The sequence below is a fragment of the Halichoerus grypus genome, chromosome 11, assembly GCF_964656455.1.
Source record: "Halichoerus grypus chromosome 11, mHalGry1.hap1.1, whole genome shotgun sequence".
NCBI classification, from domain to species: Eukaryota; Metazoa; Chordata; class Mammalia; order Carnivora; family Phocidae; genus Halichoerus; species Halichoerus grypus.
Genome location: NC_135722.1, coordinates 43,147,010 through 43,211,490, shown reverse-complemented (window position 1 = coordinate 43,211,490; position 64,481 = coordinate 43,147,010). Strand labels below are relative to the sequence as shown.

General features: G+C 44.9%; 1 protein-coding gene across 2 annotated transcripts; it reads left to right on the top strand.

Annotated features, from left to right (window-relative positions):
* The first annotated feature begins 6,528 nt into the window (after positions 1-6,528).
* Positions 6,529-33,555, top strand: LOC118532947 (ras association domain-containing protein 10). Of its 2 annotated transcripts, XR_004915964.2 has the most exons (3): positions 6,529-9,583; positions 22,795-22,873; positions 32,980-33,555. XR_004915964.2 is itself a non-coding variant. In XM_078058385.1 (1 exon), exon 1 carries the CDS (start codon positions 8,091-8,093, stop codon positions 9,585-9,587), a length of 1,497 nt encoding a protein of 498 aa, XP_077914511.1. In that variant the 5' UTR covers positions 6,529-8,090; the 3' UTR covers positions 9,588-9,712. The 2 variants fall into 2 exon arrangements, 1 of the variants encoding a protein (XP_077914511.1); XM_078058385.1 differs by lacking the exons at positions 22,795-22,873; positions 32,980-33,555 and having other exon boundaries at positions 6,529-9,712.
* The last annotated feature ends 30,926 nt before the right edge of the window (positions 33,556-64,481 follow it).

Genomic DNA, 64,481 nt, shown 5'->3' with positions numbered 1-64,481 from the left:
AGGGCGATTCTACGGTGAAAAGGCTGGGGAATGTTTCAGATGTGGCAACGAAGACACTGTCTCGTTCACACACTCATTAATAGTATCACCTTTCATTAATTGGGTAACAACAGATAATGAAAATTAATCAAACAAAACCCCTTTTGACATAGTGTTCAAAGGTGATGTCAGAGACCATTGAGTGAACCATGCTTTTTTTGCTCAAGAGACTTCTCTCTGACTGTAAGTCATATATTCCCAGGATGATTTGTGAATCAGGAACTAGGCTGGTTTTGTTGGAACAAAAACTAAGAATGCTAAATATCTTCCAGAATGTCCTTCAGATGACTGAAGTCACTGCTACTTTAGACTCTCTTACCTGAACGTTTCTATGTTATCACCTTGTAACCTAGGTTTCCAACTGAAGATACAGGCTTCCAGCAAAGATACAAGATTGCGGAGTACAGTGAATGAGCGGCTCCTCCCCGACCCTGTCCTGTTTCATCCTTCCTCCCTCTTCCCAGGGTCATCTCTTTCTCACCTGTCATATGTTGCCAACATCCTATTGTGTATGTATGTCCTTTATATATCATTACTGTCTTTGGAGCCGAGATAGCTAAAGAGCATTCTTGCTAAGCGCATTCTTGTCTCTGTGTTTTTCCTCCTAGTGCAGTCCGGGTCAACTTCTAGTGTGTATAAGAATCCCCAGGGGGATAGTTTTATTTATTTATTTTTTTAAAGATTTTGTTTATTTATTTGTCAGAGAGACAGAGAGAGAGAGACCACAAGCTGGGGGAGCAGCAGGCAGAGGGAGAACCAGGCTCCCCGCTGAGCCTCGATCCCATGACCTGAGCCGAAGGCAGAAGCTTAACCACTGAGCCACCCGGGTGTCTGGGGGCAGGGGGGATAGCTTTAAATGCAAATTCCTGGGCCTGCCTCCAGAGACACCAATTCAATAGGGGTAGAGAGAAGCCCAGGAATCTGCATTTTAATAAACACCATAGGCAATTCTGAGCAGGTGACTGGTTGACTTCATGTCCCCAAGGATGACACCCAGCTTCTCTGCCCCAGCTCAGTCTGGTGAGGAATGAGTTCCCTTGGTGGAGTGTGGCAGTTCCCAGACTCCCCCCAATGCATTTGAAGTCGACCACACATTTCCATTAACACAATTTGCCAGATTCTTTTCTGTGGTTAATCATTGAGAGGAACTGATTCAGGCAGTAGGGTCTGGTCACACTTCTACACGGCTCAGTGTAATTAAGGGCGGAAGTTCCTGTTTGGGGTACTCCACAGCTGCCATGAACCGTGACTGACAGATTGGACAGGTAGAAATTCCAGACAAAATACCAGAGCTTTGTGAGCTGGGAAACTGGCCAATCCCTGCCCTTTGGTCTCAGTTTCTCATGGGCAAGGGCGCTATGTCTTACCTCTCCTAGGTGTAAGGACGATAAATGATTAAAAAGCAGAGTCGAATGACATGCCATCCGTGAGATCCAACAATGGGACATTTAGCAAAGGGCTCTGCCACCACTGTGAGAACTTCTTAGAAGGTCTACTGTGTTGCCTTCTTAGAAGTTTGCCTAGAAGAGACCAAAAAAAATCCAGCGTGAAGCACATTCTTTAAACCAGGTGCTCAACTGGACTCCTCCTCAGCCAGCAGTACATATAATCTTTTTTTTTTTAAAGATTTTATGTATTTATTTGATATTTATTTATTATTAGAGAGAGAACATGAGCGGGGAGAGGGGCAGAGGGAGAGGGAAAAGCAGACTCCCCTCTGAGCAGGGAGCCCGAGGAGGACACAGGACTCGATCCCAGGACCCTGGGATCATGACCTGAGCTGAAGGCAGATGCTTAACCCACGGAGCCACCCACATGCCCCCAGAAGTACACTTAATCTTCATGACCCTTTGAGATAAACGAGTAGGTTATATAACTTCCTTCAGATTACAGGGAACAGAGGAGCCACCATTTCCCGGGCTGCATCCACAGCCAGGAGACCCTGGCAGGTGAAGAAAAGGTCTAAAGGAGAACCAGAACTCACTGATCCAACCTGAGCCCTTTCACTTTTTAAAATCACACACTGTAGGGATGGCTGGGTGGCTCAGTTGGTTAAGTGTCTGCCTTCAGCTCAGGTCACCATCCCGCATTCTGCTCAGCGGGGAGCCTGCTTCTCCCTCAGCTTGTGCTCTCTCTCTCAAATAAATAAATAAATAAAATCTTAAAAAAAATAAAATCACACACTGTAATTGCATAATTAGGTAATATGTGGCTGAATTATTCTTGTAAAATCATTACAGGTGAAGCTAAATTCCTCTTTGATCCTCTTCCTCTGCAAATATCTTATTCCTTCAGGACAGATCCACTGCTTTCAGTTCGTGAATATCCTTTGGTACCTGGCTGTACGCATGCACATCCAGATACCTGTACCCTGGAAAACATACAATGTGGTTTTATGTACATGTATATGTGCTTTGTGCAATGGTCTTTAAACAGAAATGGGATCCCAGCATATACATCACTCTGAAACTTTCCTTTTGCACAGAACAACACATCCTAGAGATCTGTTATTGCCTGTGCATATAAATCTACTTTACTGGCTCTAGCTGTTGCCAGGCCTTCCAAACTATGGGTGCCCCCTGTCCATTCAGGCAATCCCTTATTGGTGGACACTTGAATTGTATCCATGGTTTTGCTAAAACAAAAATGGTATAGTGCACACATCCCCATGCATGCCTCCTGAGCATATGTATGTTTCTCTAAGGTAGATACTATAAAGTGAAATCGCTGTGACATGGGGTATGCCTATTTTTATTTTTAATAGATATGACCAAATTGTCTCAAAAATAGATGTATTGATTTACACCAGTGGTGTATGAGAGAATGTATCTCCTTGTCTTTGCCAACAGTGTTATTATTGATTTAAAAAGTTTTGCTGGTCTACCAGCAGAGAAAGTGGATCTTGTTTTACTTAAATTTATATTTTCCTGATTTCTGGTCTGGTTGGCCATTATTTCATGTTTGTTGGCCACCTATTCCCTTATTTATGATATCCTCATGTATTTTTTCAGTCAGAAGTTTCAGATTTTGATGTGGTCACATTTATTGAGCCCTTGTTTTATGAATTTTGCTTTTTAATGTCCTTTTTAGGAATGCTTCCCCTAGGTTATAAATATCTTTTTGCATATTTTCTCCTATTTCTGGATCAGAGCACTGCCTGAATCTATGCGTCTTCCACTGGGACTGGTAGATGAGGCAGGATGCTGAGCTGCTGTCCAGGAAGCAACAGTGTGTGCTTTCAATGGGATCCAGCTGCAGGGCAGGACTTAAGAATGGGCTTCTTAGGCTGCCTAAGGGGACTGGCTTATGTGACAGCAAGAAGCTTTTCTGGGGGACATCATAAAGCAAAGAGAAACTTTCCAACTATCCAGAAAAGGTATGCAATGGCTTTCTCTGGAGATGACCATAACCCAAGACAGATACGCACTTTGTTTAGGACACTTAGGGTAACTCCACCTGGAGAGGCTCAAACAATCTGCTCCAAGATTGAGGGTCTTCCCATAGATAGCATTGTCTAATGGAAATACAATGTGAGCTACATAAGTATTTTTAAATTTCTGGTAGCTACATGAAAGAATCAGTAAAAAGAAACAAGAAAACTAATTTTAAGGATTTAATCTAATATTTCCAAAACAGTGTCATTTTAACATGGAGTCAATATAGCATATTATTGGCGGCACATGGGTGGCTCAGTTGTTAAGCGTCTGCCTTTGGCTCAGGTCACGATCCCAGGGCCCTGGGATCGAGTCCCACATCAAGTTCCCTGCTCGGCGGGAAGCCTGCTTCTCCCTCTCCCACTCCCCCTGCTTGTGTTCCCTCTCTCTCTGTCTCTCTCTCTGTCAAATAAAATATTTTTAAAAAAGTAAAAAATATAGCATATTATTAATGAGGTATTAAAAATCTTTTTGTACTGAGTCCTTGACATCTAATGTGTATTTTACACTCACAGCACATCTCAGTTCAGATAACCACATTTCCAGGGCTCGACAGCCATCTATGTCCAGTGGCTACCGTGCTGGAAAGCGCAACCCTGAGGATTAAGAGCAGAATGTCCAAGATGTGCTGGGAGGCATCTTCTCTGTGAGTATGAAGGTGTTTAGGTGACCACAGTCTGAATGTTAAGTTCACTCTTCACCCTCCCCTGCAGCCCAGTCTTCTTCCTGCCAAAAGTGTATCATAAATTCAATTATTCCCACCTACTGATGTGGATTAATCATCCCAAAGCACAGTTTTGCTTGGATTATTTCCTGGAGAGGATGTTGTTGACTTTTAGGAGGAGGTGATCATTCAGCTGAAACTTGGAGGGTAGGTAGGAATTAGCCAGGGGGTCAGAGAGGACGGTATGAACAAGGGGGTCGCTGGAATGGACAGGCTGGGGGAAGAGCAGACATCAGACCCCAAGTCTCTGCTGAGGTTAATGGGGGTCATCCAACATTTGTCAATAGGGGGTACGGGAGAAAGGCAAGACCAGAGACAAGGAAACTAGTGAAGAAAGTGCAGGTTCCAGATAAGAATTACGGAGGGTCTGATCTAAGGCAATTATTCATTCATTCATCCATTCCACAAACATTTGCCAAGTGTCTATTGCGTGCAGAAAACAAAGCAGAGAAAATCCGTGACCTCATAGAACTTCAATATCTTGTAGGAGAGGAGGTAAATGGTGAGTGATGGAGAGTGTTCCTCAGTTTCAGATCTCACGTGGTGAATGTGGGGCCATTAATTCTCTGAGACAGAGGATCAAGAGGCAGAGCAGGCTCGGGAAGAAAGGTTTGGGTTTGGCTTATCTTTTTTGACAGATGTTTGGGGTGTTTGGGGGACACCTAAGTGGAGCTGTGTGGCAAGCAGCCGCACAGACATATTTGGAGATCAGGAGATCTGGAAGGTGTTGACTTGCTAGAATGCAGGATTCATTCATTTGTTCATCCATGTATTTGACAGCTACTGAGAAAACCTAGAATGTGCCACGCACTGTACTAAATGCAGAGGATTCAAAAGTGAGCAAAACAGATATGATCCCTACCTTTGTAGAGCTTCAAATCCAGTAGTGATAGCGGCTGATAACAAAGCTCAAACCATCACATGTGAGAGGGGGAGGAGGTAGGGATCTAAACATGTGAGGGAGGAATTGGGGTAGTGGGCTGGGCCAGACTATCAGAGACCTTCAATACCACGCTAGGGAGACAGAAATCCGCCTCGATCTGTTACCAAGCCCTGCCTCCCCAACAGTGCTCACTTTTGTCCGGTCCTCTCACTGCCCCTTCACTCAGAGCAGGCCACCGCCTCCTCCTTGAAGGGAGATGACAGGTTCTCTAAAGGGCCTCCTTGCCTCTCATCTCCCCCGCCCCCACCACCACCTCCAATGCAAACAGAGTGATTTTTCAAAATGAAAAGATGATGTTACATTCTGTGGTAGGCAGAAGGCTAAGATGGCCCCATGATCTCCATCCTTCTGGTGTTACTCTTTGTTTCTGATGTTACGTTATGTTGCGCAGCACAAGGAATTCTGCAGATACAGTTAAGGCTACTAATCAGTCGACCTTAAAACGGGGAAATTATCCAGGTGAATCCACCTAATGAAGTGAGCCCTTTAAAGGCAGGGAGTTTCTCCAGTGAGGAAAGGGCAAGTCACAGATACTCAAAGCCAGGGAGGTTTCGAAGGATTCGACATGCTGTTGCTGGCTTGAAGATGAAGGGGGTCATGCAGAAAGGACCTAAGAAAGGCTTCCAGGAGTGGAAAGCGAGCTCCAGCAGCCAGCCAGCAAGGAAACAGGGACCTCCCTCCTCCAACTGCAAGGAACTGGATTCTACCAACAACCTGAGCGAGCGTGCAAATGGGTTCCCTCCCAGAGCCTCCACATGAGAACGCAAGCCAGGCAACAGCCTGCCTATAGCCTTGGGAGACCCTGAGCTGTGAAGCCAGCCATGCCATACTGGACTTCTGATTTCCAGAACTACAAACTCATAGGCGTGTGTTATTTCAAGCCACTAAATTTACGGTGATTTGTTCCACAGCACTGGAAAACTAATACACCCCGTGGTTTCTAACCCTCCAACAAAATTTCCTTCATGGACTTGCTAGGTCTCAGCATCTAATCCTTATAAGAGTCCTACTAAGTGGGTATTTTATTATCACCATTTCACAGGTGAAGAAACTGAAGCTCAGAAAGGCAAAATACTTTTCCTAAGGTTACCAAGCTAGTGACAGGACGAAGATTTTCACTCAGATAGTCTGAACTCAGAATCCACATTCTGTGGCTTCTCATGGCCCTTAGAGTAGGTTCAAATCCCCATGCGAGGTATTAGAGACCCTTCCTGATCCAGCTCCTGTTCACTCATCCAAGCTTGTTCTTCCACCCTCCTCTCACTTCAGCTCCCTGTAGCTCGAGTAACTGCCATGCTCTCAATTTCTTGCCTTTCCACGTCCTGCTCCTTCTGCCTGGGATGCTGCTTGCCTCTTCCCTCTGTTTTTCCTTTGGCTGACCCAAACGGTGATTTTGGCCTTGCCTAAGATGCCACCTCGCCGGGGGAGTCTTCCTTGGCTTTCTCGGGCTGGGTAGATACTACTCCAGCATTCCCCTAGCACCTCATACTTCCCTTATCAGAGCCCAGGAGACCCTGTGTTGGTCACGTTTACTCAGCTGGGCTCTTCGCTAGATTGTGAACTCCTTGAGGGCCAAGACTGTGATATGTTCATCACCAAATCCCTAGCACTGTGTCTGGAGCCAGTGGGTACTCAGTATTTACCGAGTGAATGAGTGAATGAATACAAGCACTTTATTCAGGAGGCAACGGCAGCCATCCAAGGTCTTGCAGTAAGGGAGTGACCTCATCAGACCTGTGCTTACAAGGACAGGCTGAGGGCAAGTCTGGCAACCAAAAGACGATCATCACCAACATGTGAGGATGAAAAAAGTTCATTTACACCATGGTCTTGGATTTCTGGGGCTGTGAAACTTGTTTCTTTTCTCTTCTTGACCACATCTGGATACTGGATATGCCAGAAACTGTCACGGTCCTGAAGGTGGGAGGCTCTCCTAAAGAGCTCGTGACTGGGGTTTAGGCCCCGAAATCTTGCTAGAATTAGGCGCCTCCGGCCAAGAAGGCTGTGCGAAGCCAAGGCTATGTGGGGAGCCACCGACATTGACCATGCGGGGAACCTGGAGCGGTCTCTGAAGATCCCACTCACGCCTAGACCTCTCCATCTCTACACTTGCTCGAGGAGCTCACGGCCCATCTACTTCTCCTTAAATGTGTAAATATTGCTTCCTGATGAGCAGGGGGGGAAAGCCTTCCGCGTTCCAGGCACGCGGCGCTTACAGCTCCCAGCTGGAGGTCACGCGCTGCGGTCGGAGCGTCTCTGTTAGAGACGCTGCGCATCTTGGTTTCCTCGTCTGCGCAAAAGACACTCCCCAGACGGCGCGGCCTTGAAGGACCGGGGGGGGGGGGTGGGGCGCCGCGAAAGGTGATAAAGTCAAGGTGCGTACAGCTAGCTCTACACGCAAGGAGGGAAGCCAGCGGGCCGAGGGAGACGCAGTGCTGATCCCCGCCTAGGCACGGGCTCCAGCCCTTGAGCAGAAGGGTCTCCGAGTCCTCCCTCGTGCCGACGCGAAACCGTGCGGCGCGTCCGCGGAAGGGGCCGAGATTCCCGCCGCGGGCAGCGGGAGAGAGCGCTTGGACTGGGCGCTCGGGGAGCGGCGAGGCTGCGAGGGGCGGCTCTCTGGGCGCTGCGCCTCCCGCGCTCCGGCCGCAGTTCTGGGCGCTGGGGGCGGGCGGGGGAGGAGCCACGTGGGGAGGAGCAAAGCCTGGAGGCCCCGGGAACCTTGGGCAGAGCCAGAGAGGCGAGAGCCGGATCCCGGGCGCACTGCCCCGGGAGAGCGCGCCGTCCGGGCCGAGCGCCGCGGCCGGTTCCGTGCGCAACCGGCCAGAAGGGCCAGTGCTGACCGGGAGAGGCTCCCAGGCTCCTAAACCGTCGCAGAGCTGCTGGGCTGCCCGCCGCCCCCGCCGCCCCGCCGGGGCCCAGCCCGACCCGCCACCTGCGTCCCGGTTGCGCCATGGATCCTTCGGAGAAGAAGATCTCGGTGTGGATCTGCCAGGAGGAGAAGCTGGTGTCTGGTCTCTCTCGCCGCACCACCTGCTCGGACGTGGTGCGGGTGCTGTTGGAGGACGGCTGCCGGCGGCGACGGAGGCAGCGGCGGGGCCGGCGGCGGGGGGCGGCCGGCGACTCGCCAGGCCGGGAGGAGCTGCGGGAACTCCTGGACGAGGACGACGAGGACGACGACGAGGCGCTGCCGCAAGGCATGCTGTGCGGGCCCCCGCAGTGCTATTGCATCGTGGAGAAGTGGCGGGGCTTTGAGCGCATCCTGCCGAACAAGACGCGCATCTTGCGCCTCTGGGCCGCCTGGGGCGACGAGCAAGAGAATGTGCGCTTCGTGCTGGTGCGCAGCGAGGCGTCACTACCCAACGCGGGCCCCCGCAGCGCCGAGGCGCGCGTGGTACTCAGTCGCGAGCGCCCCTGCTCGGCCCGGGGGGTCCCGGCGCGGCCCAGCCTGGCTCTGACCCAGGAGAAGCAGCGGCGGGTGGTGCGCAAGGCCTTCCGCAAGCTGGCCAAGCTCAACCGGCGGCGCCAGCAGCAGCCGTCGTCGCCCTGTTCGTCCGCTTCGTCGTCCACCGCCTCGTCGTGTTCGTCTTCGCCGCGGGCCACGGAGAGCGCAGCGGTGGAGCGCATGGAGACGCTGGTGCATTTGGTGCTCTCACAGGACCACACCATCCGTCAGCAGGTGCAGCGGCTCCGGGAGCTGGATCGCGAGATCGATCGCTATGAGGCCAAGGTGCACCTGGACCGCGTGCGGCGACACGGAGTCAACTACGTGCAGGACACTTACTTGGTGGGCGCCGGCATCGAGGTCGACGGGCCCAGCCCGGGAGAGGAGCCGGAGGCGGCTGCGGCTCCCCCGGACGGCGAGGCGCAGGCGGCCGCGCTGGAGGAGCTGGCCCGGCGGTGCGACGACCTGCTGCGCCTGCAGGAGCAGCGAGCCCAGCAGGAGGAGTTGCTCGAGCGCCTCTCCGCCGAGATTCAGGAGGAGCTGAACCAGAGGTGGATGCGGAGGCGCCAGGAGGAGCTCGCGGCGCGGGAGGAGCCCCTGGAGCCTGACGGCGGCCTCGACGGCGAGCTGCTGCTGGAGCAGGAGCGGGTCAGGACGCAGCTCAGCACCAGCCTCTACATCGGGCTCCGGCTCAACACGGACCTGGAGGCCGTCAAGTCGGATTTGGATTACAGCCAGCAGCAGTGGGACAACAAGGAGTGCGAGCTGCAGGGCCTTCTCCAGACTTTGCACACGTTGGAGCTGACGGTAGCGCCCGATGGGACTCTCGGCTCTGGCGGACCCTCCCGGGAACCCCGGCCCCAGGGCTGCGCCGAGGTGTGGGTGGATCAGGCCCGCGGACTGGCCAAGAGCTGTCCTGGCAACGACGAGGACTCGGATACCGGGCTGAGCTCTATGCACAGCCAGGACTCGGACTCAGTGCCTGTGTGCGAATCTCTTGTGTAAGAGGAGCAGGGTGGGAGAGGGGGACGACCCTTCTCCCTTCCTCGCAGAAAGCACTGGCATGGCCGGCTCAGGGACTTGAAACCAGCCTGGGGGTGGGCCGGGGAGCCCTGCCAGGTAGCAGCGCTCCCACCGGGCGGGCGGGGGCGGGGGGCTGGGGACACCTGTCCTGCGAGGGCGCTCCTCTGGTTCCCCAGTGAGTATAGAGGGGTGCGGGACAGGGAGGCCAGGTCTCCATTCCAAGCTCTTTCTGGGGAAGGAAGGAGGGAGGTGGTGAGAACCACCTGTACTGGAAAACAAAAGCCCCAGGGAAACTGACGTGGTCCGAACCCATTTTCAAAAAAAAAAGAAAAAAGAAAAAAGAAAAAAGAAAAAAAGTATTATGAAGATTTCAGCAATCTTCCGTATGGGAAGGACTGATGGCAGCTAGAACTTTAGTTTGTGGCGCAAAGTGCTTTTAAAAGAAACTCTTGGATGAAAAGGAAATTCCTTGAATGTTAATTGTGACTGTGAACGTGTTAAAACTAGCCAAAGAGGAGTGCTGGTGTTGGTCTCAGCCTTACTTACATCTCTGATAAAACCCGCAGGCACCCAAATCCTGGCTCTTTACCTTTCTGCAGACTGGGGAATTACCCCTCTGCTAAACTGCTCATCTTTTATTTTCTTTCAAAGGCTGAGCTGTATGGAAGTCTAACCCTGCATTTCCTCCTTGCAAATACAGTATGTGTTAAAATAGAATCCTTTCCCTAAAATAACCTTTTATTATTACAAAAGCCAAACATAACACTTTTGAGATAGAGAAGCCTGGCAGACATAATCCCTGGTTACTGTTTAATCGAGACCCTTTGGGATTTGCCCCTGCAAAGGGACCTCTGCTGTCCTTTCTTTTCATTCATGTTGTCGCTTCATCCACTGAATCACTGTTACTCCAAGAAAAATAAAAGGGAAGTTGCAGAATTCAAGTGAAGTGCAACTAAAGTTGCTATTTAATGAGCACTCTGGTTGAAACGGAGACTTGAAAGCAAAGATCTTTGTTAGTGTTCAGCTTTTGAACTAAGCTATATGATTAAAACCAACCATGACCTCAAGGTATTTTGACCCCAACCCAAGTCTAACTTCAGTAGCTTTGGTCAGAGATTAATTAGTTACTTGTCCAAGCCTAAATTGAGAGTGCAAATATCAACGTTTACTAGATAAGGCCCCCAAAAGAAAACATAAAATAAAACAATCTAATAGTACACCTTGGGTGAGCAATTTGATTAACCAGGGCATGTAGCCACAGATAAATGCATAGAAAAGTGAGCTTAAAGGTGACTTGAATTATTCTTGTCTGGCTCATGCCTTTGCACGCACCCGGAGATTTGAGTGCAACCCCTCTCTCTTAATAGCTGGTGATGGAGCCCTGGTGGGGACCCAGTGTAATTGTTCCAGTTATTTCAATGAAAAGTTATCAGTTGTAGCTAGTTGTTGCCCCGTGGAAGGAGCCTGTTGGCCCTGTTCCCTCTGGAGCTCAGGACTTCTGAGGAATGTGGGATCTAATCTGTCCTGAGGAGGTATTAACAATGGGGTGTGTGTGTGGTACCAGCCTGCTGCAGAAGCCTGGTATCAGCTTAACCATGGAGGGGCTGGCTCCAGTTTCAACACCACATGTGAAGATAACTTAAAAGGTCTTGCTTTATCAAGAAATGTCTTTCCTTCGAGAGATTCTCTGTCTGCTGTTGCTAACCGGGACCTGCCCACCTGACCCCCTCAAACCATTTGAGCTATCTCCTTTTTGGAGACAACCCTCCTCTCCCCACCCCCCATGCTATTACAGCACACGTGGATATTTCAGATTTTCAAGTAAAATGGGAATGAAATGGCCGTTTTCTTAACTGATGTTTTCAAAAGACATTAGCTGGCATAATTATGGTTTTTTAGTTTCGTCGGATGCAGAAAACATCTATGCATTTGGTCTTGAGCATGATTAAAATGAGGAGGGGACCGAAAGAAAAGCCACTGTCCCTAGATGATCATTTGATCTGGTAAACACAAAGCCTAATGATAGCTTCCCTTTTGAGGCAGAGGTAAAATCCTCATTAGAGTGTGACAAACGATACTTGTCTGAATGATTTATGCTGGCAATGGGCTGACCTGGTGGTTTTAAAATTATTGTGCCTTTTTTTTTTTTTTTTTGGTCCCCCAGAGTGGTAGGGGAGGTGGTTCTTAGATGTTTATTAACTCAAAAGAGAACACAGAAGTTGGCAGAACAGGACGGCCTGGCAGAAAGGGGCTGTTTTCCTTTTCACTATTATTATTTTAAACTCTGACAGGCTGCTGACATCAGCAAATATGCCTGAAGCCTGTAAAGCAAATTAAGCCACATCACAGGGAGAAGGCCTGTGGGATTCTCTAGCGCCCTCTTTCCAGAACCTTCCTGTCCTGTCCACCTGAAGATGCTTCTCCAGTCAACTCTTCAGGCAGCGTGGAGGCTCTGTTTATAACAAACGGCAGCCCAGTCTGCCCATTTCTCCTTTCATCCAAATCAATTATGTCCCCAAAAGGCACTCTCTGTGTGGGTAGGAGAAAGGAGAAAGGCGGGGGGGGGGGGGGGGGTGAAGGGGTGCCAAAATAGAAAGGAGACAATAGCTCCTTTTACTAAGAGCTTTCGCAAGCCTGAGAGAGGCGGAGTATGGATATAAAAAGGACCAACACAACACCTGTGCCTAGAAAGTGCCTAATAGATTCTAGATGTTGAAAAAACATCATTTCACTTAAAAAGTAATCATCCTGGCGCTAAGAATGAGAATGAATACATCGAGGTGAAAGCCTCAGCACTAAGGATGTCAGAGCCCCTGGGAGAAGTGACCCGTCTCCTGGTGTCTGAGCAGAACAGAAATCCTGGGGAGGAACCGGCAAGCCCGCGGAGGACAAGACGAGGCCCCATCCTTGTTGGAAACTGATAGAATGTATCATGGCTTTGATCTTAAGTATCTCTTTCTCAGCCATCTCCCAAACCTGAAAGATTTCCTCTGGTATCTCTGTGTGTTTGCTTATAAAACGTGATGATGATAATTTGCTAATTAGACAAGTTATATACTATGGTCCTTAGGATGAACCTGAAAATAGCAACAGTAAAAAGAGAAAAGTCACTCAAGATCCTTATCACTGCTAACATTTGACATATTTTCCTTCCTGAACTTTTGAATTGTGAAGGTTTCATATTTTGGTTCTTTTTTAAGAAAATAATTTAAATGAGATTGTATAGATGCTTTTATGCTCAGGTTTTGACCTTGTAAAGGCTCCACCCGTCTGTTGGATGCTCCATTGTGCCTGTAACTCTTCTCATGTAAGTAGGTTGTCCCCGATATTTTTTTACTGTTATAACATAATGCTGTGATAGGCTTCTTTGGGCATGTGTACATTTTCCCCAGTAAAATGGAAAGAGACTTCCCAGGTCAGAGAGTACAAACATTTAAGGACTTGATATTTAATTGCCAAATTGCTTTTCGAAAGATTTGTTCTAATAACAACCTGCTATGGGTGATGGGGCCTATTTCCCCACACCTTGGCTTTCATTAGATACTACATTTTGTTAAGAAAACATTTTAACCAGAATTAATTAATTAGTACTTTGTGGCTCTTGGAATGCAGGGCTGGCAACCACTGGCTTAAAATAACCTTACAACCGAAATGTGGATTGTCTGACCAGAAGTGTTAAGAGGATGTGGTGCTTTCTCTCCTTCCTGTTTTCCTTGTCTTCCCGGAGCACCTGCTTTGTAATAGCGATCTTGTCTCCTATCAGAGCTTGCCAACAATCTGAACAGGAGGGCAGAAACTCCACATGAGCAAGAGCAGGAGAATTAACACGTAAGAGAAACAGATTTATAAAAAGTAAATGTTCTTTAACTTTTTTTCATCTTTAGTCCATGAGAAAAGGTTATTCTTAGAAGATGATGTTATAACATGTATTTGATTTTGTGCTTCTCCCTACCCACTCCTATTAAAAATTAAATCAAAATAAAATAAATACATTAGCCCACTATTAACAGCCTCTAAAGAACAGTTTTGACTTTTCCAGGAATTTCTTTCTACCTATGAAATAACACCTGAGCTCTTCTTTAAATTCTTGGAAAGGGAAAATTTGGCCATGAAAATTTGTAAAATTTCCTGTGTGGAAATGTTTGTGAAATGGATTGTCCTAAACAGAAAGAAAGGAGGACGAGGAGAAACTATTTTTTGCTGAGTACTTTCCAAACGCCAGATCTTTGTGCTGAGTATTGTCACATGCATTTCCTCTGCATTCATCTTGTGAGATAGAACTCTCTAACCTCCCAATTTTTAAAAAATACTTTATTTATATAAGAGAGACAGAGAGCATGAGCAGTGGGAAGGGGCAGAAGGAGAGGGAGAAGCAGGCTCCCCGCCGAGCAGGGAGCCCGATGCGGGGCTCAATCCCAGGACCCTGGGATCATGACCTGAGCCGAAGGCAGACGCTTAATCTACTGAGCCCCCCAGGCACCACCCTAACCTCCAATTTTTACAGATAAAGACACTAAGGCCATCGAGCTGGTAAGTAGCAGAAGCAGGACTTTAACCCTAGCCTGACTCTAAAACCTGTGCCCATTTTGCTCCATACACCAGGCACGTCGTACCCATGAAGGGGTCAGCGTGTCGGGAGAAGAGATTCCTCACATGTTCTAGAATGTTGGCACTGGAAGGGCCTCAGAGATGATCAAGTCTTGTCCAAGTATTTCCACCAGGAAGGTGGAGTGACTCTCAAAATCATGGAGCCAGTAAACATCTATTAGGTGGGGATTTAGGCAAAGATATAGGAGGAGAAATTCCTGTGTAAATATCTGGGCGTCTATCTGTCAGAGATGAAGTCCTTGCCGTGGAAAAAAAAATTTCTCCCCGCAAATTAACGCCCTATGTATCAGCGTGGAATTTTTACCTGAGTGCCCTAAGGGCACAGGTGGATAGTCAGCAATGGGGACTCCTCGGCCATCAGCTGTGTGCTATTCACAGTCACATCTGGACGGTGGTACCAACCATGGCTGTGCTGAAACTGCCCCCCCAACCCCCAGCATTTTTAACCACACCTCATTTCCGGTTGAGACTGGGCACATGAAGAAAAGGGGGGTGGTGGTGTCAAGGGAGGGAATGTTGGGCCTTCTGAGGACTTCCGTGCCTGTGGAGTTAGGCATGCACACTTGATTTGGGGCATCTGGGGCCACACTCACGTCCCTGAACACGTGTAGCCCAAGCATGGATGGCTTTGAAGAACCGCTGCCCCAGCCTCTGCCCCTCTCCTCCATTCCCTTGACAATTTTTTTCTGTCTCAGACACCTCCAGGATTCCCCATAGCTTTCAGGATAAAATCCACATTTCTTAGCAGAATTTATCAGATTGTTGGTTATCCAGCTCAAGACCACTCTCCAAGTCTCACCCTCCCCTGCCTTCGAACCACAGAAGTAAATGGATCCTGTCTCTTCATTCAGGTCACACCGCCACCCTCTGGTTGTGCAAGGGCCCTTTTCTTCTTGTTTTACTTCATGTTTCCCTTCGTCCCGCAGTCCCACCCCCATTTCGCTTCTTCCTCCCACCATCAGCTATTATTCTAGTGTATTTAATCCACGACCTTCCAAACCACCTTACATATTCAGGGGTGTCATGTTGCACACCTCCAGGGGGCACCATTCATGGTGTGGTCTGCAGTTGTGCTCCAGAGAGTACCATTCACATGGGAAACTATGTGAATGGTAACCCTGAAGTTGAGCAATGTGCTAGCTCATGTGTGTATATGTATCCTTGAAAAGTAGAATGAGGGGCACCTGGGTGGCTCAGTTGGTTAAGCATCTGTCTTCAGCTCAGGTCATGATCCCAGGGTCCTGGGCTCGCATTGGGCTTCCTGCTGAGTGGGGAGTCTGCTTCCCCCTCTGCCCCCTCCACCCGCCGCCTGCTCACGTGCACACACACTCACTCAAATAAATAAAATCTTTTAAAGAAAAGTAGAATGAAATGATTGTGTGCTTATATCTAATATACATCGCCTTTATTGGACTATAAATCTCACTATATTTCCTTTTTTTTCATGACATAATGTTTGTGGGAGCACGCCACATTGTAATGTGTAAATCTGGCTCATTATTTTCTGACCTGCGTGGTATTCCATCACTAATGTCTACATTTCTTTGGCGAAGGAAACCTAGGTTGTTACCAATTCCTTGCTTTCTCAAACAGTGTTACAAGGAACACAGGCAGAAATCAGTGGTGCTATGTGAGACTTTGAGGTTTAAAATCCAGAATTTTGAGTACTGCACTGCTGATCACTCTCCCAAATGGCTTCACCAGGTTAGGCTCTTACTGGCTGTGAAGATTCCCTATTTTCCCCACAGCCTCTCCAGCACTTGATATTATCCAGCTTCCTACTTTTTACAAATTTGCTTTAATTTGCATTTCTTTGAAGTCTAGTGAAATTGACCTTCACAGGCTTATTATCCTTTGGGTTCCCGTTCTGTTTATTGCCTGTTGTTACCAGCCATTTTTCCTGAGGGTCTCCCTTTTCAGGCAGATTTGCAGGAATTCCTACATGTCCTGAACATTAGTATCTTGTTAACTATAGAGGAAGTATAAATATCTTATCCTAATTTGACTCCATCTTAACTGTGTCTATGGTGGCTATTGTTGAAAATTGCCTGATTATAATATAGTTAAATGTAGAACTCCCACATCCCCCTATGGTTTGTGGTTTAAGGTTCTTATTTAAGAAATAAAGTCACAAAGATAAGCTTCTGTATTTTCTTCTTTTAGCCTCATACTTTTTCTTTCTTTCTTTCTCTCATACTTTTTCCTCCCCTCCCTTCTTCCTCCTCCTTCTCTCATTTCTTCATCATGCATTAACTAGAGTACTTCTATAGAAAGACTCTTCCCTTTATCAAGTGTCACTCCGAAGGACAGTTTAAATCCTGATAATCCTGAAATATAAAATAAAAGCAACGTTCTTACCTAGTGTCCAAAATAATGTGGTTGATCTCTAGCATTCTCCAAGGTGACTAGTAGGTTTTTTCTTCTTTGTTCATCTTTTGGGGTATCATTATGAAATTTCGAATTTAAAATATTTAATGTGTTTCAAACCATTGTAATTATTGTCCCATCCTTGGCCAGTGGGAGCTTCTTCAGGTTGGCTCCTGAATCCTTTTCCTGGATATTTTTCATAGTCTTTGAGAGCTTCCTTTGCTTTCTAGTGTGTCAAGATGTTCCAGGCTCATACTGCACCTTCACTGTCCCAGACCTGAAATCAGCCATCACTACACAGAGACTTGATTTTTTTTCAATGGCAAGTGATATTTAGAAACCACAGTCTGGGTAGTAGGGATGCTCATTGCCACTGGGTTGGTTTTCTAGTAGAAATAAAAGAGTAGATACATTGTTTTTTGTTTCCTTTCAATTTTTTTATTATGGTAAAATATAACATAAAATCTACCATTTAACACTTGTTAAGTATACAATTCATTGGCATGAAGTACATTCACAATGTTGTACAGCCATCACTGCTATCTGTTTCCAGAACTTTTTTGATCATCCCAAACAGAAACTCTGTATCCATTAGAGAATAACTCCCTATTCTCTCCTCCCCCCAGCTCCTGGCAACTTCTGTTATCTTCTTTGGAGAAATGTCTTTTCAAACCCTTTGCCCACTTTGATTGAATTTTGTTGTTCTTATTCTTGTTGTTGAGTTGTAAGAGTTCTTTATATAATCTGAATATTAATCCCTTAACAGATATATGATTTGCAAATATTGTCTCCCATTCCATTGGTTGCCTTTGTTCATAGTGTCTATGAGGCACATAAGTTTTTAAAATTTTCCTGAAGTCCAGCCTATCTAGTTTTTTCTCTTGTTGCCTGTGCTTTTGGGGTTGTATCTGAGAAATCCTTATAAATCCAAGGTCATGAAGCTTTTCTTCTGTTTTCTTTTAAGAGTTTTATAGTTTGACCTCTTATATTTAAGTCCTTGATAGTTTTTTTGCTAGTATTCTTGTTGTTTTCATTGATGAGTGAGTTTTTGGAGGTCATTGGTCCTTACCCTGCAATTTCCACTATGTCACTTATCAGGATTACCTACCCTTTTCCTTCTTTCATTGGATGGATAGAATCTTCTTTGGCTGGTTTGAAAATTGTACATTTAATTTTGCTCTTCTGTTTCTCCAAACTTACTAGGAGCCGTACTTATTACGCTTCTTTTTCCTGAGCAAGACAAGAACCTTAATACACTACTCTCACTTCTCTGGTCTCTCTCCCTTTTCATTTTGGTGTCATCTACAATTTCAGTTATAGAAAATCTCATTTAGCTAATAATAACCCTTCTCAGTATATTTTGTTGGGATTGCATTAAATGTGCATACATTTTCTTGAGTAGAATTGACATCTTTATGATGAATAAGGTAATAATAAAATAAAATATTATTATAGAATAAGGTAATAATACCAATAATACCAATATTAATACCAAGATTACCAAGAATAAGGTAATAATAAAATACAGCAAATCACCCCAAGTTCATGTGGCTTAAAATAATAATTTATTCTCTCTCATGCATCTGTGAGTCAGATGGGGGTTAGTTGATCCAGGCTAGATTCAACCAAACTTGGCTCCAGTCTGTGGGTTGGGCTTAGGCCTGCTTCATGTCATTCTCCTTGGACAAGAGGCGTAGAACTTTCCCAAGTGTCCCTTGGAGTTGTTACAGAGGCATTAGCCTAGACTTTTTCTTTTTTACATATACTTCTGTGGGCCTTGACTCTCTCAGTCTGGGTCAACACATAACTAGTATGTTCCTACTATGTACCAGGCCTAGGATTTAGGCCTTCAAAAACAGGGATCAGGAAAGCAGGTAGTGTTCAATCACTAAAAATACTCTCTCTGATACTAATAGTGGGATTTTAAATTGATGAAGCCCTTTGGATTCATACTTTTCAGGTGCTGATTCCACTTTTAGATATCTACCGAATATTTGCACAAGTGGGCAAGGATGTAAGTTCATGATGTTAATTACAGCAATATTTATAATAGTGAAAAATTAGAAACCATCCTAAATAGGACATATTATAATCATATTATGGATAATATACAGTTACTAAGATAATGTGGATCTGCATCACTGACATGGAAAGATATCTAATATATTGTTAAACAAAGAAGCAAATCAGTGGAAATAGTATAAGCTCCTTACTTATTTTTATAACTGTAAAAATTACACATTTCTTAGCTTTGTCCACTGAAAAGGTCTGAAATCCATTACTACCTAGTAGCAAGGAGTACCCACTAGCACCTATATCGTGGTATCTAAATACCATTTTCTATTAAAAACATAAGGGCTCCTTGAAGTAATCACTGATTCTAAATCCACAGCAAGAAATAGATAAGATGGGCTTGCCACCTCTTGTGTACTAGAAAGCAGGACCTGTAAAGACTTCGTTGTTTTTTCTAAATTCAGGGGCAACCTGGAGGGGCTCCAATGGCTAAAGATGAGAAAACATGAGTATCAATGAGAATAACAACTGCAATGGATTGAAGAACATCAAAAATATAAAAATCTAGGGGTTCACCATGATACTGCAAAAAAAGAAATTAACTCATTAATCACCTTTGGAAATTACTATGATGCCAAGTCGTCCTTCTGGAAATTGGTAATAAAGAGAACATTTATTCTTGTTTGTACACACCATGTTTCTAAGTCATTGAATTGGTCTAGGAGGGAAACTAATTCTTTACAAAAGAATTTTAACTAACAAATGCAGAAGGAATGATTACCTGTATGTAACCAAGCCCTAATAAATTAATGCATCTAGATAGTGGTCATTGATAGGTACTAAAATGAGCAGGTGTCAGGTTAATGGGAAGCTGTATTGGTTGATCAGCTGATAACACTGACATCCATGGAACATTCAGTTACAATGTGCCTCCCAGTATGATCAAATAGGAAGCATTCAGCCCCACCTATCAAATATTCCAGCCCAAATAATGGCATCTGAATCTAATCAAGAGTTTAGTTCTATTGAGGAGGTTACAGGAAACAGGGAGAATAGAATGTGGAATGATATTCTGAGTGTGTAATCAGCCAAATCCAGATGGTGGGAAATTCTACAGGACAAAAGCCCTCATATAAATAGCCTAAAAGAGGGAGTGGAGATATAATTATTGTAACTATTATGAATTAAAGGGAACTGAGACATATCAACCAGTTATGGACTTTATTTGGATGTTAATTCAAATAAACCAAAGGTTAAAAAAATTTTAAGGACAATCAAAGAAAATAGAAAATAGACAATTATTAAGAGATTATTGTTTTGAGATATGATAATGGCAAAATGGTTATGTTTTTAAAAGATTTTACGTGGTAGGAATACATAACAAAATATTATGGTGAAATAATACAATGTCTGGGAATTGCTAGGATATTCCAGAAAAAAAAAACAAAACAAAAAGTTCTGATGTGGAGAAGAGATAAATAAAACAAAATTGACAAACTGTGGATATTTGTTGAAGCTTGGTCATAGGTGTATGGGATTCATTATGCTGCTCTCTGTATTTATGTATTGGTTTGAAGATTTCCATAATAAAAAGTAAAAAAAAGGGGGGCCACCAGGGTGGCTCAGTCTGTTGAGCATCTGACTCTTGATTTAGGCTTGGGTCATGATCTCATGGTCATGAGATCGAGCCCCAAGTCGGGCTCTGCACTCAGTGGGGAGCCTGCTTGAGATTCTCTCTCTCCCTCTCCCTCTGCTCCTCCCCTGGCTTATGTTCTCTCATTCTCTCTCAAAATAAATAAATAAATAAAATCTTTTTTTAAAAAAGTAAAAAAAATTGTAAAAGAGGAAACAAAAAGGAAAAATCAGGTTGTAGAACAGTATGTATGGTATGGTTTATGTGTTTTTCTTTTTAATAAGCCAAACAGAACAAAAGACTGTGTTATATTATTATCTGTGGTTATATTTGGGAAATGGGATCAAGCAGTGATGTGGGAAACTTTTTTTTTTTTTAAATATAAACTTGTGGATCATTTGAATTTGAAATAGGTGCAAATAAGTTACTCTAAAAAAAGAATGACTGGGTGGGTCAGTCAGTGAAACGTCAAATTCTTGGTTTCAGCTCAGGTCATGATCTCAGGGTCGTGAGATTGAGCCCCATGGCAGGCTCCGCACTTAGTGGGGAGTCGCTTCTCTCCCTCTCACTCTCCCTCTGCCACTCCCACTGCTCACACTCTCTCTCTCTCTCTAACAATAAATGAATTAAAAAATCCTTTTAAAAAAGAATGAATAAGATGTCATAATTAAGGTATGAGCAAAGCACTGTGGGGGGATTGTTTACCGTGTCCTGGTTGAACATGGCTGCTGAAAACAGGACCTAAAAGTGGTGAGAGCAAAGGGTGCACTTGAATAACTGGAGTAGGCTCAGTGTGAGCCCCAGGCAACCAACGGGCCATGCCTTGAGGGATTAACAAAGTGATCCATGCTCGCTGGAATAGATGGTCTTCTCATCTCATCATGTGGCAGCAAAGCAGGTTTTCCAGTAGAGTGACCCCATGATTCGTTGCCTAAAGGAAAATATTTAATCTGCTCATTCTGGGTTAAAATACAAGTTCTTATACTTTGAATTAACCTTTTAATGCCTGAATAGAAACACTTAGTTATGAGGGTCTTGTCAGTTAGGTCTCCATTTTCCAACCATGTCTTCCATGTCAGTGAGTTTCTTGAGTCGGTCCAAATCCAGGGGGAAATGGTAGCAGGGGCGTAAAGGGCTGGCATTAGCATCAGTGGGTCAAAATTGTGGGCTCCTGTAAAAGAGGAGCTGTAAAGTTTTTACAGGGGGTCCACAAATCCATACCCTACATAGTAGGCACAGTCTGTGGGCACCTTTCACATGAATGTACTGCTAGTTTGGGAATTTTTGTAAATGGCATTGTAATGCATGCAATCAGAGTCTTAAAATCCTTACTGAACTTAGAGGAGCTTTAGGATTTTTTGCAACAACTGCTGTTACATGCTGTTACATCTAAACTTTTTAATATTAGAAGGGGTCCTTATATGGAAAAAGCATAAGGACCACGGTCTGGTGTTATGAATTATTCTTAAGCTGATCTTCAGGGCTGGAAGTTTGGATATTCTTTCCATTTGCTATTTTTCAAAAAGTTAATGTTTCAGACCTGTATCTGCCATGCCTTCCACTGAGACATCCGAAGCTGCTATGGTTCCCTTCTCCTTTCTCCCAGGGTACCTTATTACACAACTCTGTTATGATTCTTATAACATTGACCATGTTGGGTATTTTACTTGTGTCTCCTCCACAGGTTGGGGGAAAGGAGGAGTTGAGAGAGGTGAGGACAGAAATTCATTTATTCAACAAGCTTATGAGCATCCACTGGCTCAGGAGCTAGAGGCAGAGAGAAGAACAAGATACATCCCAGGTTGTCCCAGAGCTCACCGAGTAAGGAGTGTGGTGGTGAAGGATAGAAGAGCAAAGAGACATCACAATAGTGTATGGGAAGGTGTTATGGCTTCCATGGTAGACGAAGGCATCTAACCCAGATTGTGGGAGCCACAGATACTGGGAGCAGAGGATGCGTAAGCTGTGATTTGAAGGGCTGGTTGGAGGTGGTTAAGTTGAAGCGAGGGAGGGAAGGACCAGTAAGTGCAATGTGCAGAGGAAGAGAGAACAAGTTCAGAATCGAGAGGTAGAAAGTGGGGAGATTGGTGGTGGCCATGTGGGCCTTGTGTGCCATGATGAAGACTTCAGACTTAATCTTGAGGCAAACGGGAAGACACTGGAAGTTTAAAGGCAGAAACCTGACCGAGCAGATTTGCCTACCTGAATCATGAGTTGGGTTAGAGTGTGGATGGTGGCTTGGTGTGTGCAAAACTGGAAGTGGGCAGAGGTGTCAGGGGGCTAATTCCTCATGCAGGTAAGATTTATGTGGATGCCCAAGTGAAGGCTGTCATCATTGGAATGGAGAGATAACAGACCCATGGGACACTGACGAGGTGGAATGGATTGGCTTGGTGCTTGGTTAGGTGAACAAAGGGAGGAATCAGAAGGACTCAGATGATGACCAGGTTTCTGGCCTGGGAAATGGGTGGCTACTCACTGAGATAGGGAATATGGGAGGACAGGGAGGCTTGGGGCAACATGGTGCAGGATATTAACTCTATTTGGGTGATGTTTTATCTATTTCAGCCTTTCTAAGTGATGCCAGAATCATCAAGGAAGTGAATGTCTCAAGCCACAGAGGAGTATATAAATCGTCCTGCCCTTGGTGAGTGGTACTAAATTTTGAATATACATACCAGACCTAAAATCTCTGCCTGAAATTGTACATGATCACACATTCTCTGGAACAACAACAATGAAGACAAATTTTTGTGCTTTGAAAAAATGAATACATTTCATTTTCTGAGGGCAAAAATGTGTCATTTAGAAACAGTGCTGCTAAGTAGAGTAGATAATCAATTTGGCTAATACCAGCTTTATGGAAGGACTTAAAAAGAATACAGTCACTGAGCAAAGCTCTATAATTTGGTGGAAAGTTTAAAACTTGGACCCACAGGTTCAAATCCAGGCTTTTCCACAGACTAACCCTGTGACTCACTAATTCTATGGTTTTGGTCAAATTATTTAACCAGAGAAGTTAAGGAATAATAATAAGCATTTCATAGGGTTGTTGTTCAAATGATCTGTGAATTTTAAAGATTTATTTACTTACTTTGGGGGCGGAAGGGCAGAGGGAGAGAGAGTCTCAAGCTGACTCCCTGCTGAGCATGGAGCTTGATGTGGGGCTCCATCTCATAACCCTGAGATCAGGACCAGAGCCAAAATCAAGAATCGGTCGTTCAACCAACTGAGCCATCCAGGCACCCCAGTGATCTGTGAATTTTAATATTGTAAACATATTATTTTGAGCTGGACAGTGTCAAGTGCCTTGTCTCATTTGTTCCTTTTTTATTCACACATTCAGGTACTCACTTCATTCATACAGTCAGAAACACCTACTATAAGTAAATACTATGTGTCAGCACTAAGGCAGACCCAGAGGATAAGAAATTTATTAAGATGTGGTCCCTCATAGTCCAGTGAAGATGAGAAATTAAAAACAAAAGCAGAGAATATAACAATCAGGCAGGTTAACAGTTTGAAAGAGAAATGAGGAGAGACTGAATTAGGGACGGGGGAAAGCAGAGATCTGACACACTTAGAAGCTAGACTAACTAGGGGAAGGGAGGGAAAAATAAAATAAGACAAAATCAGAGAGGAAGAAACCATAAGAGACTCTTAACTATAGGAAACAAACTGAGGGTTGCTGGAGGGGAGGTATGTGGGGGGATGGGGTAACTGGGTGATGGACATTAAGGGGGGCACATGATGTAATGAGCACTGGGTGTTATATGCAACTGATGAATAACTGAACTCTACTTCTGAAACTAATGATACACTATATATTAATTAATTGAATTTAAATAAAATAAAATTCTGAAAAAAAAAAAAGAGCTAGACTCACTCACATATAGTGATTAATCATTGGCAGAGGATGAGGGAGTAAGAGTAACCTAAATTGACTCCCAGGTTTCCAGCTTGGGCAAATGGAAGGATAAGGGTGGGTTATTTCCTTGGATGGTGTGAAATGGGTCTTGACAAGGGGTGGGAATGGGAGGTGGTGAACTCAATTTGCACTCAGTGGAGTTGAGGTGCCTGTGGGGGTCATCTGATGGGGGGGAGGGGAAGCCATAGACAGGGATCAGATGCTTAAGGAAGAGTGCAGAGTGGGAATAGAAGGGGACTGAAGGCAGAACTCTGGACAAGACCAACACTGAAATAGTAGACAGAGGAAGAGAAAATCACAAAGACTAAGAAATAACACAGAAGTGAGAAAAGAAAGAGAAAGTAACATTGTGGAGACCATGTCTGGGAGGAGTGAGTTTCAAGGCAAGGGTGGCCACCTGGACCCATGTGATTTGTCAATTTATAAATATAACCTTGGAGAGAGGAGCAGCAGTGGATTGGTGGGGGATGAAGCCACATTTCGTGGCTTGAGGAGTGAGTGGGAAATGGAAAGTGGGGACAACAAGGGATGAGAATTCATTTGAGAAGTCTGATATGATGAGGGTGGAGGTGTGAGTGTAGTCTAAGGAAGGAAGATGGAAGGTGAGGAGGAGGGTGGCCCAAGATGTGATTGGAGAAGTAGTCAGGGGCCGGAACATGTGGAGTCCAGAAAGCCACAGGAAGGAGTTTGGATTTTTATTAGCAATGCCTTGGGAATCACTGAGGAGCATTGAGCAGTGTGGTTAGATTCCTCTAGCTGCTCAAAGGTTGGCAAAGGAAGGGAAAACCTGGGCTTTGAGTTTCTCAAGGTGGAAAAGGTCCTTGATGTGGCTCTGGCAATAGATGGCTAAAGAGAATGGCCCAAGGCCAAGGTCATCAAAGCTGGGAGGGCAAAGGTGTTGGGAGGTATGCCTACACGGATGTTGATATATCCGTAACAGGGTCAGGAGTTGGGAGAGTGAGAGGAAAGGTCTTGGGGTGAAGGAACAGAGAAAGGTAAATCAATGGAAGCAATATTGTGATTATAGGGAAGGCTTGCATCGGAGCACTGATTGGGGAGGAGAGGGATGAATGACCCTGTGACTCTGATCATGTCCCTTCCCTGCTCAGAATTCTTCAAAAGTTCCCTGTTACCCACTGGAGAAAGTGCAAACATCTTAGCCCTGCCCTGCACAAGGCATCGTAACAGACTCATCTCCTACCTCCACCCTCCCCTGGGACTATTTGAACTGCTTGAGTTTTGCTGTTCATACCCCTCTCCCTTTGCATGCACTGATCCTTTCATCCCACATGTCTGTCCCTTCTTCCCACCCTTGCAAGAACCTCTACTTACCCTTTATGACTTAATCAAATGTCATACTTCTACACACCCTTTCTCAAATGCCCCAGCCATTCGGGGAGCTGATATTTATTGAAGATCTAGCATGTGCCAGGCTCTGAGCAAGGCGTATTCATTTGGTCTGCTCTCTGTGCTGCTCCATCCAACCTTTCCAGGTCTGCCAGCAGAGTAGAGATCGGCCCAGTGTTAGACCTTCTAGACTTGGCTCAATAGTCACTGAACCTGAGAACTAGGCTCCATTGGAATTTCATCAACAGGAAGGGCTGGGCAGGTTTCTTCTTATTCCCTTACCTTAAACTCAACCTCAGCAGATTTTACAGCTATAAACAACAAAGGGTACTTAATGTGTGAGATGCATTGGTCTGTGAAGCACTGTTTCTGATTCATTCGGAAGTTATGGTCAGGTTTTATTGCAATACGTGCTTCCTATTTTGATTTCTGGGTACCTGTGTGCACAGCCCTGTCTGTGGCTAGACACCAAGGGTCATCTGTTTTGCTCTAGGCAGAATGGAAATAACTGAGAGACTCTGGGGGGCATTCCTCTTGTGGCAGAGATTACATGTTGGCTGATGTAAGCACTCAATCTGAGGCCAATATTTAGTTAATAAATATTTCTTGAGATGAGCACTGTGCCCGGTTCTGAGCTGGACATAGCAGAACAAAGATAAACTTGGACCCAGCCGAACCATCAGGGCTTTTGTTCCTTTCCCTGCAGCAGTGTTCTTCCCCTTGATCTCCTCCTGGTCTGGGCACTCTTACTCATTTTTTGGCTGCTAGCCTAAGCCTCCTTTTTCTGGAAAGTCTTTGATGGGCCCCAGTAGATATGGTGAGTTGTCTATCCAAAACCATTTTTCCTTCTTCCTTATGAATCAACTCTGGTTATATTCTGGATAGCATCGTACACAGCTGATGGATTGCATTTGCCAGTCTCCCTTACATTTAGGGGTGGCTATTAAAATGTAAGAGGAACAGGTTGGGTGAGGTTTCTGGCAAATAGCCTTAAAAGAGGAGACTTAGCTGAGAGGTGCCTTCTATTTGCCCTCACTCCTGTTCTCCAGCTTCATTTCTTGGCCTCAGATGTGATGGATGGAGCTCTTGCAGCCATTTTGAATGATGAAGGAATCCAGAAGATATAAGACCCATTAAAAATGACAGAGAAGAACAAGGGAGCCTGGAAACTATTCTAAAAGTGCTGGACTGCCTACCTCTGTATTTCTTCATTTCAGAGAAACAAACAAACCTCATATTAAGCCATCCTTATTTATTTTGCCTGTTCTGTGCAATTGAACCTCATCCTAACCAATACAGCCCCAGACTGCTTTATCCCCTTATCCTGATTGATTTTCCTTTATAGCATTTACTACTACCTGACATTTTTATTGTCTGTGTCTCCCATTAGGATGTAAGCTCCATGAGAATTTCTCAGAGTCTAGAACAGTGCCTGGCACACAGTATATCCTCATTAGAAAGCTGCAGCACTGTTATTGTGGTTCTACACGCCCTTCTGTCATCATACTCATTGCACTTGCAGCTATACTCTTAATATCTATCTTCCCCAGCAGACTGTACACCCATGTAGACAGGGGATATCTATTTGCTTTCTGTTGTATCACCAGCATCTAACTTAATGCCAGCATATCAGTGATCAATAAAAATGCAACAAGTGGAGACAATTTTTCTTTGCTAGAATCCTGGGGAAGCCAGCCTGGTTTGCCAGGGGTGGTCCCAGTGAAGGAAGCAATCCACGTAGGGGTGGGAGCGGGAACTGGACGGTGTCTTCCAGAGAGCTGGAGGCACTGAAGAAGATCTCTTGGAAAGATCCTGGGTTGGAAGTTGGCCAAGGTTCTGGAAAAAGATGGAGTGAAAAATATGACAGGTGCTTGATGAGATCTTTCCATCTGAAGGGAAGTTGCTAAATGCTTGGAATTCCTGATTTTGTTGGATTAGTTGTTGAAAATATTGAAGGCATGCAATTATGAGGGCTGTGTATGGGAACTGAAATAGTCTAAACACAGGAGACGAGATAGGGAGAAACAGCAGGAAGTAAGCCACGAGGATCACAGAACTTTGGTGGAAGACTTCAGACTGCCTGAGGGTCAAAAATTCGTTTCTGGATGAAGCACAATTTCCCATGGTTATGAGGTGAATTATGTCCCCTCAAAAAATATAGGTTGAAGTCCTAACCCCTAGTACCTCAGGATGTAACCTTATTTGAAAATACGGTCTTTACAGAAGTAATGAAGTTAAAATGAGATCATTAGGGTGGGCCCTAACCCACCCTGTAAAAAGGTGTTCCTATAAAAAAGGGAAAGTTGGACAGAGACAGGCATGTGCAGAAGGGAGATGATGTGATGACCATGGAGGATGACCTTGGGATTGGAGTGATGCGTCTACAAGCCATGGAACATCAGGGAGTGCCGATGGACACCAGAAGTGTAAGAGGAAAGAAGGACCCTCCCCTAGACCTGTCAGAGGGAGCATGGCCCTACCGACACCGTGATTTCAGACATCTGGCCCCAGAACTTTGAGACAATGGTTTTTGTTGTTTTGAGCCACCCAGTTGGTATAGCTTTGTTATGGCAGCCCTTGGGGACTCATGGATCCGTGAACGAGGGACGCCCAGCTGACACCTGGCTACAAAAATTAATTGAATTGCATTGAATTAGTGATACTTCCTTTTTGGTGGGGTGATAGGTGACACACTGTGTCCCAGGCACTGTGGCAGCATAAAGGAAATGGACCGAATCCTGTCTGAGGATGTCAGGGAAGGCTTCGCAGAGAGGTATCATAGAGTCTTACTAGATGAGTAGCTGTTCATTGAATAGGTAAAGAGAGAGGGAATTTCAAGTTATAGGAACAGACTGGGCAACAACATGGGAGGGACTCGGTCATGAGTGTGTTCAGAAAATGACTGTTGATTTTTTATGCAGAGTGTAAGTTACCTGCAAGGGAATAGTAGAGAAAATACTGCAGGGCATAGCAGGGCCAGGTTAGGAAAGGCCAATATTTCTAGATAAAGAGCTTGGATAGGGGCGCCTGGGGGGGCTCAGTCTGTTAAGTGCCTGACCCTTGATTTCCGCTCACGTCATGATCCCAGGGTCCTAAGATGGAGCCCCCACGTCCAGCTCCTTGCTCAGCGGGGAGTCTGCTGGAGATTCTTTCCCCATCCCTCTCCCTCCCCCTGCCCTTCCCCCCACCCCTCACTTGTGTTCTCTCTCTCAAATAAATAAAACCTTTAAAAAAAAAAAGAGCCTAGATAGCATCCTTTAGACAATACAGAGTCCCTGCAGGACTTTAGGCAGCAGAATGATATTATTTCATCTCTGTTCTAGAAGACTAACCTCATGGCAAAGAGGAGGATGGGATGGAAGGGTCAATGATGGTCAGGAGAGTTGCTGCAGTGGTTGAGGGTGATAATCATAATAGCTTACTATTCCATTAGTATTTTATCATCTACATCTGTATCCACTTTCTAAGCTTTGCTACTGCTTCCCCAAAGCTTGAGGAATAGGTGTTAATGATAATTATCCAGGTTTTGAGTTGGAGAAACAAAGAAACTTACAGTCTAGACAGGAACATAAACCTCTCAGTGGGGGACAGAAAGGGGAGTGGTCAAGTGCATGGACTCTGGCACAGACTCTCTGTCAGAATGGGCAATTCTGTTTCCTAGCTGGGTGACGTTGGACAAGGGACTTAACTCTGGTCTCAGGCTCTTGATCCATAAAATGAGGATTAAGATAATAATTACCCTCTGGTTGTTGCAAAGATTAGGTGAGTATATAAAGAGGCCAGAAAAGTGCCTGTCGTAAAGCCTGTGCTATAGAACTGCTATTACTAGAATTGTTTTGAAAGGTGTGATGGTTAATTTTATGTGTCAACTTGACTGGAACGCAAGCTGCCCAGGTATTTGGCTAAATGTTATTTCTGGGTGTGTCTGTGAGGAGGATATTTCCAGATGAAATTAACATTCAATTGGTGCACTTAGTAAGGCAGACTGCCCTTCCCAATGTGGGTGGGCATCAGCTAGTCTGTTGAGTGCCTGAATAAAACAACAAGTTGGAGGAAGAAAGAATTCATCCCTTCCTGCATGATTGCTTAACCTGGGACATCTATCTCATTCTGTCCTTGCTGTTCCTGGTTCTCAGGCTTTCAGACTCAGAATGAGTCACCCTACTTGGCTTTCTTAAGTCCGCAGCATGCAGACAGCAGACTGTGGGACCTCTCAACCTCCATACAACATGAGCCAATTCCTTATAATAAATCTCTTCCCATATATATCTCCTATTGGTTCTATTTTTCTGGATAACCCTTACTAATTTAGGAGGGCATTTACAGAGGGCTATAGAAGAGAAGAATGTTACTCCACCTGGAGGGATTTGGAAAAGCAGAGAAGACACCTAAAAGATGTATGTGAATGGGATGGGTGGCAAAGAGGGGGAAAGGCATTCCAGACAAGGGGAACAGAGAGTATGAAGGCATGGAGAAATAAGCCCACCATGGTGTGAAATGTAGGGTATGCGTGAAGTTGGTGGGGAGGACATGATAGCACACGATGGGGCACATGATGTTAGCATGAGCCTGGGACCAGCTCTGAAGATCCTAGAGTTGGAGTGTGTACCATCATCAGATATGTCATGTCAAAAGACAGCTGTGGTGGCCCTGTGTGAAGGGAAGAAACCACGTGCAGAAAGACCAAGGAGGAGGTAAGCAATGGCTTGGGGTCTGAACTAGCACAGTATTTATGGACATGAAGAGGAGGAAACAGATGTGAGGCATTTCTGATCTGGAACAGACAGAGCTGGATGCCTGGAGGTGGGCAGTGAGGATTAGAGAATTGAACAGGAGTAAAAGATGACAGATACCATTCATTTGGACAAAAAGTTGAGAGGTGTGTATGGACTGGGGATAAGATGATAAGTTGCTCTTTGGACATGCTGGATATGGGATGTTTTTCAGGCAACCCGGTGGAGGTATGTGGAAGGCAGTTGCAAAAACAGGTTTAGAGTTTGGAAGGCAAAGTCGGGGAGGGTGATACTGATTGGCAAGCCATCTCCATGTGACCAGCAGCTAAAGCTATGGAATTAAAAGGTCTTGCCCAATAAGTACACCATGTGAAGAGGAGAGGGTATCAAACCTCCCACAATAGGTCATGGTCTCTTAACTTGGCTCATTCATCAAAATCCACACCCAGAATGGAAATATGGAACTCACCCAATATTTTCTTAACTCTCAGTATACAAAAGGAAAGGAACTGGGGATGACATAGGTTTCATTTTTGACTAGAGAGATCCAGGAACCGAGGGGCCTTGTACAGAATATCAAAGGGAATGAACAGCAGTAAATGTTCGTTATAATAATACTTAATAATACCTGGCATTTAAAGAGCTCCTTTCTGCAAAGAACCGGAATCTCTGCTCACACATCATGAATCTTCATAGAAAGTTTAGAAGGTCTGTAAGGGGCAGAGGAGATTTTATTAACTTTTGACACACAGTAACAATGGGGTTCTGAGAAGACCAGAAAGTTCTCTTGGAGCACAGAGCCAGAGAGCGTTATGGTCTGCCACCTGGCTCCGAGCCCCCTCTGTGTGGCCAGCACACTGACCCTGTCTCCTTGTCTAGATCTGACAACACCATCACTTGCGCTCCTGATCTTATATCCCATCTCAAGCCAGCCCAAGCCCAGAGGATGCCTGTGTTCCAACAAAGCATTCCCCAGTGGAGAAAGTATAGGATTTAGAGTCAGACATACCGAAGTCCTGTACAGCTCAGACCCTGAGCTGTAAGGGTCACAGCTGCTACTTATTAACTGTGTGATGCTGGGCTTGTCATTTTCTATTTTGGGGCCTCAGTTTTCTAGCCTCAAAATGAAGGTGATACCTGGTACCTCAGGGTTGTATGAAGATGTGTTCATTCAACAAATGTTTATTGAGCATCTGCCGTGTGTCAGGCATTGTTCTAATTTCTTAAGATACAGGAAACAAAACAAAGGTCCCTGACCTTGGGCTCTTACCTTCCTAGGAGGCGAGGGGTGGGAAGGCAGGAGAGACAGATGATCAATAGTGACATAGTGAAGGAACAAGTTATCTGCTATGTTAGACGGTGATAAGCTGCAGGAAAAGGAGAGAGAAAGTTATATGTGGCGCTAGGCACGCTCTGGCCAGCACACAGTAGGTCCTCCAGGAATCGATGCTGCTAATATCATAATTCAGCAAAGGTGAAGGGCCCAAGGCAGAATCACAGGCTATACATTTTTATGAAAACGTATCTATCTCTTAAACTTCAATCAGAAGTAAGCAGAAAAGTTGCCAGGGAAGGATAAGAGTAGATTACAAAATGAAGAAAAAAAAAAAAAAGACCTGAAATGCTTTCAAGTGGTGTGTAATCAGCTGCATCTATTCTAATGACCACTAATTAAGCTGTCTCTTGCAGGCTCCCAGAGAAAATCACTTGCCCAAACAGGTAGACTATGAAATGCACGTTATAAGACCTTCAGCATTTAAAATGAGTTTCATTTTTACCATAACTCAGGGAGCCGTTTTGGAAAGGTTAGGCCATTTTCTCTCAGCAGGCAACCTTCACAAGTGATCATGTAAAATACCTGGGTGTTTTTAGCTGTATTTTTATGGAAAAGTGAACCCTATGTCAAGGACATCTCCTCCTACACTTCATCCATGATGCCTTCTTCCGTTGACGTAAAGGGGTTGTGATCAGAAGTTTGGGTCATTCATTTATTAGTTTGGCCAGCAAACATTGATGCAGTTAATCATAAAAATGAGAGTTAAAGGTCCTTCAGCATGATCAGTTGTCATGTCGAACATTTATGTGCAATGCCTAATTTAATGTTCTCAACAACCTATGGGTAAGTGTCTTTTCAATGAGGAAATTGAGGTATATAGAGATTATGTAACTTCACATGGTCAAATAGCTAGTAAGAAGTGGAGTAGGATTCAAACCTGGGTCTGAATGACTATGGAGTGTGCATATTTGACCACTATTATGAATGACAGACCTCATGCTAAACCAAGTAAGGTATGGTTCTGGCCTTGGAGGACCTTGTTATTCAATGGGAGAGACATATATAAGCAAACAAATACTTGTAAGGCAATATATAACCTAGACGTGATAGACATGCTCTGGGAACCTAGAAAAAAAGAACGGCCTACTCAGATGGATTACACTGGGGAAATTTTCCAGAAGTGATATTTAAGGTGGGTGTTGATGGATGAGTAGGAGTTTGTCTGGAAGCAAAGGGCAGGGCATGAAGGAAAGAGCATATTGAGCAAGTGTTCTCGAACTCTACAGCCCATGCTTTAAACACTGTGCTAAACTACCTCCCTCCATTCATGTCATAATTAGTCAGATGTTTGCTGAGTATTTTCTTGTACACTCAGGTCTTTTTGGGTAAAAAAAAGGAAACTGGCTTGAGTTCATATCAATAACCAACTTAGAGAGTTCAGGTCTTACAAACACATGTTTTCCTTGCAGATTCTGCCCTGAGGATTTTGAAATGAGTCATTTATCTCAACTGTGCACAAGGAGACAAGAAAGCTCTCAGAGGCAAGGTGCACAGTGTGCTGGGCCCTTGTCTGGGTATCCCAGAAACTGCTCACGCTGGGCTCCAACTCCGAAGCTCCTCAGTGAGGTGCCCGGCAAACCCTCCAGACACAAGAAGTTAGTAGCAGGGGAGAGTTTACAACAGGGTTGGTGCAGGACTCTCAGAACCAGTGGTCGGTGGGAACGCAGTGAAAATCACTTGTGTTCTGGACTTGCACTTGTCTCTAGTGCGAGGCAAATGATGGCAATGGGAACCACTTAAGCCTTGTCCCCCCAAGTGGGTGGTTTATTATAATAGAGTTCCTCTGTTGTGTGTTTGCATTTCCGCTGAGTCTCACCCGTCGCAGAGCAGAGCTAGGCTCAGTACAGATGTTCCCGTACTAAGGAACGCCATAATCAAAATGAAAGCCCTTATGTAAACCTTGAAGCAATTGGGCTCGGGTGTGGAAATTGAACAAAGACTACATAACATCGACGGCAGGTCCGGGAACACAGTTGGTATTCAATAAGTGTTCGCTGAATTAAGTAAATACATAGCATATTAAACAAATAAAACAAATAAGTTAACTAAGTTGATCTGATCTTCTCTCAGTGTGGACATTTTAATTACATTAATGGGTTATTTCTGATTACAAAAGGACAAGGAATCAAGCATGCTCCCACCGTGGTGGGAGCATGGACGTACTCCTGAACAGCTGGAGTGCAGGGGTGGAGGAGGAGATGATACCTGATGAGGCAGGGGTGGGTGGGAGATCCCGGCTCGTAATGAAGGAGTTGAGAGCAATGGGAACATTCCTGGGGTTGAGGTAGGGGGTGATTTATGGGACCACTGGCTGCTAGATGGAGAATGGATTGTAGGGAGCAGCAGTCGACACCTGGAGAGCTGGTTGGGAGAGCCCTGCAGGCTCCTGCTGGGGGACTGAGGGACTGGGGACTGGGAGGGGAGCCGGGGATTAGAGAATGGGCAGGTGGGACCTATAGGGCTTGAGGGCCGGGGAGAACTTGTCATTGACTCCTGGGATTGTCACCTGAGCAACCCATGGCTGATGGTGTCATGTGCTGAGATGGGGAAGAGAAGGAGATGACAGTGTCTGGAGGGAAAGGTCAAGAGGTTGGTTATAGACCCACTCATTTTTTTGATTGCTTGAGTGACATCCAAATGGAGACTGCAGGCCCTGAATAGGAGGGTATAGCCCAGGGGAAAGGTTTGAACTAGAGTGTGTGTATGTGTGTATGTATATTATATTAAGCAAAAATAGATTATGCTTTCATACTATACAGCAACCTGTTATTTTGATCTAAAACACCGCTTGCACATACTCTTCTTTTTTTTTTTTTTTTAAAGATTTTTATTTATTTATTTGAGAGAGAGAGAGAGTGAGAGAGAGAGCGCAAGAGGGGGTAGGGTTAGAGGGAGAAGCAGACTCCCCGCCGAGCAGGGAGCCCAATGTGGGACTCGATCCCGGAACTCCGGGATCATGACCTGAACCGAAGGCAGTCGCTTAACCAACTGAGCCGCCCAGGCGCCCTGCACATACTCTTCTGACCACCTATACAATTTTTAAATTCTTTTTAATGGCTGCGTGATATTCCACCATAGGGATATACCACTGTTTTCTAACTTAAACTTTTAAATTATGAAAAACAGAAAAGTACAAAATCTATAACAGATATCCATGCACCCATCACCTAGGTTTAATAGACGTTCACATTTGACATATTAGACTCAGATCCCTTCATTTTGGACTTGAAGAAAAAAAATAGTTCAGTTATAACTAAGACCCAACTCCCATCCCTCTGCCTCCCTTCCTTCATCCCTTCATCCTTCTCTAGAGCTAATTAACTGTCCTGAGGTTGGTATGCAGGATTTCTGGGCATGTTTTTGTACTTGCTGACATGTGTTTGCTTCTGTAAATAATATGTAATATCGTCTTATTTTAAAATTCACCTCAATTGCTTCCTGGAGTTATATATGCCCCTCTGCAACAGTACGTGTCCCTTCACATTATATATACGATACTTATCCATCTTTAAAAAGTCCTCTATTAGCAGACACTTTAATTTTATTTTTAACCTGCATTATTCCAACATGAGTATAGGGTGGTTTCCACAACCTGGGGGACATAAGCCTGAAGCTCTTCAACCAGGTGCCAAGTGTGAACTCTGGCATGAGAACCACTACATGTTTACTTCCGGAGCCTAACACTGGAATGCCAGTCTTGGATATTAACCCGCGATGCCCGGAGCCGGCCACGCGGAGCAGCTGTTATATAATGTCACGTTCTGGTAAGAACGCCCCGATGCTGCTCTCTCATCACGTCGGCTCAGAACAGGAACAAAGCTGTTGAATGAGAAGGTCAGAGCACAGCCCGGGCTATTTTCTGGGTTGGGCGTGGATGGAGCTGTTTGCTCGCCTTGGCCCCTCTTCATCTTGGCCCTTTTAAACCTTTCTTAATTGCTTGACTCTGGAGCCGACCAGCCAGTTCTTACATCAAACACTCATCCTGCATCCACAGGACTTCTCTCCTCCTCCTCCTTTTTTTCTTTTCCTTTTTAATGTACACCCAGCACCTCCCAGCTTTTTTTAAAAAACTTCTGAATGCTTTCAGTCTCAAACAAAGCTTTATAGATTTCTTGGCAGGAAATCCAGAGTGGAATTTGCCATTAAATTTTAGTAAAGCAACTCTTCAAACAACATGTACTGAACAATCAAACACTTTTAAATGTCAATCCCAACAAAAGTATGCATTGTCCCTGGAGAGCCCCAAGGGGCACTAACCTGCTTGGAGTAGGAAGAGTTCACAGAAACGTAACCTATTTCATTTCACAGGTGGCCTGCTGTACAGAACTTCCCACACTCCATCAAAAGTAAGGCTTCCTGATAGCACATTTCAACTCAAAGTAGCTCCTTAATGGGCGACTTTTGCTCCTCTTAGGGCAAAGTGACACTACTTTTGTTTTTTCCAGTTGAGAAAGTTTTTTCATAATGACAAAGTCAAATAGAAAGTGTAATTTTGCTCCAACTCACACTTCTCTGCTTCTAAAAAGTCTTACCCAATATTTATGGAGCATTTACTCTGTGCCATGGACTGCTGTCTCAAGCTTCACAACAACCCTATGAAATAAGTTGCCACTATCCCCACTTTCCAGGTACGGGAACTGGGGCATAGCAAAGTTAAGAAACATGTTCAAGGTCATAGGGCTTAGAAGAGAGAGAAGCAAGATCAAAGCTCAGGGAGTGGACCTCAAAGCTCATGTTCTCAAGTTGTACTGATTTAAGGAGTTCTAAAAAAAGCTTCCAAATTTTCAATGAGATAGAAGAGAAGACTAACCTGTAATAAGCACCCACTATGGGCTAATATTACACCCATGTTCCCTCTCTCTCTCTCCAAAAAAGAGAGAGAGAGAGAGACAGCACATGAGTGGGGGTAGGGGGTATGGGTATAGGTAGAGGGAGTGGGAGAGAATCTCAAGCAGGCCTGAGGTGGGGCTCAATCCCACAACCCCGAGATCATGACACCAGCTGAAATCAAGAGTCGGACACTTAACCAACTGAGCCACATTGGGGTGCCCCCATGCTGTCTTTTTAAAGTTTCTTCATATCTTTATGAGTTCTGTCATCTTCCTCAATTTATACACGAGGAGATGGAGTCTCCAAGGCTCACCTGCAGAGGACGGAGAAGCATCTGGCTTAGGATCTGAACCCAGGTTCAGTAGAGAGAGCTAGACCATCCTGCCTCTCTAGAAAAGGATTGAGTATGTGGAAGATCCTCGGTAATGCCTTAGATTTATAAGTCTTTTCCCTCTTTTGCCTCCTCTTCCTAATGCAAAGGGTACACATATGATTCAGTGGGAGAATGTTTGACTTGTAAGAGTTTAAAAATTTGTTTGAATGAAGTATTAATTTATGGCCCAAATGTAAGAACCTGCAAATAAATCAGAATGTCTTATTGTAAGAGAATAAAAAAGAGACCAGCTGGTGGAGAAGACCTTCTGTGACTCTGATGATTTCCCAACCCTACAACTGTCTATTCCTTCAGTGTCGTTGGAGGGATACATGGCATGTGCATCTATAACGTAAGTCAGATACCCACGCACATGCAAAACCATCCAGTTCTCACCTTAACCCTACGCCCCCAGCAATTGGGACTTTCATTTCCCTTATTTTGGATGTTCTTCAGAATCTTCTCAATAAATCCCCACGCAAGTTCAGCGTCCTCCCAGTGAGTTATTTGGTACATGAGCCAAAGTTATGTAAGTTAACAAAACAGAAGAAAGAGACTGTGTGAAACTAGGTGACAGGATGATGCAACCAATATGGGAGCCGCTGGTCTTTGGTTGCTGGTTGGGCTCCAGCGCAGGTGAGGAAGGCAAAGCCTCACCTTTGTTTTCTTCAGGCTCCAGGGCAATTGTCAAGGGAACTTGGTCAAGGGAACTCTGATCAAGCTAACCTGTGGGGGAGGCCCTGACCCCTGGCAAGGTCCGGGTGCACTCTCCTTGGAGGAGGTCCCCAAGGCGGTGGGTGGGGCCGCCAAAGAGAGGCTGCAGCCCCCTCTGTCAACACGCGGGGAGGATGTGTCATATGTTGTTTCAGTCTCCAGGGCCGGCTCGGCGGCATTCAGGAGGAGAAATGGAGAAGGAGGGGCAGGTGAGGGAAAGAATTTGTTCCAGCTCCAGAGCTGGCTAGGAAACGTTGCTAGAAATGCAAACAGAGGGAGTTTTTGCAATAAAGGGTGCTCTCATCACGTTTTAAAGGTGTATGTGTCCATAATAAAAATACTCAGAGAAAAAAGTGGCCCCGAGTAGAGTGTTCACGCTGCCGTGGAAACAAAGAAGCCTTCAGCTGCTCCCACTCTCTTCACTCAGGAAGTGTACCTGGCCCCAGGTGACTCAGCAGAGCCTCTTTTAATGGATGCAGAACCCCAGAATACATTCGACAGACTTTCTCTGAGCTATGGGCACTAAGCAGCGAGTTGGACTCCCGGTTTTCGTTTTTCCCCACCCAAGAGCAGAATACAAACTACTCTTGAATTCCAGCAGAGAAGTCTTGTTGAGGGCTTTGAGAAGAGTGAGAGCCGTGGAAGGGCGAGGCATTTGGACAGCACATAAAAGCTGAGTTGACCCAATTCTAAAATTCTCATTTTGCCAAGTACAGACTTAAGTCTCCCTATTCCCGAGCAGCTTCGTGACACTTACGACCTAGACATTTTAAAGCAACTGCACTCAAGATCTTTTCACTCCATGGGAGGTGAAATTTTTTACTTTTAAAAATCTGACACACAAAGCAAAAAACCCAATTGCCAATTGAGTTTTGAAGTCAAACTTTTCAGGATTCAACTAGGGTGGCCTGGGCACCTTGTGGCTCTTAGAGACATCTCCCAGTTCCCGTAGGGAGAACAAAGAAGCTCATCATGACCAGGAGTCTGGGAAGCATGCAGGCTTCAAGCAAGATGATGTCTTAGAAGACAATGTTAGTGCTTGCTGGCCCCCAGGCTGTGTTTTGTAAGTGTTTATAGGCTTACAGAGGAGGAAGCCATTCATGGGGTGAGGCCAGGGAAGTTCACATTTTGTTTCCCTCGTCCCAGTGAGTTTTCTCAGTTGAGGGGGGAGGGGAGTTTTTTCTAATTTATTTCTGTATCTCCTCAATGGAGTGGCTTGGTACACAGTTGGGACTCAGGTAATTGTTCCTAAATGCATTAAAGAATACTCTTTTTTTTGAGATTTATTTATTTATTTTGAGAGAGAGAGAGAGAGAACCAGAAGGAGGGACAGAGGGAGAGGGAGAGAGAGAATCTCAAGCAGACTCCGCGCTGAGCGCAGAACCCGAGGCGGGGCTCAATTTCACGACCCTGAGATCACTACCTGAGCAGAAACCAAGAGTCGGATGCCCAACGAACGGCACCACCCAGGCACTCCTAAAGAATACTCCTGATTAGACTTTTGGTAATGAGTTTTGTGGTCACTATTCCCCAGAAAAGGACAGGCCAACCACCTGAATCCACTGATCAACCTCAGCATGGGCAAGAGCGGGACGGTCAGCACTGTTGCCTCCTGATACGGTACGATGTGAAACACACAGCACCATCTCAAAGAATCATCACCAAAAACCCAAAGGAGTCAAATGTTTAGTGCCAACTTCTAGTTCGGAAGTGGGGTGGAGTGAGAGGGTTAGGTGCAGGGAGTGAGCAAGTTAAATTTCACCACAAGGAAACAGACTAAGAATGGGAGGGACATTCTTAGGACAGTGGATCTAGTTCTCTCAAGGCTTTGGCATCAAAAATCAAGGAGACACTTGGGAAAGAGAAACTCCCTAGCTTAAAAAGGTTTAAGAGACATAACGGCCAAATGCAGCGTGTGGGTTTGGAATTGTGATTCAAATATACCAATTGTTGGGTGCCTGGGTGGCTCAGTCATTAAGCGTCTGCCTTCGGCTCAGGTCATGATCCCAGTGTCCTGGGATCGAGTCCCGCATCGGGCTCCCTGCTTGGCGGGAAGCCTGCTTCTCCCTCTCCCACTCCCCCTGCTTGTGTTCCTGCTCTAGCTATCTCTCTCTCTGTCAAATAAATAAATAAAATCTTTAAAAAAAATAAAAAAAAAACAAAAAAACCCCAAATATACCAATTGTTAAAAAAAAAAATCAAGAAAGAAAAAAAGCAAGACAGAGAAATTTGAATATTGATTTGGTGTTAGGTGATATCAGGAGATTGTCAAGCTTGCTGGTGTAAAAATGGTCCTGTGTCTAGGTAAAAAAAATTAAAATTAAAATTAAAAATCAAAAAAAATGCATACTGGGGTGGGGAGTGACATAACAGGAAGTCAGGAATTGCATTAAAAAAAGATAGATGCAGCCAGTGCAGCAAAAGCTTGCTAATTGCTGGGTACATGGGTCCATTATACTGGTTTTTCTACTAGGTCATTATACAATTATACCACTGTAATTGTATGTTCAAAATTTTTCATTAAAATGTTAAGAAATAAAAAAAGGGCAGAACATATAAAGCAAAAGATTCAGTTTTTCCCTTGATCTTGCTACTCTTCCTTTTCTGGCTGCAGTCAATTTGGGCAACTCAGCTCTCCGGGGCCTTTTCAATCATGCCAAAACTGGATGGTGAACTTCGCTTGCTCAGTGATCATTTACTAGCCTTTAGGATGATCATTTATTCTCTTTATATATTGGGGTCTTGAAAATAACTAGAACAAAGCCTTGACACCTTCTCATCAGAGTGCTAGACACTTTCGTCAGGCCCGGGGGTAGGCAGAGGGGGAAGAAGGAGGGCAATGCTGGTTGGGGGAGCAGTTAGGAGAGGCGAGAAGACCACCAGGCTTCACACCCTCATGAGGCTTACCCCCAGTTCTCTAGGCAGTATCTCAGAGACTGGATTAGAAACCAGCCTGTGGGGAGGGGAAAACCACACAAAAGACAAAAGCAAAACGAGGTAGCTGGGAGATAATGGGAAGACACCGATGTTGGAATGAAGGGTTGGCTTGGAGGTTCACCTTTATCATTAGTGGCTAGATGACTTGACCTCTCTCAGCTTCAGGAACTTCTCCACCCCCTTCCAGTGTGCCTTGAGGAGTAGGGAAAGGACACTGGTGAAAATCCCTAGCCTCACAGCTACTTGGTGGAGAAGAATTCGATGTGAAGGTAGAAAGCAAATACTTACTGAGCATCTACTCAATGTGCCAGGAATTGTCATAGGGAGCGGCAACATGAGGGTTAATAAAACAAGATAACCATTTCTGCTTGGACTTGGTCATGGTAGCAAACTGAGCAAGGATAAAGTGTGTGAAAGTCACTTTGTTCTATGTTTTATCAGTTATCTCAATTTATCCTCACAAGGACACTCCAAGGTATTATTTACTTTACAAAGGAGGAAAACGGCTCAGAGATGCTCACTACATTTGCCAAGATCACACAGCTCCTATGGAACTGACTTGGGATATAAAATCTCCTCAAATCTCCCATCCTCTCTCCTTCTCCACAGTTAGAAGCCAGCTGTTATGAACTTCCTCATCTTACCACGGCCAAGCCACAGACCCGTCTATACCAGCCTCTAGCCTGTTCTTTTTCCTCTTCAATGGAGAAAGTGTGCTTCTCAGTATCACATGGATTCTGGGTCCTATAACTTCTCTTGGATCTGTATGTATGCTGTATGGATTATCTTCTTTCAGTTCCTGCTACTCCCACTGGGGCTGTCCCAGCAGACCCTTCCCATCAGCACTCAATGCTCCAGCCCCACATGCCTTTGTAGCGCTCATGCCATCCCTCAACTTCCTTCCACATGGAAGCTCCTTGAAAGAATTGTGTGCCCTGCAGTGTACTCTGTCTGCTTCCTCACTTCCTGTTCCCCTGACCCAGTCCATTCTGCTTTCTGCCTGTATTTCTCCACCAGAGCTGCTCCTGACAAGTTCACAAATGGCCTCCATGCTTCTCAATCCATTCTTGTGTGTGTTTTATTTCTTTATTTTTAAAATTTGCTCTTTATAGAGATAAATCATACTACTAAAGTTTGTTGCTACCCAGATAATTTTATCTTAAATGTAAAAAAAAAAAAAAACCCACCAAACTTTTAAAACCATTTTTATTGAGATATAATTCACATACTATAAAATTCATCCATTGAAAGCATACAATTCAATTGTTTTTAGCATATTCCCAGAATCATGCAACCATCACCACAACCTAAGTTAAGACATTTTTATTGTCCCCAAATAAACCCTTCACCTGTGAGCCATCACCCCCACTTCTCCCCTAGTCCTAGGCAACCACCAATACGCCTTCTGTCCCTAGAGATTTGCCTATTCTGGACATTTCATGTAAATGGAATCATATGGCATGTGGGCTTTTAGGACCTGTTTCTTTCCCTTGGCATAATGTTTTCAAGGGTCCTCCACGTGACCACATGTGTCTTCATTCGTTCTCATTGTCTGGCTGTACCCCTTTTTGTATATCTGTTCATTAGTTCATGGATGTTCACCTATTATTCACTTTTTGGCTATTATGAATAATGCTGTTATTGACATTCATGCACAAGTTTTTATATGGACATATGTTTTCATTTCTTTCAGTTATACATGTAGAAAGGGTTACTTGGTGACACTGTAACTCAACATTTAAAATCTGAGGGACCGCCAGGCTCTTTTCCAAAGCAGCTGCTCCATTTTACATTTTACCAACTGTGAAGGAGTGTTCCGTTGTCTGCACATCTTCCCTCACGCTTGTTATCGTCTGTCTTTGGTCTTTGGTCTTTATCCATAGCTTTTCTTTGTCGTTTATGATATTGGCATTTTTGAAGAATTCAAACCCTCTCCCCTTGGTGTTACTAGGACAGCCTTCATGTTAGGTTTATCTGATGTTTCCCATGATGTCTGTCCATCTGTCCCTCTTGGTGATGTTAACTTTCATCATCTGGTGGAGGTGCTGTTCAATTCTCCACTCTATAATTACTATTTTTTCTTCCTTGCAACTAATGAACATCTGTGGGAAAAACACTTGAAGATATCTCAAATATTCTGCTCTTAGTCAAAATTTCCCCAAGATTTTGCTTCCATTATTGGTTCTTGCCTAATCCTATCTTTATCATGGGCGGTTGCAAAGTGAGCATTTTCCAGCTACAGCCCTCCCTCTGTATTTACCAGCTGGTTCTCCAGCAAGAGCTCTCCCTTCTCCATTTATTTATGTATCTGTTCATTAAAGGGCAGAACATATGAATTCCTATGTTTTCCAATGCTTTATTATTCATTACTGTACTTAACTGATTTAGCCAGTGGGAGTTCCTCTTCTCTGGCTCCTGTGTCCTTGAGATACACCCCAATCCTTCTCTCTTAGCTTTATCAAGGCTTAATTGACTAAATTGTAAGATATTTAAAGTGTACAATATGGTGATTTGATATATATCAGGAAAGGATTTCCAGCATCTAGTTAATTAGTGCATCCATCACCTCATATTCATATCCATCCGTATTTGTATGTTCTTTCTTTTGTAGTGAAAACCCTGGATCTCAACATCAATGTGTTCTCACTTTTCAATCTTACAATACGTATACAATAGCATCAGAATTGCTTCACCTGTACCATTACAATAAACAAACCTACGAAAAGGAGTTTAGGATTTATTTATAATTCTTAAAATTCATAGAAGTTTTTAATGGGCATAATGAGAAATCTGAAAAATATCCTGGGGACTCAGAAACCTTTGATAAAAATCTCTTATAAGCCTGAAATACAAGTTCAGTTCTTGGTTTGGAGTTGGATTTGGGGGATTTTCTGACTAGGGTGGAAAGGCAACTGTAATTTCCTGAGAGTAGCCTTTAATTGAAGACATGTTTGCAAATCCACTGTGTGATCCCAGAACTCATTCAAATAGGCATTTATGCTCAATATGTCTCAGGTTTCACCTTGTTGGAGCACACCAACAGACAGCAGAACCACCAGCTACATTTTGTTAAGAGAGATGGTGCCAACTGATCACGGCGGTGGATCCACTTGACTGCTCCAGGAAACAACACCCTGCTCTTTCAGGTGAGACTGAAATCTGCTTATACCCTCCCTCTTCAAAAAAGCCACAGAAACATCAAAAATTGTCTTAAACTAGACCTAGGCCAATCTGGAGATAAACTCAATCCCTGACTACTCCCCCGCTCCCTTGTTCCATAATTACTAGTTTGCATTTTTTGACTCACTTCATTTATCATAAATTCCTCTACATTTGTTGACTTCTAGCCTTGACGGCAGAAATGCTTAGCAATTAAGAAAGGACTCAGAGCTGTGAACTAGGAGACCCTCCCAATCTGGATAATACAGATTGTAATGGGGTCGAGAGTTCAGGAGCCTAATAAATTCCTTTCCTCTTTTCTCACCCGTGTAATATACCAGTTGAGAGATAGGAGTCAAGCAGATGGAAATTGACATCTCTTTATTACCGATATATCTAGGTTGGAGGATGTTGGTGGGCGCTATGTTGTACAGTCAAAACCCATTTCAGGAAGGAAGGACTCATCCCCCCAAGTGTACCGTCTTCCAGAAGATCACCTTCAGCTGACAGCCCTCTTTGGGAATTATCTTGGCTGAAGGAAACTATCTGGCCCAAGGTTTCACCTTCCAGAGGCAGCTTGCACCCAACGACTGATCCAACTTGGGAACACAAAGGCTTGGCCCCCTCACTGCAATTTGGGACAGGTCTGTGGGGTTGCTGAGGCTTCTGTTGGGACTGCATTGCTGCTCAAACTCTCCCTCTACCCAATTTGCGTCCTCCTCCTCCCTTCCACAGGTATCAATCCCAAGAGCACTGCCTTATAAATTTCCTCCAGGCTAGTCTCAAAATTTGTCTCCAGAGGAATCCAGCCTGGGATGCATGCAGGCAGGGAAAGCATCTTGGAGGTTACATTTGACTGAGTTTTAGAGACTAAAAGTGAGACAGGCAAACCGACAGTATGTGTGATTCATTCCAGGGATCAACATAAGTGAAGACCAGAGAACTTAAAGACTTAGCTCAGGTGTCCTGAGTCCCATCTTTCTTCCCAGTCCCATCTAGACCCATGTAGGGCCTGACACAGTTTTGTTGTATGCTTCAGTAAGGATGAATGAGCTTTTCCATTTATTTCAGATTGTGGATTGCGCTTGTTTGTTTGTTACAATGAAAGCACCCAAACAAACCATGCCAAACAGGAATAATAATGGCTATCATTTATTGAGCTCTTACTCTGTGCCAGGCACTGTACTAAACACTTTATATATATTCTCTTATTTACTTCTCCTAAGAGCCTCTAAGGCAAATACTATTGTTATTCTAATTTTATAAATAAGAAAACAGGCTTAGCCAAGTAAAAGAGACTTTGCTGTGCTCAAATATCCAGGGAGACTCTTGACCACCTACTATAGACTCCCTCAGACAAAGGATCATGAAGGAGAATATATGAGAATGGCAGGATCCAGAGCGCGTTGTGACCTCTCTCGGATGTGCACAGGGGCCAGGCCTGGCCCGACAGCGGGACCTGCCTCGGGCAGCTTGTGGCTGGGAGGCCTGACCTTGGTGTGGCTTCTGCCTCTCCAGCTCGGGTCAGGGTGGCTGGTAAGCAGAAAGGCCTGGGAGCTGGGGAGAGAGCCATCATTCTGAGGCTATAGAGAGTCGCTCCTACTCAAACTAAGAAACTTGATAGACCAGTTTTTCTTGCCTTTGGAAAAGAAGGTGCCAGCATAAGGCCAATGCTTAGAGATCATTCAGAGACGTTTTTTCAGGAAACAGTATGTGTTGAAGAAAGAATTGGGACTGGCAGGGCATAAGGGGAGGCCTTTTTAAAAAGAAGGCCTGTGTGTAAGTATCCCTTGCAGCTGGGGTTTTGTAAACACAAGACACACCATGCCTCTTGGTTCTTTTGCTCAACCATCCAGTCGTGCCTTCTAACAATATCTACTGGGGACCTACTGTATGCCACGCATAGTTCAAGGTCCTCAGGCACAGCCGTGAGCAAGACATTCAAGGTCCCGCTCTCATGGAGCTCGTATTCTAGGGGGAGAGGAGAGAGCTACTTGGGTCCTAGCTATCTTCGGCCCTGCCAACTCCTGCTAAGCCTGGTTGGCCCCGTTGCTTGCTCAAGGGATGGTACCTAGGGTTCTGCTAGATCACGGTCAAGGACAGGCTTGTCACCCGACTACAACCTCCTTGTGGTAGGAGACTGAATTCTATATCATTCTCTTAATGGAAAGGGCTAATGCCAAAGCCTTAGCCTCGGCCTGTGGGTAAGAGGACCCCACCGGGCCAGCCCCCATCCCTCTCTATCCTAGCCCTGGCAGGAGCCGTGAGATGAGCCCAGATGACCCTTACACGTGCATCAGATGCTACTCTGTGGATGGTTCTCCAACACCTGGGAACCTGCTGAGATGGTGCCTCTCATGAGCCCAGGCCTCCAGGCCCTGCTCCATGAAACCAAGTTCTTCTCCTCATCAAGGACTTTCTCTTGAGTGGTCAAGTCTGCTGAACTTGGGGCCCCTGTTCTTTAAGACTAGAATGACCACTGGAGAAACAGGTGTAGTGTAGGAAACTGCACTGAAATAGGAGGAGAGTGTGTTCCAATTCCGGGATTACCGCCTTCTAGCTGAGTCATTGGGCAAGTTGCTTGACTTCTCTCAATCAGTATTTTGGAATATGCGATAGTCCGTAATTCACAAGGTTGTGGTGAAGACTACATGAGATAATGTATAAGAAAGGCTCAGGCCTGTTGGAACATTTGGTAAACACTGGTTAGCTATCAAATATTAATTGAATGTGAAGTGATCTCAGATCAAAGTAGTCACTTTTTTGCTGGGCACTGAGGGAACTGAAGGAAGTAGAAAGCAACATCCCTGTCCCCAAGGAATTTCCCCTCGAGTTGGACTGTGCTCTTGCAGAGTTTTCTAATGATACTATCAAGTGCTCAACATTGCGAATAACAGGCATGTGGGTAAGTGTAAAGGGTAAGAATGGGCTTCATCTACATATGCAGAGAGAATTACAGACTAAGCAGGAAAACACTGAGGGAGCAAGTGGGCAACTTTAAGTCCCCGTGCTGTATCTGGCAGGACACTTACTGGTGGGACAGAGACGCTATTCAGAGTAAAAACTTCTGAGTAATGGAATGGGGGAATGGAAGCACCTCGCCTGGGAGTTCTCCTCTTTCTAGTAGGAGTTTGAAAGAAGGCTCTGTTCAGCACCGATGGCAAGAGGACATTCGCTGACCTTTGGCAATAGGCACCTGACCAGGTAAGAACTATAGCTTACACATCAGTGTGTTGTACAAATAGAAACAAAACCAGGGCTGGCCAGAGTTACAGAAGATGAAGACTTTGCAGGTGGAAGGACACAGAGCTCACTGATTATGATTGTCTCAGTTCTCATACAGTGGAAGGACAGGCCCTTGGGAACCAGACAGGATCATGGTAGAACAGGGCCCAGCATAACATGCAAGAAATCCATGGAGGAATCACAAGGATAACCCAAGAAAGGAATATAGAACAGAAACAGGGAAGAGACTGACAAAGTCACCGTGGCTTGTCCTCGTGGGGAGGGACAGGTAGCGAACAGCAGACCCATGTAGTTGTGTTAATTGTATACTATGTTTTCCTACTATAAATATATGCTTAAGTTAATAGTTTTGTAATGTAATGTGTGTATAGTTTATCACATACAGTGGGCTCAGTCATTTTAAACAAACCATTTTGCTGATATAACCCCGGTCGATATTGCCAAGGAGGGGAAGTGAATGAGCAGGTCCCATGTTCATGGAAGTGACCTGGTTCCCACTGTGGGTAGCCTAGTTGAGCTACTCCTTAGACGGTGGTTCTGACTGAGGGTGGAGTATGGGCTCCTCTCTCTAAAGAGGAGAACAGAATAATTGCCAGAGGAACCCACCATCCCGGTCACTCCTTGAATTTCTTCCTATATTCTCTGCAGTTGTGAAAACTGCAGTCAGCCCCATTGGTGGGGGCTTTTGGAATGTGACCCATCCGACCCTGCAGCAACTGGTTGCTTGGTTTTTTAAACATTGCTGAGATTTTTGACAAGTGATTTCATGGTTCCTTTATTCCTTTGTGTCAGAAGCAGAATATTAACTCTACACTCTAACTTGGATGCACAGAGAAAATATCCTTTATTTTTCTCATATCTAAAATGGCCTTTCCTGCTTCAAGCCCACAGCCAACTGGCTAGCAAAGAGAAAATGTTAAGTGTTCAAATTTAAGCATAACTCAATATTAAACCTAAAATTAAAGTTTATTTAGATTAACCTCTTTGGGATAAAATTGCTCAGTCCCTCAGATAAAATTCTTCCTCTGTCTCTTTTGTTCCCAAAGATGTGTCCAGACGTATCTCTGAGAGGTGGTGGTGGTTTATGCAACCTCACGGCCATAGGGAAGAGTCAGGGTCTTTGTTCCTTGTCACATCCCCCTCGCCTCCCTTGGACTCAGCTTAGTCAGGGCCTTCAAGACCCTCTGGCTGACTCCCCCTTACCTTGGCTCTCTCAGACATCGGAAACTCCTCTGATGAGACTCCCATTTGGCTTTGGCTTGAGTGTTTCCCTCAGTAGCCTAAGTACCAGGATCCCTCATCCTTGCCATGGTGATCCTTCTAGAAAACTCCTCCACTGGACTCCCAGGTATTTCTGAAACCTGTCTATACCACACTGGGGACAAAGATGACTTGGGAAAGTTGAGCCACAGGGCCTGCCTCTCCCTGACTCTGCTGGGCCACCGGGTGAGAGTTGGGTCCGCCGGCTCAGTGTTTACAGCCTGGGATTTAGCCTCCTCCTCCCACTCTTCAGTAGGTTGCAGAAAAGAGCCTCCAGTCTTCTTGGCTCTCCTAGACTTATCTAATACATGGCTCTCCTAAGTCCCCCAGGAGGTAACGGGCTAGAACAACAGCTTTGTTCTGCTACCTCCACATGCTCCTTCTGTCTCCTGCTATTCCCTGGACTAGAAAGTGGAGGGCTTGTCTTTTGCTTCTGCTCCATTTCTTCTTGCACGGAGTGCAGCTGGCTCCCATCAGGGCAAGAGTCTCTTCTCCATCCCATGGAAGCACTCTCTGAGATGCTGATACCTAGGGAGAGAGACAAAAGAATTTGGAAAACCATCTCGCAAGACAGTAGCCTTGGTTGCAAAGCTATTGTCCTGCTGCCTAAATTGTGATTGCTGGAGCTGATTACTTCCTTGGTAATTCTTTTTACATTCTCTCTGTTTTTACATTAATCTTCTGGAGGCATTTTGTGATAAAGGTCATGTACTTGGGAAGGTTAGAAAGAAGCACAATTTTAAAGAATTCAAAATATGAATTACTCCTCTTAGACCTGCTTCTCTGTGTGATGTGTGACTGTGTGATGGGAATACCTCCAACTAGAAAATGTCTTTGTCCCTGAGAAATCTTGGTACCCACCAAGGATGGGATGACAGCAGCTGTAGCCAACCACAAAGGGAGATAAGAACCACTGAGTGGAAAGACAAGAGGGAACAGTACCTCACCCAAAGGGTATCTTCAAGTGGAAAAAAAGAAGCTTCAGAAAGCATAGCACATAAAGAGCTGAAATGAGCCTCATCAAATAAGAACTACTCGCTCCTCTATTCAATAAATAATCAGCTGACTGGCAGTCACCCTTTATTTAATAGATATACTTTAATAACATCTTAATTGGAACTTTCTTCTCCACCTCCTCCAACCTCAACCTCCTATTTTCATGTACTTGGACTGTTTCCACTGCTCTACCTTTCCAAATGTCACCTGCATGAATGAAGCACCCTCTCTCCTCTAGGTGGAAAATTTAGGGAACAGTATATTGCCCCTTGTTATTCATTAAGCTTTCTGGCAGGAGCCTGGGTTTCTGCAGGGTCCTGGTTTCAAGAAAGTTCACAACTCAGCAGGGTCATATAGTTCTTGCCCATTTTCCATGTTGGGTAGCAGATTTGCAACAGGTCCCTGGAAGAAGGCTTTGTCTGCTAGGAATATGCTCTCTTTCACGGGAGTATCTTAGGGGTCAACTTCAAGCACCATTAGCTGGGACTTACTCTCTTCGTCTTCCCCATTTCCTCGCAAGGTGTTGTCTTAACTGGGTGGGTCCAGTACCATATCTCCTGGAAACAAGGACACCTGAGACTTAAAACTGGCAGGAGAGAGAAAACCTAATCACTGATTTCATACACATGTATGGTGTGCCTACCATGTGTAGGCACCATGCTCAGCGTTGGAGATACATAGTGTGCAAGACAGACAGTCTCCCCTTTCATGGGGTTTATGGGCTAGTGGGAGCAGACGGCCATTGTCAAGATATTTACTCAAACACATGTATAATTACAAGTAGTCGTAAAGGCTGTGGGAAAAAAAATACAAAGTGCTGTGAGTGGAAAGAGCTGACCTAGCTTGCAGGGGGAGGTGAAATAGAAAAGTCTGCCTAAGGAGAATGAGTTTTCAACTGGGATCAAGAGGCTGACAGGCTTGGGTAGGAGACAGGAGGCTGTGGACAGGATATACAAAAGGCCTGAAGCAGGATGAGTGTGGCTTCTTTCAGGGACTGAATGAATGCCACTGTTACGGATTAAACCGTGTCCCCTCAACAAAGATATATTAAATGAAAAAAGATGTTGAGGTCCTAAGCCCGGGTACCTCAGAATATGACCTTGTTTAGAAATAGGGTTGTGAAAAAAAAAAAGAAAGAAAGAAATAGGGTTGTGGCCGAGGCAGGCAGTTAAGATGAGGTCATCCTGAAGTACGGTAAAGCCCCGAATGCAAGGTGACTGCTGTCCTTAGAAGGTGGCCATGCGAAGACAGACCCAGCGAGAAGGCCATGCGCTAATGGAAGCTTGGAGCGATGCCTCTGCAAGCCAAGGAGTGCCAAGATGGCAGCAAACCACCAAAAGCTAGGCAGAGGCAAGGAAGGATTCCCTCACGGTTTGGGGGAGAAGCCTGGCCGTGTTTGTGGACGTCCAGCCTGCAGGACTGTGAGACAATGAGGTTCTGTTGTGTAAGGCACCGGGCCCGTGGTACTTGATTCCAGCAGCCCCAGGGACCTTTCAGAGCCAGTGTGGCCGAGCTGTAGAGTGGAGAGCAAGGGAGGAGTGCAAGATGAGAGAGCAAGTAGGAAGGGCCCCCATACCCATGTTCAGGATCGGGGGCGTTAGCCTTAAGGCAATGGAGCAGTACTGAGGAGGTTACCTGCTATCGTTCACTCACACCGCACCCACATCACCATGGCTGCGGCATGCGGGGTGGAGACAGGATGAAGGGTGTTGCAGGCTGAGTTCTCCAGGAGGAGACAGCGTGATAGAGCCTCTGCTGACAAGGGCTCGGCCAACCTACTGGAGGGCTCTGCAGTGTCGTCAACCAAAGTTGTGCCACAGCCGGCTGAAAGGACCATGCATTCGCACTTCCCACTGTGGCCGGTCACCTATACGGGGTGCCCTGGGAAAGGCATGACCCCAGGTGAGATGGCTGTTGGCAGCCGTGGCAGACTCCGCGGGAACAGTGGGAGGCCATCTGCTGTCGACACACCCCACAGCTGGTCAATAAGTCTTCCCTTGAAGGGGATCTGGGCTGCGCATCTCTTCTATCGCAAGACATTACAGGGACCCCAGTTATCACGGGTTCCGGGGGAGAGGTGACGGTGGTTTGAACCAGTGTGGTGGCAGTGGAGAGAGAGAACGTGGCCTGGTTCGGAGATGGGTTAGTAGATGAAATGCTACAGATTGGAGAGATTGAATGAGGAGAAGATGGAGGTGTTGAAGGGAAAGGAGGCATCCAGAATAGCTCCCAGGTGTCTGCCTTTGCCCAACTGGAGGGATGGACGGTACTGCTCACCAATTAGAGAACTCTGGGAAAGATCAAATACGAGCAAGGAGAAGATCATGCTTTTGGACACGAAATATTGGTGAATGACCTGAATACTCTGGGAAGTAAAAACCCTGAGAGAAACACACGTGTACACACATGCACGCACGCACGCACGATTTGGTTTCAAGAAGAGTCCTGTGCGCTTACGTCTCACTCTTGGAAATGCCATCCCTTGTTGCAGTACTACGGATTTTACCTTTTTTTTGCTGGAACTTGAAGCAGTATCCATAATTTACCTGATAAGCACACTGGAAAGCTTTAGTGCAGAAAGATATCAAAAGGAACTCTGGCATCTGAGGAGTGAGGACGGGCCCACACACCGCCCAGGAAATAATTAGTCAGCACCCCAGCCAACTGTACCACCCTCAGATGGTATCGCTTGCTAATCTGGGACTGAAGCAACTCCAGAGGTGATGGGGGTAGGTTTGGGAGGTGAGAGAGAGTGGCGGGATGAAAGACTAATTTAGATTAATTTAGAACTAGGAAAGAGTTTTTACCAGAAAACCACTTTGCAAAGCAGAATCTGCTGACAAGCCCCAGCAGAACTTTCCATCCAATCGAAGTTCATCAGCTGAATTGGGCTCTTCTAATTATGCTCCATCCCGCCGCTGGGTGGGACTGCCTCCGGACCGCCCCTCTGAGATGTTGAGTTTTCCCTGGATATGTTCATTGCCTTTGACTCAGTGAGTCCAAATTTTGAAACTGATCCTGAAGAAAATATCCAATAAAAGGAAGATGCTGTAGGCATGATGATATGATCAGCATATCTTTATGATAGTGATATATCAGGAAACTGCCTTCACGCCAAGAATGCACATCCACTTTGTGAAAGGTGTCGGACTGTGATCGTCAGGAGAGCGGTGTTGCAACAGAAGATGCTCGCCCTGGTCTTTTCACTGAGCAGCCACCGTGAGAAGCAGTGATACATCTCAACATAAAAGTATGTTCTGGTATGGAAAGGAAACCATAGAGATGATAAGTAGCCTTTACAAGGTCACATAGTAAGAAAGATTGCTGAAATCTGAACCCAGGTCTGGTCTTTCTATAAAGCCCAGTAATTCATACATTTAACCAACAAATATTTATTGAGTCTCTCATATGTGCCAAGAACTGTTTTGGTGATAACATATTCCCTGGAAAGAAAGGTAAAAATGCAGCTTTTCATATGGAGATATAACTTCTAATGAGAAGATTGCAATGGAGAAGAGCAAGACTTACATGTTTTAGACGTGTCTCACAGTTTTTAGAAACTCACAGTCTTCTCTATCCTCCATCTGTTTGTAGCCCTACCCATCTTCAAGACTTCACTCCAACTCCTTTCCCATTTCCTCCAGCTACAACTGGCCTCTCCCTGCGCTAGTCCCTTTGCCACATAGCTCACACCTAATTAGATCTTGCTGGAAGCTGATTGCTGGCACTAGGAATCTACTCTTTAGTATATACTGGCTTGCTCTTTACTTAACATATGCACGTGCACGCACGTATGTGCATGTGTGTGTGCATGTGTATTCGTCCCAATAAGGCTGTAAGCAGCTCAAATAATTGAGAATTGTTGAGGCTGAGAGTTCTCTTATTGATAGACTTCACACTGCTATTGCCTCAGCAAAAAAGATTCCCATATCCAAACTAAATAATTTGTGACTTTTTTATATTTTCAACTCAGCCACATCGAGCCCACAAAGACTTAAGAATTGACCCAGACATTTTATTTTTTTAAAGATTTTATTTATTTATTTGTTTGAGAGAAAGAGTGAGCATGAGCAGGAGGAGGAACAGAGGGAGAGAGAGAAGCAGACTCCCTGCTGAGCAGGGAGCCTGACATGGGGCTCGATCTCAGCGTTCCAGGATCATGACCTGAGCCAAAGGCAGACATTTAACCAACTGAGCCACCCGGGCGCCCCCGACACAGACATTTTAAGAATATCTCACTTACTTATCTCAACAACCTATGAATATTTCTATCAGTAAGACTGAGTTTGGTTAAGCTGTAGTAGGAAACAACCCCCCAGTCTTAGTTGCTCAAAACAACAAAAGGTTAGTTTTTTTAGGTCAGTGGAGGGATCTGTTACACTTCATATCCACTCAGAGACCTAGAAGATGAAGATGTCACCTCTGAAAAGTTCCCAGTCTTTAGGGTAAGAGGAAGAAACAGTAGCAAATCTTATACTAGCTTAAAAGCTTCCATATTTCATTGGCCAAAGTTAATTGTATGACCATGCCTGCAATCAAGGGAGAAGGGAAGTGTAGTCTCACCAAGTACCCAAAGAAGAACCAAAAATATTTGGTAAAGAGCATTAATAATTACTATGTTGTTTTTATTGTTACTATGATTATTATTTCTCCCTTTTTATTTTTTAAATACAAGGAATGCTCAGATGATTTAACAACATGTCCAAGGTCCCACATTTAACCACAGATGAGGTAGGATTTGAACCGAAGTCAATCTGATAGTGAAGTCCATGCTCCTTTCACGCTACCATCTGCGTTTTTCGGAGCTGCTTTCCAGAAAGGATGCCTTATGTGTTCTTTGGGTTCTGACTAGCCTCACTTAAATTATTCTTCTCAATAGGGCTCTTAGTTAGCTAGTCTTCAGCCTCTGATCTACTTCAGGTGTATCCTTACCAGATATGTCCATTTACTCTTCCATTAGTCCATTCATTCAAAGGGGTCTTATTACCTTTTCTTCAATATAACAGGTGTCGGTAATATCAAGGTGAATACTATTTAGTCCTAGCTTTTAAGGGTTTCATCTTCCACTGGAGCAGTCACTAAAAATAGCAAATAATTCCCAAAGCAATGTGACAAGCACTATAATGAAGATCTGCCCAGTCAGTCTTTGGAGACAGGCATCTCCCAAAGTGGAATTAGATAGATAGAAATGTCACACGTGAGAATCACCATCACTAGAAGTAACCCAAACCAAGCCTGCAAAGAAAAGTTTGCAGAGATTGCGGAACACACAAATTCAGCTAAGATGCCCGAGCCTGCCAAACCCAGATTTTTTTTTTTTTTAATAAGAACGCTTAAAGCTAAACAATGCTATACTAGTGTGGGACAGGACTGCTAACAGAAGGTAGATGGTTTGATTGGGATTTCTAAAAGGGAGATATTACTGATGTAACTGTATTACTTGAGTACATAGTGATTTCAACAGTCATAGAAAAATATAGCCTGGGGGAACTGAGGTTGAGAGAGAACTACTGATGGGCCCCAGCTCAGAGAAAAAGTAAATGGTGATGTTGGGATTTCACCCCAAGGCTGTCTTCCCTAAGAGCCGAACACCCACACATGTTCCAAGTTGCCACCTGCCACTCCGTGAACCACCCTAACCACTAGCTCTGCAGCTGCCCACGGGCAAGAATGTTGATGGCACTGTCAGGGGCCCCAGGAAGACTTTAATCTCACATTCTCCAAACCCAGCTGCCACCTTGGACTATTTGAAACTAAGATTACATCTGTATTAGTGTCTTTCAAGCCCCTGCTCTAAATCTCTGAAGATAAGCATTACAGATAAATTTATGCCTCTCCATTTATCAGTCTTTTGAAAACTCCAATTTTGGGATGAACATGCTGGGTTGTGTGCCCCTTTCTGGCCCCACCCTACCCTTCTCTCAGCCCACAGGCTACAGGGAGAGGTGCTACATCAACTTCCGAACAGTTTGGATGACTGAGTAGTTAGTCTTGCTAGAGCCATTCATTAGTATAGCCATGGCTCCATGAGAGTGTGAGTTTCTGGAGGTCAGTAGCCAAGTGTTGTGCCCTTTTTAAAATTCCTCATGCTCCCAGAAGAGTCAAGTGAGTTTTTTCGTTTGTTTATTTTCTTTCTTTTTTTTTTTTAAGATTTTATTTATTTATTTGACAGAGAGAGATATAGTGAGAGAGGGAACACAAGCAGGGGGGAGTGGGAGAGGGAGAAGAAGGCTTCCCGTTGAGCAGGGAGCCCGATGCGGGGCTCGATCCCAGGACCCTGGGACCATGACCTGAGCCGAAGGCAGATGCTTAACGACTGAGCCACCCAGGCGCCCCTGTTTATTTTATTTCTTAAATCAAATGCTGTCTTATTATTTAAGTGATCTGGATTAATGGAGAGTGACATGAGCCTTTTGACAGCTTATGGGTAATTTCTAAGGAATCTTCCAAACACAAATCTCATTGTAGACAAAGGGAAATAAAATGGAGAGAGATTCCACTTTTGACCCAAGTGGCATAATAATAGGGACTGGATACACCCTCCAGCCTGAAACAACTAAGAAAAGACGAAATATAGAAAACAAAAATTTTCAAGATATGGATAGCAGACAAAGAAAGACAGTGGTCCCAGAGATACAAGAAACAAATGGTGAGCCCTATAGTTGCCCAAGCTTACTTGAGAGTTTCTAGGCCATAGCTCAGACAGGGGGATCCCAAGCAAAGTCCAGCAGACTCCCTGAGTTGGGAGAGGAAGACAGCTAGAATATGCATCAGGAAAAGTACCAAACAGGAGAGAGCTACACGGAGAGAAAGACCCTGAGATCCACATAGAGGCCCTCTCAAGTTTTTAGCAGGGTATGATGAGCACATATGTGTGACAGAACCACCAAAGATCAGAGAAGGAAGCATTCAAAAAGATTAAAGGAATAGTTCCTAGTGCACATCTAGGGACAGAAATAGTCCTGCTTCCATAAGCCACACAGGGAAAACTCATAATTCATGGGGCATCAGGTAGAATATTCCAGAAGGTCTTGCCTCAGTTGTGGAGATTATCCCTAGACTGGATAGTGCCCTCTAATGAATCATAAAAGCAAGACCTGAAAGGATCAAACTGTTTCCAAGTAACTTAACTGTATCCTAAAACAAAGCTCAAAAATAGTCACAGGAATATGAAAATATCCTGCACCCAACACAATAAAATTCACAACATCCAACACAATAGAGTTCTCACTCGGATTCCCATCCTGAGTTCTCTCCACAGACCTCTGCACAAGAAAGATGCCTCCCTTAGCCTCTCAGGCTGCCATCAGCAGAAATCAAGAGAGCACCCTACAGGAACCCTTGTTCTTTGTGAGGGGCCCTCCTCCAGCCCTCCGTACCACCATCCTCAGGAGTCCAGAGAGCAGTCAAGAGATCTGTGTGCTCCCAACACCCCCTCTTCCCTACTCCTGTGTGATAATTAATTTTATATGTCAACTTGACTGGCTCACGAGATGCCCAGATAGCTGGTCAAACATTACTTCTGGGTGTATCTGTGAGGGTGTTTTTGGAAGAGATTAGCATTTGAATCTGTAGACTGAGTAGAGCAGATAGCCCTCCCCAGTGTGTGTCTTGGCTTCATCCAATACCTTGAGACTCTTGAATGGAACAAAAAGGCAGAGGAAAGTCGACTTTGTTTTCTGCCTGACTGCTTGAGCTGCATCAGAGATCTGCCTTCAATGCTCCTGGTTTTCAGGCCTGCAGACCTAGACTGGGATCTATACCCTTGGCTCTCTGGCTGTCCTGAGACTCCAGTCTGCAGACAGCAGATTGTGGGCCCTCTCAGCTTCCATAATCAAACGAGTCAATACCTTATAATAAATCTCTTCCTGCACACGCGCACGCGTGAGCATGCACACATGTATGTATGGATAGATAGATAAAAATAAAATAGGATATATCCTATTGGTTCTGTTTCTCTTGAAAAACCCTAGGTTAATACAGCCTGTCTGGCTCCAACATTGCAGCTTTACCACCATTGTCTGCTTTGAGACCATCAGAACTTACCTCATTAGTCCTTTTTATAGCAGTCACTGCAAGAGGCCCAAGGTGCCCTGGTTATTCATCATCCCTTAGACTCTCATCCCCATGTGGCTCAGACATCACATTACTGCTGAGGCCTTCCTAACCATGCTAATTAAAATTGCGATCCCACCCCCTTCACACCTCAAGCCCCTTTCTCTATTTTATTTTTCCCCATAGCACTTACCACAGTTGAACACACTATATATTACTTATTGACTTGCCCGCTAGAAATAAGCTCCATAAGGGTAGGGAACTCTATCTGATCACTGCTGTGTACCCAGTGTTTAGAATAGCATCAGACACTTAGGAAGCAGTCAGTAATTATCTGAGGAATGAGGAACACACACTGTGTCAGCATTTAACTGCTGGAGAGATGTGTCTGTGAGTTTCCTCTCCAGAAAAGGTGGACCTGAGTTTCCCAATGTAACTGGCAGTCAGTGGGGCTGTCTCTGAATTGCTCACGGGTGCTTTGTGGTCAAGCATTTTACAACATCTCAAGGATCATGTGTTAGCTGCTTCTGAGCGCTTAGCCAGATCTGCCTGGACCACCCACTCCCACCATCGAAGTCTCCTGGAAGACCCAAAAGGCTGGGCCATCCCATAGCCGAGGACATTCTCCCAGATCTGTGGCTCCTGCTGTTCCCTGTCTCAGTAAATGGCACCACTCTTCACCCAAAGCCTCCATCTAAACACTAGGAATTAACGGCTCATATCAGATCCATCTCCAAAACCACTCTGAATCAGAATACTTTCCACCATCTCCACCCGAGTCCCAGCTACCGCTGTGGCCCCGAAGTAGCCTGAGATCTGTTGCTGCTACATCCGCCCTTGACCCCTACGGAGCAGAGATCTTTCTGTTTGCTTACTTCTCGTGTTTTCAAAGAATATTTTAGTGACTTAGGAAATTGATAAAATGAAGTACTTGATGAAAAGAGCCAGATATAAAATAGAATAAACAGTACTATCCAAATATGAAAATATGTACAGAGAAAAAAAGCCTAGAAGAAAACACATGGGTATTTTAAGTGTAATTAGCTCTGAGTAGTGGAATTATGGTTTGAATTTCCTTCTTTATGCTATTTAGTATTTTACAAATACAAATACTCCATAATGAGTATGTACAGTCATTGAAAAAAAAGAAGAAAAGAAAAACTGATTGATCAATAAGGCAGCACTAACATGGGTCAAATTTATTTAATAGGTTTAGAATTTTTAATTTATGAATGTAATGAAAATTGAACTCAACTCATTTTTACAGATCTCCTCTCTCATCCCTGTCACTGTGCTAGACATTTCCCCCATACTTTATTTCTGTGAGGGAGGATTTATTCTGGTTTTATAGATGAGAGAATGAGTTCAGAGTAGGCTAAGTCATTTGTCCAAAGTCACTCAGCTGGTAAGAGACATGGCAGATGCTAAAGCCAGGTCTCCAGATCATATACCCAGACTCTGTTCACTGCCCCTCACCATTCTCTTCTCTTCCCCAAAGGCTGGGGGCCAGGCAGACATGGCTGGAGAATTGCTGGGTCAAAGATGGCAGGAGTGAGGTTATTAACCTAACCAAGGGGGCAAGATGGTTTGGTGAAGACACTGACAATCAATGTCATCATTTTACAGACATACTTGAACTTGGAACTTATTAGCAACATGGATTTAATTGTCACCTGTAAATGCAGCATGAAGTTAAACCTTTACTTGTTCTGCCTCCTTGCACTATAAAAACAGAGTTCATGCTCTGGGAGTTGATGAGTCTGGAAAGAGGGGCAGGGCTGGACTCTGGCATCTCCCCGTAAGTCCTGACCTCTCGAGGTGGGAGGATAAGGAGAGCAGCTGTGGTTTCCCTCAGTGCTCCCAAGAGACTAACCTTTTAAAAATGAAACCCACTTCCCATTACATTCAGAATAACATCCATATGCCCAACGTCCAAGGTCCGTGCTTTCTACGTGGCCCAGCTCCTTTCTTTCCTTTGTCCAGAGCTCTCAGTCCTTGGGCTCCAGGCTTGCCAGAATCTGTGTTTCTAGGACTCCCCAAGTCATTCTGGCAGGGTCTTTGCCCTTCCCTCCTGATGCCCCATGGCTCCTCCCTGGGACCTGTACTCTGCAGGCTCCCTCTCCTCCTGATTTCAGCTGAAATAAATGCCTGAGGAGAGGCCTTCCCTGGTGACTTCATCTGAGACACCCCCCACTCCCCATCATGATCACTCTCTGTGCCCTTAAACCCAATCTTTTTATAAGCAGAACTTTTAAATGATATTTTAAATGCAAAGAAGGTACAAAGAATATATGAAAGGAATAGGTAAGTTATGAAGCATAACAAACACTTAGGAACCCACCAACCAATTTAAGATCTAGAATCATAACAATCCCTGATTATCTTTTGCCTGGCAAATTATCAACTATCTAAAACTATATTATGTACTTATTTCTATATTTATTGTCTGTCATACCTCCTGGAAGGTAAGGTCTGATGCCTGTCTTGTTGATTGCTGTATCCCAGAGCTTATTAGAGTGCCTAGCAAATAAACATTCCAGAATGAATGAACAAGGATGAGGCAGAGAGGTCAGAGGAGTGGGGTGTTATCGCTGGCCGTGGTGGGTGGCCTGCGCTGTCTCAAGCAGAGACCCACAAGCCCACCAGACACGGCTGCCCCCTCATTTCTCCAAAGTCTAGTTAATGTGCAGTTACATAATGTGAAGTGTAATGTCTAGCTATGTAGACAAAAGCACACCAGGCAAGTTGTTTTGCCATTTTGAGACTCCGTTTCCATCTCTGGTAAAATAGACAGTAATAGCTACTTGCACGATGCCTGGGTGAGAGATACAAGCATTCTCACCTCCCTCTGTAATACCTGGGCGGGGGGGGGGGGCAGTGCAGGGCCATGGGGGTAGGGGCTGCTACTGGCAGCAGGCAGCTTCAGACCTGGAGACAGACAGACAGACTGACAGATGCTGGGTGGGCAAAAACTTGGCAGACAGACACGCAGGCCGCCCTGAGAGCAGGGGAGAGCACCTCCCCAGGGGGCCTGCTGCATGGGCTTTAAGCCCTGCACTGGTGCCCAAGACCAGGAGCAGGCCCCTGGAGTGGTAGGCTGCCTGGGCCTGGGAAATGCCCACTGGCAGACGTGGGAGTCTCTCGGGGAACATATAGGGTCTTGGTGCATGAGGGGAGGATGCACAGTAACTGAAAAAAATGAAATTGCTTTTCTCTTCAGTGAATCAGAGAAAAACAAGTAGAGCCTGTTTTTTGTTTTGTTTTTTTCCCAACACAAATGCCCTGATTAAGCCAGTCTGTACTAAAATTATAGCCAGAGGAGCCGGGCCTCAGGACATTCTCCAGTGCCTCCCTGTGCCTGGCAGGTTAATTAATCCAACCAACATTCACCAAGCGACTAGTGTGTGTCGGGAGGCCTTTTGCAGGGTCAGGACGAGGAGGAGGTAAGTGCACAGGGGCACAAGAGGGCTCTCAGTATTAGGTGGAGCCTGGAGGAAGGAACACCCAGCTCTGTGAGGACCGGGAGGATTGACAGAGTGTCTCTCCATGCAGGAGGGAGCATTTGCATTGTTCCTGAAGGAAGATGGAGGGACGCCCACACCCCCCCCAATGGAGGGTGGAAGTCAGGAAATGTGAAGGGCATGGAGGTGGCAGGGAGTCATTTTAGAGATGTAGGCTGCGGCCACATCGTGAGGGCCTGGCTCACTGTGTCCTGAAGGCAGAGAAGCAACGAGACCAGGTGTGTGCCTCAGAAAATCATTGCAAGGAACAATCATACCTCTGCGTCTCCCACCTTCACTCACCCTGCAGCTGATCATAACACCTCTGTTTTCCTTGGGGGCAGCGCCCCATCCCCACTCTCAGTGCACGAGCTTCCTTCTGGTTCCCGAGCAGGCCTAGGATTCAGGCCCGACCAACCAGTGTAGTTCATTATTTTATTCCAAGGGATTGATTTAGAGATGGACATATACTCCTGGCTGTCCGGTGAGACCCAGTTCTCGGACTCTAACTGGCTCTGTTGGGAAGAAGTCCTCTTTCTGTCTGCTAACCTGTGGCTGTGGGGCCACCAGAGGAGACTGAAACCAGCATGAGGGGAAGTGGAGTGAAGACAAGGAAAGATCAGCGATGCTTCTACATTCTCCCTGCCCCATCTCGAGGATCCTGTCAGTCCCCACGGCAGAGCAGGTCCTGTACCCCTGAAACCACCTAACAGACAGAAAGGGGGCTTTTTTCCTGCTCTGTCTACAGAGGACTGACCTTCTTACAGTACTCTCATCCCATAGGGACCCTGAAAACAAACCCCTCTGAAAACAAATGGGCCATTTGGTAGGGATTTCCAGTTCCTATAATCATTCATTCGTTCATTCATTCATTCATTCTACAAATATTTAATGAGAATCTACTTGGTGTCATACTTTGTGATAAGCCTATAATTGTGAGCAAAACAAACACTAGCCCTGTGCTAATGGAGTTTGCAGCCTATTAAAAAGACAGGTGATAAAATATGTATTTAGAATGAATATATAATTAAAAATTGTGGAAAGTATCACAAAGGAGAAGTATAGGTAGCTATGAAATGTATTCAAGAGGTACCAGATCTTAGAGGGGGCAGGGTGGGTAGGGGTGAAGGAAGGTTTTCCTGAGGAACCAACAAATGAAATAGGAGTGAAAAGAGGTGTACCAGTTGGCTGGGTGAAGGACTGGGGGCAAGGAACTTCCCAGGCAGAGGGAAGAGTATGTTCAAAGGTCCTGGTGTCCTGTCAGCCATCTTGAAAAGCTTCCTCATCCCCACAGGCCCTCCTGGGGACCTCGGTATCCAGACTTAGTTTTGCTTGGCCCTTGGATGTAAATGCAGCACACATAAGAGCCTTGCTTCGCCTCTTCATATCTCAGTCTCAGGACATTTTCACTCTTTTCTCCCTTAAAGAGAGCCCCCCTGCAAATATCTTGCATTGGTGGTGGTGAGGGGAGCAGGTGCATTACTAGCTCACCTCAAGTGCCATCCTGCTACCTCGAAAACGCCATCCTTCCCCCATTTCTTCTACAGCAAGAAGGTTTCAATTGGGCTTATTGAATTATTGTAACTTGTTTAAGATTATAGTGATGATTCATTGATTTTTTTTCCTGATTTGGAAATAATGCTGGATATTTAGTATCAATGTCTTGTTTAAATAATAGACACACAAAAATTTAAAAAGCAGAGCCCATTTAAGTAGACCTTACATGACACCAAAAACATAAGCAACAAAAGAAAAAACAGATATTGACTTCATCAAAATGTAAAACTTTTGTGCTACAAACAATACCACCAAAAAGTAAAAAGACAAGTCACAGAATGGGAGAAAAATATTTGCAAATCATACATTTGATAAGGGGCTTATATTCAAAATGTATAAAGAACTCTCCACTCATAATAAAAAGACAAATGACCCAATCTAAAATCGGGCAAAGGATTTCAATAGACATTTCTCCGAGATATACAAATGGCCAATAAACACATGAAAAGATGTGAACCATCGTTGGTCATTAGGGAAATGCAAACCACAGCTCTAAAGTGATATCACTTCTCATCTACCAGGATAACTTTAAGCAAAAAGATAGTAATAAGTGTTGGTGAGGGTGTGGACCAATCGGAACCTCGAACACTGCTGGTGGGAATGTAAAATGGTGCAGCTGCTTTGGAAAACAGTCCGGCAGTTCCTCCAAATGTTAAACACGGAACCAGCAGTTCCCTGCCCTAGTATATATCCAGGAGAAAGGAAAACATAGGTCTACATAGAAGCTTATACTCTAATGTGCATAGCAGCATTTTTCTTAACAGCCAAAATAACCCAACACATTGGGTGGAAATAACCCAATGTCTCTTAACAGATGATTACCAAATAAAATTTGCTTTATCTATGAAATGGAGTATTATTTAGCAATAAAAAGAAAGGATCTATTAGTACATGCTACAACAGGAACTGAGAAAGCACTATGCTAAGGAAAAGAAGCCAGTCACGAAAGACAATTCCATTTATGTGAAAGGTCCAGAATAGACAAATCTCTGGAGACAGAAAGATTCCTGATTGCTTATGGTGGGTTGATGGGAGGGACTGGGAGTGACTGCTAATGGCTGTGGAGTTTCTTTTAGGGGGAAGGAAATTTTCTAAAATTAGATTTGGCGGTGGTTCTACAACCCTGTGAATAGACTAAAAACCATTGAACTGTATACTCTCAATGGGCAAATTTTATAGTACATGAATTTTAATACTTAAAAAAGAAGCAGGCTAATGATGCAGAGTAGATCAATCAATATTGTCAGAGCCTGCTGTCAAAGTAAATTTTACCCAGATTCTGGCATAATAAACAGATCAGGCAGAGAAAACCCCCTGAGTGGAAAAGTGTAGCTATAATAATAACAGTGACATTATTCACAGTCATAACCAAAATTGATATGATCTCTCTGACTTTTGCATTTGCTTGATTAAATCCTTTCACTCACTTGAATCACAGGAGGGAGGCATCATTACACAGATCTGACACCGAAGGGAACTGAGGTTCAGAGGGTTTACGAACAGGTAAGATCATCCAGGGAGTAAATCCTGGGGCTGGGAGCAGAGTCCTGGTCCACCTGCCCCAAATCTCATGTCACTTCACTAAGCCTGGAAGGGCAGAGGTCATGCTCTGTCTTGTTACATAGTATCCCCGGTGCCCGGCACGGGGAATGAATGAATGAACGAATAATAAGCTACTTCTCTTTGAACTCTGTGACCAAGTGATACAAAGTGTGGCTCCATCCCCTCCTAGAAAAAGAAGACCAAGGAAGATAAGCCAGAGGGTCCATCCTAAGAGCACAGCTTCACAAAGTGCTGGTCAACAGCCTGGTCTCCAGAAGTCATACTGACTTGATCCTTTAATGCATACAGAAAACAAGGCAGGAATTTCTCAGAGATGAAGGCTTCCCATTTCTATGGGCCTTGTGCATGGTCCTCAGCCACCCAGTGCCCTACTGGGATCATCCTCAGGGGCACATGGATTGCCTCAGCCCCACTCTTCACGTCCTGCCATCTTGAATTCCTGGTCAGCATTTGCACCCCAGAGAGAGGCTGCATCTCCTAAGGCTGAGGCCTTCCCATAGCTAGTCTGTGCCGTCCAGAAGATGGCAAGGGGTCCCACACAGGAGGTACAATCTCATACAGGCAGAGGAGTCTTTACTGATACAACCTAAATGGGACAGAGAGAGCTTTGACCTTCTGCCGAACATGTTGGGTTTGCCGGTGGGTGAGTTCAGTTGCTTGGCTGTGTTCCAGATGGTAGTAGGAGAAGAAGCAAAGATGCTCTGCTTTCTGAGGTTTCCCT

What these genes read in the sequence shown, in the direction of transcription:
- LOC118532947 (XM_078058385.1), top strand. Translation starts at nt 8,091, where the DNA reads ATGGATCCTTCGGAGAAGAAGATCTCGGTGTGGATCTGCCAGGAGGAG.